The sequence below is a fragment of the Saccostrea echinata genome, unplaced genomic scaffold, assembly GCF_033153115.1.
Source record: "Saccostrea echinata isolate AGI-Se365-2 ecotype Australia unplaced genomic scaffold, CSIRO_AGI_Sech_v1 ptg000006l, whole genome shotgun sequence".
Classification (NCBI taxonomy): Eukaryota; Metazoa; Mollusca; class Bivalvia; order Ostreida; family Ostreidae; genus Saccostrea; species Saccostrea echinata.
Window position 1 is genome coordinate 13,176,912 of NW_026889755.1, and position 72,089 is coordinate 13,249,000.

General features: G+C 33.2%; 2 long non-coding RNA genes across 2 annotated transcripts; one reads left to right on the forward strand and one right to left on the reverse strand.

Annotated features, from left to right (window-relative positions):
- The first annotated feature begins 16,069 nt into the window (after nt 1–16,069).
- On the forward strand, nt 16,070–39,358 carry LOC133180537 (uncharacterized). Its single transcript, XR_009720354.1, has 3 exons — nt 16,070–16,181; nt 38,911–39,009; nt 39,234–39,358. It is a non-coding gene; the product is annotated as an uncharacterized LOC133180537 (long non-coding RNA).
- A 7,893-nt stretch (nt 39,359–47,251) lies between these two features.
- Nucleotides 47,252–48,301, reverse strand: LOC133180538 (uncharacterized). The gene is made up of 3 exons (XR_009720355.1): nt 48,198–48,301; nt 47,719–47,878; nt 47,252–47,534 (listed from the first exon to the last, which is right to left on the reverse strand). It is a non-coding gene; the product is annotated as an uncharacterized LOC133180538 (long non-coding RNA).
- Nucleotides 48,302–72,089: the final 23,788 nt, after the last annotated feature.

Below are 72,089 nucleotides of genomic sequence, written 5' to 3' on the forward strand. Positions count from 1 at the left end.
TCCGAGAAAAGAGTTATTAACAAAGAAAGGATTAAGCTGACCGATGGTGAAAGTAAATAATTTTATCTATAAAAAGTTCCGATGTGTCAACTCAATCTTCGAAAGAATTTATTTCAAAAGAGGCCGAAATTGGAAAGAATTTTCTTATTTACCTAAAGGTTAAAACAGCTGTTAGATGACCAGTGACATGACAATTGAGTACAAAACATGCCAAAATCAAAAGAATTGCTGATTTAAATAATTAGAAAATGAAACTGAATTTGCTAAATAACACATATATTTCTATGTAAATTTATACTCAAATCTAAGAGAATGATCACTCAAAACATATTAAATTGATTATTTGAAATTGAATTAATTTGAACACTTAAAATAAAATGTAATTAGACTGTTATAGATAAGTTTAACTTGATAAAGTCTAAACTTTTAATGCAACACATACCTTGCTTCGGACAACTTTAAGCAATAAACTTTCATTGAATTTGAGTCTCCCCGTGATTTTACTTATTTCTGTCTTAAAGGTGAAGATTTACTTTTTAATGATGCCGATTTTTATTTTCATGTTGTGATAAAAGTACCAAAAGAATGGCCTTGAAATTACGTCATAGTTTGCATCATCAAAGGGGAGTAACCAGAATTTTACGATTTTGCAATATTTAGAGTTGTCACTCTTTTAATAGACGTCAACGGAACGAGTCGGACCTAAGTAAAATTTGTCAATGATTGATAATTTTACAGAAATTTTTCAAAAATTTTAAATTTTACTTCAATGTTTGTATAATATTTTTAGTGTTGTTTTAAACTAGTATGTTTATTTCACCGTGCATCGGACAAAAATTAACCATGCATCGGACACTTTCCGATGCATGGGTAATCAATTCCATTTTCATATAAAACCCAAATGACAGCTGTTTTTTAAGGAAATAGAAAATAGAAACTCTAAATTTTCAGTGAAAATACAAATTATCGATGTATGACGACTAGAAGTGGACTCAATGTATTTCTTTAAACTAGATATATAAAGAAAACCCACGAGACGAAGGCGCGAGTTGCCATATTACTAGCATTGTAAAGCCTTTCTAAAGCGATGTGATTCAACTAAAATATCTTCACGTTTGTGGATCGAAATATTCATTCAATCTAATTAGGAGGTTATTAATTTTTGAATAAAACATAAAAATGTTTCGATATCACTAATTTTAAAGCACCGAGATCAAGGTATGATATTTTTCTGGTTTAAATATCATATGTCCGATGCATGGTAAATATTGTCCGATCCATAGTGAATTCTGACTTATTTTGAAAAAATCGGTTTTTTAATGATATTTCTCAATAAATAGGGCACGATTGTGTCAAAAATTTATATTTTAACCGCATACTACATGCTAAAGTTCCATTATGATAATATTCTGTCGATAGCGATATCGCTAGAACTTGTTGAAGTGCGAAGGTGTGCGATGTATGGCAAATTCACCCTATACACTTTTAACTATCAAATTGGTTTGCCGAAAAATGAAAAACCCATAGGCGTGAGCGTCAGAACCGGGGGGGGGGGGGGTAGAAGGCTTAGCCTTTCACTTTTTTTAATTTACAAAGACAGGCATTAAAATCTGGGTTTACCCCCCCTTTTTTGTTGGTTTAGCCCCCCCCTTTTTTCAATTTGCTTCCGACGCCCATAAAAAAATAAAAATGTAATCTAGATCAAGCTATTCTGCATATCTTAATAAAGTCATATAGATATTTTGTGCCAATCGAAACTGCTTAAAACATCCAAATGCCTAAACTGGGTTTTCAGTTTTTTTAAAAGGTGGCGCGATTAGCCCGGTCCGGTTTATTAGTACCCCATTGTACCGAGACTTGTCACGATACCTGATTTCCCGCCAGAAGCAAACCAGGGCAGAAGACATCGGAGAAGAGAGAATTTCAAATCGAATGGATATTGAATATAACAAGTTTGTATCAATGACAAAAATATAAGTTATTTTTGGAAACTTTAAATTCAATGGCTATTAAACTTCTATTAATTTAAATGTTGTTAAATCATATGTGAAACACTGTGCCTGTGAACTTGAAACAAGGGGTTGATCTCGGCGTGTAAAAAAAATGAAAAAATAAAAAATAACAATACTTCGTATATATATATTTTTTTAAATAAATTATTTTTTATACGCCGGGAGCAAGCCCCTTATAAACTGATTTTCAACATTGTTCCAGTAAACGTGTCATTTTACTTTTATTTCTTTACAGAAGTTACTTCCCTTTGGCCACATGTAATGGCCTTATTTGATTTGTTTGCTGTAGGATTGGGCTACACGTACGTTCGAATAACATTTTTAGAAGGTAGTATAAAGTGGAGAACCATTGATTATTAAACCTTGTAAAGGGACAAAGTTTTTTTTTTTTTAGAAGTCTGACTCTGATTTGAACCACAGGGGCATCTTATCTGCTCTGTTCTCTACTACACATATAAAAATACATTTTTATTATATTTTATATGTGTAGAAGAGAACAGAGCAGATAAGATGCCTCTGTGATTGAACTAGACAACACAATTTAAACAACTTGCAATTAAAAAAAATGTCACATTTTGTTAAATATGCAATTATTGAACTTTACATCAAGCTATTCAAAGAATAACAAATTCATTTTTAGCAATCAACTATTTTGTTTTTATTCAACTGCTAAATTAAGTACACATTTTTATTGAATAAAGAACAGAATAAAGTAAACATGGATCATAATATTGTGAACACTTAATATTAACAAAACTACAATGGAATCTGTAGAAGGCAATCATATATCATTCAAATTTTGGAAATATTCTCCTTAACTTTAATCACTTAATATGGATTTGAATATAGTTTGTGTCATTTATATCTATGATTAATTTTAACCTCAATAGTATTCAACTAAAGGTCTGATGACACATTCCTTAAATACTTTTGTATCTCAAAGTAATTTACCAAAAATAGGTAAAAATATTTTTATTGTTTTATTTCTAAACTGTTTACAAAATGAAACACCCAAAAAAATTGACATCATTTAAGTTATGTACAGGAAATGCCATCCGTTGATATTCTGCACAAATGCCTGGTAAGGTACTTCCCAATTTTCAAGGAAATTAGTTAGCAAAGCTTCAAACACAGTTAAACTATTTGGAAAAATTAGATGTCATTGAAGTCTGACCTTAAGATTTTACATTTTACCTTAGGCCAATGCTTATTGTTTTATAATTTTAGGGGAAAATAGTATTTCATATTCTGAAGAAGCACAGCAGTTATATTTATTCAAATAAATTAGAAAATGTAGGGAAACTCTCTTGTCAGCAGTATTATGATCCACTACTGTACATTTTAACATTCATTTGAAAACTAACTGGAAAATTATGAAACACAAATTTCAAATTATCTGAATTTCATAGTACCGTATTTATGTAAAGTAATAGTGGCTTAAAATGGAGATGCTATATTTCTGCAAAGTCTCCCAAATCAAGTGATAGAAGGATTCATTTGTGGTGCATGCTGTCTTTCCTAAATTGGTTTAGTCTTTAGTCTTCTTTGCAGGTCTTCCCTTTCTTTGCCTTTTTCGCTGGATTGTACTGCTCACTTATAAAGGAAGAAAAGGATAATAAAGGTAAGCCAACATTTTAAAATTTCTGTTTGAGCCTAATCAAACTTGTTTATTTGCATATTTTTCCTTAGTGTATTAATGTGTAAACATCAGCAGAATTCTCAAGTTTAGATTGCTCTGAATTGGGAGTAATTTTTAACAGACATTCATTATGATAAATAGAAAATAAAATAATAAAAGTCCCTAGCTTTTTTTAAGTAATTTAAAGTAATTAAAAAAGCAATTTAAAATGAATTGCTTTACACATCCTTGATTTAATTATTTTTTTGTCATCTAATGTAGGTAAAATGTTCCAAACCCAAGAGCAGTGAAGCAAAAGAAACTTAATTACATTTCAACAACTGTCAGCCCTCTCGATTTTCCGATTGCCTGGACCCCTTCCTGGAAGGTCTTGTCCGGGAAAAGTTTTACAAGTTGTCCACTTGTAATCTTCAGTGTTACTCCTTCTACTATAATGTAGCTGTATTCTCTGGAAAAGATAAATGGAAGTATTGAGAGTATTTTAAAAGATTTGAGTTACAATATAGTCCAAGAACCAGGCCTGTAGGAAGCAATTTCAGTTTTGGAAGGCACAGCCATATATTTTCAGTTGGGGGCACTATCAACTACCAAAATTTCCTTGACAAGCAAAAAAAAGTTTTGAGGGGGCATGAGCATATAGTAGCTATGTTTCCTATAATTCTATTGTATAGTGTATATTGGCAAAAATATTGGGGGGGGGGGGGCAACCCTCACACCCTCTCCCCCGGTTCCTATGGCCATGCTAAGGACAATGAAGTTTTTTTTTTCTTTTACCACATCTTCCACACTTCCCTCCTCCAAAAGATATGTTTTACTTTTTTTTTTTTTTTGAAGTTTATGGTCAGTCCTAAATTTTTTTTGAAGTTTATCTTCAAATTTTAAATGTCTAAGGAAGGAAGAACATCCCCACAAACTGTTTTGGCTCAAAAAAAACCAACTTAGAATGAAGATACTAAATTTAAATGGTTTTATCAGTATTATCAAGTTCAACTGGGGTCATTGAACTCTGAGATCTTGCAAATCATATCCCTGGGAGGGGTTCTTGTAATAAGATTACACCAAAAGCAAATTGGTGTCAAAATCTGATCTTGTCATGTTGATCAGAGGAAAATTAGAACTTGTTTTTGCAACTTAATCAGTATGAAAAAGAGACTTACTCATGGGGTTCAAGTGCCTCAACTTCTCCTTTGAAGTGCATCTCTTCATCAGTCTCCTACAATATATTAGAATAGAGAGATAAATGATGTTTAGCAGTGATTAAATGTTCCAGTCATTGTTTCACAGTAAAACAATTGCAACACAAATTGAAGTGTGATGAGTAAACTGTAGTATGTTTAGGCAAGACATGTGTGGTAAATTTTTTTTTTATAAATCTGCAAAAGGGTAAAAATCACTTGTAGGTTACACTCAGTAAGTTGTTGTAGGAAAGGGGCATAACTTGTGTAAATTTATTGAATTACAATTCTTTGTTAAAAAAAAAATTGTAGCATTTACAAGAAGTGAGTTCATGTAACTACTTACTATTATGAAAGAAAATTAATTTTTAAAATATACTTGCATTCAGAGTGGTGAGGACAGAAGAATTCAGGGAAATTGATCCTTTCCAGGAAGACACCTCCACACATGTAGCTGTGAGGACAGTATCGGTCGGAGGGATGTTCAATTCAACGCTGTCTCCCCACAACTTGCAGGTGACACTGCTCGAACCCTCTAGGGATTCAATAAGCAGTTCCCTGCGTTTGGAGTTGGGAGACTCGATAACGTCTGATGCCTGTAAATATTTATGAATGAAATAATTTGAACTGAGATTTTTTATTCCCTTAAGTGTCATTTTCACTATAGAACACGTACGGATGCAATAATACAGAATATCATTTCATTAATTTGGATTTTAAATTTATATACATTTCTTATGGGAGTGTGTGGTTTTGTAAGTGTGTGTGTATGTATGTGTTTTTTTTTTTGAGGGGGGGGGGTTCCACCTTTTTCAAATTTTATAGTACAGTTACTAACAATGTCTTATTATGTATATCAAAGAAAAATTCACTCAAGTTTGCAGCTCTTATTTTATATCAGAAATATGCAATGAACTGATAAAATTAACTTTTAATATATATATATTGTTAAACTTCTATGAATTAGCTTTGAGAACTACATAGTAACATATCATTTTGACTTAATGTCAGGAAATGCTTGTGCAACAGTGTAATGAATTTTTATGAAGATCGTTATACATTGTTAAATGATAAAATCATATTTCTCCAAGTAATTACACCAAAAAATGAACAATTTCCTTTTCAAATGACTGCAATTTTGCTGCATTTGCATGTGTATGGTCTTTGAATTAAGAACATAATATTGAAATCAATTTACTTACTCGTTTCAGAATCCCCTTGACCGATACAGTCCTCTTTGTTGGACTTAACAGTATTTCGTCTACGGTTTGCGTTGGAGGGTGGAGAAATTTCTCGATGATGTCATTGTTCAGTGGGAATTTTCCACACTGGAAAACCTGTAATGTAAGAAATTACAGATATCATATATATGATATAAATTCTTATGGTGGTTAGTGGGTGTGTCGTTTGTTGGACAGATTATATTCTGGAACATGTTAGTGGCCATGTAGAGTGATTTTGCAAAATTAAAACAATTTCTTTTTACATCCACAGTTAGTGTCAAAACGAAAACTGAATGTATCTTGAGTTTTCCAAGCATTTGTAAACAAAGTCTGAAGAATTTGGAAATTTGACTAAGTTTTGAAGTATTTTATGACATTTCCTTATTTGTACCAGATACAAAAATGGACATGAAATGTTTATTGAAATTTTAATGATCACCAAAACTTTTGATTTTTTAAAATCTCTTTTTGTTTGTGAAACTCTACAGTTATCTAAAGAAATGTTTTGATAAATTTTGTACTCTTAATTCATTATGTCAAGTGTTTATGAAAAAGGATATTTTTTTTAGGGATAGAAAAAGGGAAATAATCAGCAACTTACCCTGGAACTATCATAGAGACGGATAGTATCCCCGAGGGATACTCCTTTGCACAGGAAAAAACTGTTGATTCTAAAAATGTTCCTGAATTTCAGCGGGAAGGTCAATAACTTGATGTTATCATTCTCATAAGCATAACTCAATGCATAATCTCTCCTAGACTGGATACTTCCAATAAGGTATACTTTAATATCTACGCCTCGAGAATTCATCTTTGGTTCTATTTGTTTGATGTGATTTTTTGTGCATTTAACCATTTTATATATATATAAGGGAGATAATGCAGTAATTAGAATAATTTATGCAGCTGCCTTATATGGCATAGCCAATGAAATTTTATTGTTTGTATCTTGTTTTTATTTTATCTAAACTTTGCTTTGTGATTGGTTGATCTGGAATTTTGTTCACACCCCCCAGTGATATCTAGTATGTTAAGCTAAATATTGTGGAGATAGAATAATCTAGAAGTTATAATTTTATTGAAAAATTATAAGGTTATACATATATGCATGTGCAAAGTCATGTGGTGCTGGGAATTAAGGGAAAAACAATCTGCTCTATCCTGATTTTTCAGGACAGATGATACATTTTTTTTTTTTCAAAATCTTGAAATTTAATAATACTTAAAGCCATATTTGTAAAATGAATAAATTCAGCTGCATATATAGATTTTACTTCTTTATCAAAGTTTCACAATAATGTTTTAAATATGTAAAATATATTTAGGCATCCATTTTTGTCCCCCGCTGAAAGTGGGGGATATTAATTTCAGTCTGTCTGTCTGTCTGTATTTTTGTCTGTCTGTAACACTTTCATTACCATGCGATATCTCGAGAAGTCTTTGAGCTTTTGCAGTGAAATTTTATATGAAGATTCCCTTCCCTATGGTCTAAGGAAGACACCTATTGATTGGTTAAGTAAATTTAGGCTAGTTTAGACACCATGTAAAATTTTGACAACGTCGAATGTGATATAAACATGTATATGTGACCTATACTGTTGGTATTTAATTCTTCGCAAATCAAGTGCCTTGTTGGTGTAGGGGTATGATTCTCGCTTAGCATATGAGAGGCACTGTGTCCAAATCCCGGATTTTTTGGGGTGGGGGATTTTTTTTTTTTTCAATTTACTAAATGATAGTATTTAGCATATGCAATGAAGAAGTGATGACGAATGAAGTGTACAAACTTTCGCATAAAATCATTATTATAGTGTGGTAAATATTTTATATAAAAAGAATCTTCTGTACACATTTTAAAGAATAACCAATCAAATCTATATATCGATATTGGTGTTTTCTTTATTTGCTTCACTACATACATTCAGTAATTCTGCAAATCCAGGGAAGGGGGTCGAACCCCGACCCAATTCTGAGCATGCTCTTCTTTTTTCCTCAAGTGGGGGACACGAATTCTCTGATTTAGCTTATTGTTTGCATCACCTGTTCTTAAGTCACATAATTTATTTTAATAAAGCAATGGTCATTATTTGTCCACACTCCAAAGGAGAGGGGGTATACTGTTTTACCCCTGTATGTCTGTCTGTCTGTATTTCCATACTAAATATCTTTTCCATTTTTTTAGCAACTCTTCATTGCAGATACATGAAGTTTTAACATATTATTTGTTACACCCCCGTTCTGAAGGAGAGGGGGTAAATCATTTTACCCTTGTGTGTCTGTCCGTCACAAATTTTAAACACAGTTTTCTTAGCAGCTACTAATTGCAGATGCTTGAAATTTAGCACACTCTTTGTCTAGGTATCCTATATGGTGGAATTCATTTCTGTACAAATCCAATGTCAATTTCCTGTTTATCTATGTGTCTGTACAAAATTTTTGTTGCAGATTTTTCAGGAATTACTCATTGCTGATGCTCCATTTTAGTACAAATTTGATGTCTCAGGTAGTGTAGATTCATATTTGTCCAAATCATGACCCCTAGGGGGTAGGGTGGGGCCACAATGTGCGATCTGAAATTTTAACATAGGAAAACAGGGAAAATTTTAAAAATCTTCTTCTCAAGAAAAGCAAAGCCATGATTGGTCATATTCATATGGAAGCATCCTCAGATAGTGTAGATTCAAGTTTGTTCAAATCATTGCCCCTCCCCGAACCATCTTTATATTTAAACTTTTCAATACTGAACTGATTTCTGCTTTTTCCTAGCCAAAATGTTCAGGGGAGCAATGTGACCCCTGGGCCTCTTGTCCTATCTGAATTATTTATTATTTTTTGTCTAGGAAGTTCAGCGGTCAACATGTCCATTCATCTGCCATCTTTTCCCATTTTTAACCGACAAATATGAAGCTTAGAATCATCAAAACTTGTAACCTGATGTATCTTAAAAGCTACATGTACATATCCATGAATACATCTTTTGCTGGAAATAATGCATAAAATATTTTTAAGTTTCTTTCACACTTTTAAAACTAGTAGCATAATACAGTTGTTACAGCATTTTTAAAGCCAGTGACATGTTACAACAAGAGCAATGTATGGAGTAATTGACAAATGTAGAAGACACAATTTATCTATGAAATGCAGACTTGACCTCTTCGATAAAATTCTTAAACCAATTTTGTTATACGGTTGTGAAATATGGGGTTTAATAAGTTTTGTTAATTGAAAAACTAGACCTTAAATTTTGTAAACATATCTGATATGTGAAGTCATCTACTCCTAATATAATTTTTATATGGTGAACTATGAAGGTTTCCATTGTTAATTAATATTATATAAGGTTAGAATTATTTTCTGTGCTAAGTTGTTTGCATCAAACAATTCAAAAGTATCTTCAAAACTTCTGACACTAAATATGAACCAAAACGAAACACCATGTTGTGAATTTGTAAAACAAATTTTAGATGATTGTGATATATATTAATTATTTGGAAATGTATACTGTTAATGTCAAATGGTTAAAAAATAAAGTATATCATACTCTTATAGAACAATTTAAACAATCATGGTATAGTGAAATGTCCAATTCACCAAAAGCACTTAATTACAGGTTATTTTAGGGTACATTATCATTTGAGAAATATTTTGATATTTTACCATTGAAATTTTTGAGAATTTTTTGTAACGCTAGGCTCCCTATTGAAACAGGGAGATGACACAGTATTCCTAGAGAATTAAGACTCTGTAACCTGTGTAATTGAAAATTAATTTGTGCTGATTTTATTCAAATGTACTGATGAAATGTTAAAACAAGCAAGGTTATATATATAATTATTATTATTATACTGTGAATCTGAATGTATATAAATTTGAGAATCTGTTTAAAATAAAAAAAAAAAAAAAAAACAGTAGATAAATCTATGTGAACTTATACAAAAGATTATCGAGAGAGTTCACTCTCTTGGTTAATTTTTTCCACTCAATGTACATTGTCATCTATATATTTGTCTTAATTATTGTTCTCTTCAACTGTTACTAGTTTTATTGAAAATAAAGTTATTGTCATTGTCTTAATTTTTAAATGTGTACAGGTGACTGTAAAAGCCTTTAGGCATGTTGTTGACAGGAAAGTACCAATGTATGTTTCATATGTTTTGTTTTTGCATTTTGACTCAACTCATGAGAGAAGATTTCCTGTTTTCATATCTGTCATAAGTGTCAAATAAATTTCATGGCTGTAAATGACACCATTATTGTGGAATGTGTTTTGGGAACTAATTCTGCTTAAAATTGTACAGAATACAATTTATTATTATTTTATTTTATGTTACATATTTTTATTGCTAGTTCCAGGCATGGAGAGGAAACTGCACTTTTCTGTAGGACAGGATATTCTTGAACCATTATCAGTCACTAATTTTTTCAAGTTTCAAACAAAATGTATAGTTACAGATATGTTTTTCCCCCTGCATTATAAGAAAAGTATGTATTTTTTGAAGAGAACAGAGTTTTTAATGGGATTATTAAGAAAAAATATGTTTATCTATAAAATGAAAAATAAATATATACACAAAATACTACAGTTCTTTTAATAACAAACCCTTTAATCAAAATGCGGTCACCAGCTTTCTGGAGAGAAGGTTGCGGAGGAGGGTCTTGAAGGTTACTACCTGTACCTCTTGTAGCTCAGAATATTTTTTTATAATGAATGGTTGGGTTCTAGTGCATTTTAAAAGGTTTTTAATTTTATGCCCCAATAATTGAAGATTCAGGGGTATATAGTTTTTGCCCTGTTCGTCCATCAGTCTGGTCCATCTGTCTGCAAAAACTTTATTTTAACCTTGCCCATAACTTTTGAGTAGGTGGAGCTGACCCTGTGGCTTTCATATTTCACAGATGTATTCCTAGTGACAAAACCTTTCTTTGGGTACCACCAAATTTGACATCTTGACCCTGGAGTTTGACCCCCTTTTACACAAAATTACCAAATTTTTACCTAGACCGTAACTTTTGAACAAATGGTGTTGGGGCTTTCATACTTAGATGTGTATTCATTTTGACAGTACCTTTCAATTGGTATAAATGTTTTTGACCTTGACCTTAGAGTTTTACCCACTTTCAAAAAACTTGAACGTTCGCCATAACTTTTGAACAGTTAGTACTAGAGCTTTCATATTTCACAGGTTTTTTCCTTATGACAGACTTTCCTTTGAATACCAACAATTTGGACTTTGGAGTTTGACTTGCATTTGAGAAAGTTCAACACTCGCCATAAACTGGCGTACGGGGGCATCAGTGTTTCACAAACACATCTTGTTTTCTCTTGTAAATAAACTAAACCATTAGCTTCAAAGAGATGATTTAAAAAAAAAATCCCTTCTCGAGTGTTTTAAGGGGGGGGGGGGTTGAATCCGACCCCCATTCCGACAGCTTTGACATTAGAGAATTGTACATGGATACTTTCGCGAAAGAGGAGGATAATGATTATACATTTTATAAACAGCACTTTAACGTACATATAAGACATTAAATACGAGGATGAAGCGTAGATTTAACATTGTTAATTATTATCCATTGCAATCGTTCGTGAAGAAATCGGGGGGGGGGGGGGTTTACAAAAGAACTTACGACTAAGACCAAAATTTAATTCTCCATATAACTTCCTGATTAACATTATATTGACAATGGTTTTAATCTTTTACAGAGGAATATATTGAGTTATGTTTGCAATAGCAATTTTAAACAGAATAATTACTTTCGCTACTTAAGTTTTTGGTCTTAGTCGTAAATTATTTGGTAAAACGGGCCTCTGATTCAAATCTGGGTTATTTACCCCCCCCCCCCCTTCTAAAAAAAATTTCTTTTCAACATTTAATATTATTACATGTTTATTAAATTCCTTCAGGATTCGACTTTTGTTAGGGGATGACCATTTGATTCTAAAGCTTGAGTGGTACTACACCCGACCCACCCCTTTTTATGAGTTTGACAGCTTTCCTTTCTTTAGTTATTAAAAAAATTATATGTCCTTGATCTAGACTCCTAGATTCACACGAAAATAATCTGACTCGGGGGGGGGGGGCAGCTAGCCCTTCTCATAATCAAAGGTTCGTCCGCTAAATTTTTAGTGAGGCAAGGGATCTGGGTGCCACCATGCTGGTCCAAGGTGGTTCTCGGGGGGGGGGGGGGTCCCGAAAACTGGGTTTTTAGGCAATTAAAGACAATTTTTGGAAGTTTTCACGTTTTGAATTATTTTTTTACATGCTTCCTCAACGATAATGAAGTACCTTGTGAGATGATCGATTTACAGAAAATGAAACGAAAGTTAAAAGTCTTAATTTTGTACAAAGACACACATAATTTAAGTTCACTTTTCAGAAATCTCTAAAATTTTAGTAAGGCTTTTGCCTCACTTGCCTCAATGGTAGTTATGGCCTTGTTCAGGTCTGAGAACACGTTATCGTATATCATTTTTGTTTCGCAAAAGTATTTCTAAAGATATTGCATTGTATTATCTTTTGATTTCTAAACTGGTTGCAAAATGTTTCAAACAAATAAAAATACCAAAATTTGTGTTAATACCAATTGAAGATAATTTTCATGAGATTTTAAAGGGAAATACTATACTCTGAAACGTTGCAAATACTTGGACTTTTTCACTTTTTTAAAATTAGCCAGTTTTTGAACATATTTTACTGAATAAATCAAAAGGATTGGAAACAAGTTCTTACAACTTACTGGTTCCTCTCCTTAAATATAACAATATGTCATGCAAATAATACATTAAAATATAATATTTTCAAGTGATATAAGTGTTAACACGTCAATTTAAAATCTACATGTACATGTTTCATCAATAAATTTATGGACAGCAGCAAAAATATTGTTATTAGTTAATACAGGCAAATCTTTATCACCCCATAATAACAAGTTTATGTCACTTGTAACTAATTCTTCAAGCACAAACAGGTGGTTGAAAAGATTTTTTCTAGCATTTGCATAATTTCTACAAGCAAAAAAATAATGATAAACATCTTCATACTTTCCACATGAACAAGAGGACAGTCCGTTTAAATTCTACAAACATGAAAGAACATGTAATATCCGCGTATTCACAGAAAAAGGAATCAGTTGAACTTGATTCACTGCCAGTGCATGTGCCTGAACAGTGGCGGATCCAGGAATCTTAAAAGGGGAGGGACCCGACCAGTTTTGGGGTCGAGGTAGGGGCCCACCGCCACACGAAAAAATTGATTTATTAAATCTTATGTATATTTTGGACACAAAAGGTGGGGCCCGGGCCCCTTGGCCCCCCTCTAAATCTGTCAGTGCGGAATTACTTATATTTTCATGCCCTCGTAATCGAAGATTCGGGAGTGTATAGTTTTTGTCCTGTCCCTCCGTCTGTCTGTTTGTCCGCAAAAATTTTGACCTAGCTTGCCTATAACTTTTGAGTGGGTGGCGCTATGGCTTTCATATTTCACAAGTGTATCCCTAGTGACAAGACCTTTCTTTGGGTACCACCAAATTTGACCTCTTTGCCCACTTTTACAAAAAAAAAAAAAAAAAAAAAAAAACACGTTGGCCATAACTTTTGAAAAGACTTTTCATTGGGTATAAATACTTTTGACCTTGACCTTTGGAGTTTGACTTGCATTTGAGAAACTTCAACCCTTGCCATAAGCTGCTATACGTACGGGGGCATCAGTGTTACACAAACACATATTGTTCATAATACTAGGACAGAGTATATGTTCCATTTCAATTTTTTGAAAAAAATAAAATCGCTTTTACAATATAAGGTATAGAAATGTAAATAAATAAATAAAATAAATAAACTAAAAAAGTATTTATAAGGTATAAAAGTAAATAAAATCATTTGTACCACCTAGAATATCGTTTATGCTATTTATTTCTACGCGATTTTCTCAGTTTACAAAAGATTTTGTAAATTATACGAACGTTTTTTTTCCCTTTTAAAATTGAAATATGGCTTGCCGAATATTTTTTCACCTGATTTGTGAATTCGGGTAACAAACAAAAAATCTATTAAATCTCGTAGCTGGACATAACATCTATCATCTTTTCGAAGAAAGCGACCAACTCCGACAATTTCCTTTCCAATTTCATGTTTTCAAATTCGATGTATTTTACAACTCTGTACAGAGAGTTATTTACTTTATTGCTATTTTCATTTTATAATATTTAGTTATATTAGTGTACGTATTGCATAAACTTAATTTATTTAGTTCTGACTTAATTTACACCCTTTTAGAAAAACAAAAAAATATTACTTAAAACAAAATGAATTAATTCGTTATTGATCTGTTTATTGTCTGACGTCATGGCGTCAGACAGTATTAGATTTAGCCAAGGCTTGTTGGTCAAGTCGTTCAATAGAATTCTTGTGATAACTTGATCTTGGAAACTTCATACTATCTTAACTATCAATTGGAGATTATGAGAAGTAAAAGAAACATGCTATACACCCAAACAAACTATGCAAAGCATTGGACCTGATGTCATTATTACATCACATTATACATTAAAGGTTACATATTACATAACATTTAGCCATTCTCGAATGCATCATTCATCTCCAGCAAAACAGCAGGAGTGAAACTGGCCAGGTCAACACTAGTCGAATATCTTTATCAGATTAACTAATGGATGTTTATTTTCAATGCATACTTAGCCTCTCTATCTGTATAATTTTAACAAATTCTAAACATATTCATGACTTGCAAACATTTGATTTATTTGTAGCTTTAAAAAAATCAAAGTGAAAAATAGATGTTGCACGTTAAAAGATGTTAGCTCATTTTTAACACATTTATTTTTTTAATTAAATATTTTATAATTTTCAAAACTGTTCAACTATTGATGTCTACGTATACATTTTTTATGGGTTGTAACTTTTTTTCAAAAGCACCGGTTATAATGTATCCATGAACAGCCGGGCCCGTTGGAATAAATTTTACAGTGGCGGTGGGGGGGGGGGGGTGCACAGCCAAACATTTTCAGATTAGGGTGGGCACTATCGAGGAAAAATTCCTTACCGAGCATATAAAAGATATATCAAACGTTATATTACTAACATGGTTTAGGGTACACAATTTAAGCATAAAGTAGCTATCTATATAAATCATCAAAATTATTGGGGGTACTGTCCCCGAATCCTTCCCCTCCCCCAATTCCTACGGCCATGGAAAAAAAAAAGAAATTACAAGTAATATAGTTTATATGGAACAAATTTGTGTCCAAGTTTTATTCTATGTTGATGCCACTTAATTGAACTTTTGTTTCTTAGCAAAATAATTTATTTCTGGACTCGGAATCATGTCGATTACATTGGATTTAACTTTTCTTGATTCTAACTTTGCGTAATAAATTTTTGCTCACGTCAGACGAGCTTTTTAGGAAAGCTAATACTTGTTCCCATTAGCTCGCGTAAACCCCCCCTCTCTTTCTATCTCTCTCCCTCTCATCAGGGACCTATATATTAGTATACTTAGACCTATATACTTAGTATATAGGTCCCTGCTCTCATTTGGTATTCTGATTTGGCTCATAAGAAAAATAGATATTGTTGAGAAACGACTTTCATATATTGTATACATTGGGCTTCTCAAGTTAAAAAAAAAAATGCAAACATGAATCGAAAAACAACCCTGGCCCTAAGAAACAAACACTGCATGGTATATTTAACAAGTTAAAAAAAGATGGGTTTTTAAACTTTAAAGAATAATTTTGTAAACTGAGTAAAAAATAATGTTTCTAATATCCAGGGTGATTAATCAGCTGTTAATCTGCGGACCTCTAACATTGAAAGCTTAGTCCCCATATCCATATGATACGAGCAGAAGCATCAAACCGTTTAAGAATCCAAGGGACAGAACTCATCCGTCAAGAGGTGAAAGGTTGTATTTAGAACGAGTTATTTCTCTTACAGAGTGATATGCGACTCATTCTTTGTATGTGTTGACAATTTTAACTTGTTGGCCAAGCTAAAAGTTACTGAGACGGAGAGTTAGTGTGTCTGTGTTATATTTTATTGTAATAACGCAAGATATAATTTGCCTCCTTCCTAGCTACAAAAACTGTATTGAGAAGAAGTCTATGCAAATTTACAGTAAGTAGATATATTTTAGATCTTTTTATGTAGATTATTACAGACGCTTCTTTTTCGCGCCATTTAGATATCTTGCTGAACACGCTGAAAGACGCATAGTTAAACACAAACAAAAATTTGATGCATGGATTGATAGATTTTTTTTGGACTGATTTTGAATGAAAAATGACATAATTAAAATAATGAATTCCTAAAATATCAAGAAATTGTAAGTTTTCTTTGACAGGTCCAGGAAAATCACTATATTTAGCTATATACATGTAGCTTAATTTACCTATATAGCTTTATTTACCTATATAATATAGCTTTATTTAGCTATTTTAGAATAAGTTTCTGTTCTATGAAAAGCAAACAAAAAGTTGCATGAAAATTATGGCTGATATTTTTTTAAAAAGATTTGATAAAAACAACCTAGGGCATAGATAGTAAAAACATTGCCTCTTTTAAACACTTTTTAACCAAAAAATGCATCTCTATTGTTTGGATAGCTGTCTATTACTGGAAGTGCGATGAGGCATGACTAAGTGTGATTGCCTTGCATTGTGCTGAATTATTACCAATCAATTATCTTGTTGACCAAAACTGCTTTTCTTTGTTAAAGTAGCTGCTTATTCACAGATTAACTGTTATACATAGCCCCAAAACTTTTAGATCTTTGATTGCAATTGCACAAAAGGAGAAACATTTTTAAAAGTGGGTTTTTGGTGAATTGTTTTCAGTCCATTTCAAAGTTGAAAATTAATACTGCCTCATTATGCGACTTTTTGTCTGCTTTTCATAAAACAGACATTTACTCTGAAATAGCTAAATAAAGCTATATTATATAGGTAAATAAAGCTATATAGGTAGATTTAGCTATATAGCTAAATATAGTGATTTTCCTAGACCTGTTTGATGCTTAAATATGCTACTTTGCATGTTATCTAACTATGTCTCGGGACAAGCCCTCACCACAAAAACCGGGTCCGTAGGACAATATCATTTTAACGATAGAACTTTCTATCTACATCTAGTTTGCTATGTAATTGGGACTTATTTTTAACATTGTGACAAAATCGTACAAAATTCTCCCACTTTATCTGACAAACATTATTTAGACTACCTATCTCTAACTATAAATCTATGAGAAAAATTGTTGATTTCTGAAAAAAAGTATGTTTGTGTCATTTATCTTTAGTTATTTTACACATTGTAATACAACTATTACAGTCATTTAGGGTGTTCCGAATCATCCCGCATTTTGCGACTGTGGGTAATTTACGGTACCTTATCACATTCGGCAAACCTCAGCTGATTCTATCACCTTCATCAGATTAGATTAGGTGTGCTGAGCGACCCTATTGCTGTGCCTATCAGACACATGCACACGTGTGACAAACTGCACAGTTTATACTGTATTACACGTTACATACAAAAAATAAAGAGGTAAACTTAATGCATTAATTAAAAAATTGATAATTATGCCACCCTTCAAAGAAGGTAGGGCATATTGCTTTGCTACTGTCTGTCGGTCGGTCAGTCTGTCGGTCCACCAACAGTTTCCGTTCATTTTCTTCGTGAGGTTGCACATACTGAAATGAAATTTGGTATACAGATTTATCATTAGAATATCTAGGTGAAGTTTTATTTTGGGTATGATCGAGCAATTTTTGACAGAGTTATGCCCCTTGGACTTAGAAAAATTCCAATTATTTGCAGTTTCTGTTCATTTTCTTCACATGTACATGTATGTCCAAATCTTGAAACAAATTTTATATTGCTTCAATATTCCAAAAATAATTAAAAAGATGTGTACACGAAGTTTATTTGTCTATAGTTATCCCCTTTTCTGGTCGCCCGCGTGGCGCAGTGGTTAGAGCGTCTGCTCTAGAGTCGCAAAGTAAGGAGTTGCTCCTTACGTCGCGGGTTCGAATCCCACTCTGGGACGTGGAAACTGGTCCTTCAGATGAGAACGTGTAAACCGAGGCCCCATGTCGCAGTAGGTGCTGGCACGAAAAAGATCCCTCACTGCTCAATGGCTGTAAGTGCCTAGTATAGGACAAAATTTGCAGCTCTCCACCGGCAAGTGGTGGCATCTACATATGAGTGAAAAATTCTCGAGAGGGACGTTAAACATACAATCAATCAATCCCCTTTTCTGAGCAGGTTTTATTCAAATTTACCTTTAACTCAGTAACAAGCCTTGCAAATGATGTAAACAATAAAAACAATGCAATGCTGAAAAGATGTCCACTCGACATCGTTTAACGTTGCAACAGAGATAAACAAAGATATTATCCAAAATTGCTATATTGACAATGTAATCAGATTAAAGAGTGCAATATTGACTTGATGTCGACATGATGTCATACAAAATTGGGATGTTGAAATAGTTAACAATGCTAGTTGAATGAGGAGCAATGTGTAAATGTGTAAGGTATATATACAGCGATGTCGATAATATCAATAAAACATTGTGCACTGGACATACCTCAATATTCTGGTGTTTCACATTTGAACCCATGTCATATAATCATAATATCAATGTTGATGTTATAAGGTTACCTGTCAATTTAAGTTACTTAGGTGACCTATTGCTATCTCTTTTCGTCTGTCATTCATCGGTCGTAAATTTGTGAACATTTTCAGCTTCTTTTCTGGGAACCAGTGAACCAATTTCAACCTGTTTTGGCATGTAGCATATATGGGTGAACAGAAGGGGAACAAAAATTGTGAAATTCGTGGCCCCTGTCCCCGTGGGGCCTGAGGGGTGGGGCCAAAACCATTAAAATTTATGCAGTCTTTAAAAGTCTTCTTCTTTACTCCTGTACATCAAGCAGACAAACTGATGGCATGATTGTAATAAGCATTGAGCCCTCTACCTAAATTAGCATTGAGCCCTCTACCTAAATTTTGAAATACATGGCACCATGGTCAGGGGTTCTTGTGCTAGCGCGGGGCTCTGTTGACTATATAGTGCGAATGCATTATTCCTTAAAAAATCTCCTCCTCTGCTCCTTGGTATTCAGCAAACAATCTTAATGCATAGTTACAGGGATCGACACTAACATTTTTATGCTTTAGTCTGGCAGGACTAGTGCTTCTTTACTTTTACTAGTCTGCACACAATTTAATGAGTCCATCCAAAAACCAAAAAAAAAAAAAAACAACAAGAAATTTCAATGTTTTGAAACGATAAATTTAAAGATAAGTAAATAAATTACATTGTTCTTTTTATACTTTTTTGAAATAAACAAAGCATTTAGGGGAAGTGTTCTATCCGCAGATTTGTTGAAAGCTTGCGATCAGGAAGAATGATCGTATTCCCTATCTTGTTCTTTTTTCTCTTGGCCTATACATTACATCCAAAACGTCCGATATTTTTCTTTATGTGTCCTACTAATTCATGTTCACTAAAATGTTTGATTTCATATCAATCAGTCCTAAAATTAAGTTCTGAATTGACTCGGAATTATCTAACTACCCGCCAAGAAGCTAGAAAGCTAAAAATACATGTAGGGTTTTCCAGTAAAGTTGTCGAGAATCGAACATTGGTAATTTGTTCATTTTGTTTTCCAGAAATTTTTATTGGTCTGATTGGACTATTTAGCCACAGATTTTATTAGTCCGAATGAAAATGTATTAGTCTGAGACTAACAGACTAACGTTAATGTCGAACCCTGAATTATGACGAGCAAGTGTGTCTCTTCCAAAATTGTGAATTTCATGGCTCCTGGGTTAGGGGTTCTGGTGTTAGGGCGGGGCTCTATTGATTATAATTATTGTTATTATTATTGATTATTATTATGATAATGCATTATTCCTTATTAAAAAATCTTCTCCTCTGCTACTGGGTATTAAACAAACTAACTGAGTACATAGTTATGATGAGCAAGGATGCCTTTTCCAAAATAGTGAATTTCTTGTCCCCTGGGTCAGGGGTTCAGGTGTAAGGGCAGGGCTTTATTGATTATAAATGAAAATGCATTAATTCTTTCAAAATCTTCTTCTCTGCTACTGGAGATTATTTAAACAGACTAAGTACATGATTATGATAGGCAAGGATGCCTCTTCCAAAATTATGAATTATATGACCCCAGGGTTGGGGATTCTGGTGGAGGGTGGGGGGGGGGTGCTTTCTATTGATTATATAGTAAAAAAAAAAGCACAATATCTTTGAAAATATTCTTTTCTGCTGGTGGTTATAAAGCAAAGAAACGAAGTGTATAGTTATGATGAGCAAGAGTGCTTCTTCCAGAATTGTGAGTTTCATGGCCCCTGGGTCAGATGTTCGTGTAAGGATGGGGCTCTAATAATAAATACTGAAAATGCATTAAATATTTTAATTCTATTAATTAATCATTATTTAATCCTGTCTGCTCCTGTGTTGAGCTGATAAACAAATTGCATAGTTATGATGAAAGAGGGAGCTTCTAACAGAATTTTTAAAACTTGTTGTCCCAGGGTCAGGGATTCTGGCATAACAGGGGAAGGGAGGGGGCTTTTGATAATATAATGGAAATGTGTTAACTTTTTGAAGTGCATAGTTATGATGATGGTAAGTCTTCCAAATTTGTAAATTCCTTGACCCTGGGTCTTGGGTTCTAGTGTTAGGGTAGGACTTTGATGAATCTGTAGTGAAAATGCATTGTACCTGTGAAATTCTCCTCTGCTTCTGGGCAAATCGGAGGCAAATTGATTAAAAGTTTAAATAAGCAAGGGTATTTTTCAATATATCGAATATTCAATACATATCAATATTCAGGAATGTATCGTATCGAACAAAAAATTTCCAATTCGTATCAGACAGGCAGTTTTCCTTATAATTCTGTAAAAAAGTTGGGAATTTCAGTTAGCAAAGATTATTTTTAACTGTTTTGAATTAAAACTGTTCAATAATGAAATAAACATTAAGGAGATAGCACATCTTAAATAACTATTACAAAATACATAGACACTATATTTTAACATGTTATGATAGACTCACCCAGTTTTTATCAAATTTATGAATTAAATGTCATTTACAAGACATTTTTGAAAGACTTAATAAATAATCCAATATATTGCATATCGCTTCATAAATTATCGTATCATATCGAAATATTTTGCTCAATACACAGCCCTAATTTTTACCAGATTTTGAACATCTGGACCATTTGGTTAAGCGTTCTGGTCCTGGGCAGGGCTCTATTAATTTGTATTGAGAGGAGTTATTCCCCTTAGCCATATACTTTTGATAATTAATTCAGCTTTGTTAAATATATTCACTGTAAATAATGTATTAGAATAGAAAGGTTAATAGAATAAGATAATTATGCAAGAATTTTCATTGTATAATACAAAAAGTACTTTTTTAGTTTTAATGATCAGATAGACCTGTAAATACATGTAATAGATAAATAATCAAAGTACTCAGAAGTACAGAGAGCCGGGCTCATATACAGAAAAGTGAACAAATCCATTTTACATGAAACATACATTGTAATAACGGATGAATAACAACAAGACACTGGAAGAATATGTAACACAAAAATATATTTATGGCGTATAGTATAAATAAGTAAAATGTTTAAAAAATTAAATAAAATGCAGTTTAAATTTAACAGCGTAAACAATTTATCACATGTATTGTTTCGGGGTCTAACATCACTTACAGAAGTAAATAAACATCGATGCAGCAAGGTCAAACGTTCATACACAGATGGGTCCTCAGTGGGGAGTTTTGCATAAAGGTGTGCATCGGGTTACATGCTCCCCGCATTAGTGTTAGCCTGATAACACAAGGTTCTTTATTTATAGAATGTGACGTTGACAGAGACTTGATGAAAACCTCTCGCATATTTTGAACAAATACTTAATTGAAGAAGAGAGGAGAATAAAGTATATTACCATTAATGTTTTTGGGTTTAGAGAATAACTTAAATTTGTTTATTTCAGTGTTTGTATTGCTTCAAAGGTGGTTGAGCATACGTACTATATTCTTACTCATATTTGATTTGGCGGTGAGGAAGCAGCATTTCCGGTTGAACACCATAACAAAAGCCGGCTATTGCTCTTCGAGCAATGAGCCTGGCTAAAAATGAGACAAAAATAACTTATCTTATGAAATGTTCTTTAAAGACCAAGAGTTCAATGTAAGAAGTTTTAATAAATGGGTTTAAAATGGTACAGAAGCACTAATAGTTTGTTAATAGTCTGCATGGTGATAGTGTTAAGTGGGGGACAGATTAGAACTTAATTTATGAGTTGATACTAAATATTAGATTAATTATTTTGCTGATCCTGATCTTTCTGCTTCTCATGCTTTTGAGCAACAAAGCTTTATCTATCAGTTATTTAGTTATCAGTTTATTTAATACTCTATGAATCCTCTAAATTGTTGTATTATAGTCAGGTGACCGTTAAGGCCCTTATGCGTTGTTGTTAGTCCCCTGCTAGTGAAACCGGAGGGGACTATAGGTTTCTTCTGAGTCTCTCCGTCCTGTCCATCTGTCTATCCCTCTGTCTGTCTGTCAGTCTGTCCCACTTGATTTTCTGCACTTTTTTCTAAAGGCTTGCAGATATTCAGCTGCTTTTTAGTATGTGAGTGCATCTTGGTGACTTACAGATAAGCTTTGCATTTCATTCCACTTCAGTGATTTTTGACGGAATTACAACCTTTTCAATTTTTCAGGGTTTTCTGCAATTTTTTTCAAACCACTTCCAGATATTAAGCTGATTATTGGTATGTGATTTTATCTTGATGAGTTATAGATGAAGTTTGCATTTTGATCCGCTTCCAGTGTTTTCACTTTATTTCTAAGTAAAGGGTTTGAGATCAGTTGTGACAGGCTTTGGGTTGAAATTTATGACAAATCTCAGTGGGCCTTAAATCTGATGATACGAAAGCTAATGTATGAAATTATTCTAATAGAAATATTGTAACAATCGGCTATGGTTGTCACACATTCCATTCGACTAGTTATTCACAGATAGAATTTGAATTACGGTGTCAAATGCAGGGGATCAAACTTCGTCACAGGTTGTATGTAATTTATTATTTAATATGCCCCCCTTGTTAAAACATAGACGTTTAATTTGTATAAGGGTAAATACTACAAAATGTAATGAACATATTATCGGATCAAAGTTTTTAGAAAAGAGAAAACGAGACAAAAATTAATATACTGCGAACATACATGTACAGATACTACAAATAAACAAAATCAATTAGAAAAATTTACGATTTTTGTTGTTATTTTTAATTTACATATAATGTGGGCCGTAGGTCACATTGTGGGCCTGTAAAATTTGAAAAGTTAGGAGCCCACATGGCCCCTAAGGTTTCAAAAGTTAACCACAACCCTATTCCATGCCACAAAGTGGGGGTTTTCTGAGAGTTTTAAAGATGTAAGTAATTTACTCCTACAAGTAAGAACTTCAGTTAATGTCCCTACGCTCTGTCCCTTACATCTGAAGGCCATTTTATAACGAGCTTGTTCTGTCTGAGATTTGGGCGGAACATATTATGCGTGAAATAAGTTGTAAACAAGTAATTTTCAGGTTCCTATGTGTTTTCATGGAGTATAAAAGTTACAAGAAATCATAAAATCTACTTCATTCTGTATGCATTATTGTTTATTAATCAAAATCATAATTATTTCAATTTGTCACCAGAAGTACTTTCGATTTGACTTCACGTTAATTTTGCGGATTGCTAGTCAGAAAGGGAAAATTTCATTGTGGTATACTAGTTTCGTTTCGTCAGATTTTCTGCATTCCATTCCTGAATTTTAAACAGACTACTTGTTTTAATGTCTGCTTCAATTTTAAAAATAATGGATTTATCACTAATACAGGAGATTAACAGTGTTTTATATGTAAGTTTGATCGTATATAGTGAATATTTTATTGTTTCGTTTCATTAGTTAATATTCAAAGCCTGAATTTTTAATTAAATAATTTATTTCCACTTGTGGTTTCAGCGGAGAGAATTTTTACATTGGATGATATAGGTTACGCGGTGCAAAGTCAAAAGTATCTCGCCGTGAACCTCTAGCATGCTGGAGTATAAGTAATTATACCCCCCGCAAACAAAGTTTGGGGGAGTATATAGGAATCACCTTGTCCGTCGGTCTGTCTGTCTGTGCAAATATGCCTGGTCCATATCTTTTTTACGGGGAATATTAGAATTTACTACTTCACACAAAGATTGCTCATGACCTAAGGGTGTGTCATAACCTTGACCCAAGCTCATTCGGGCAACTTCAAGGTCACTGAAGGTTCATGATTCGTGTCTGGTCCTTATCTTTCTAATGGATAAACTTGGTGAGTTCCAATTTCACACAAAGATTGCTTATGACCTGAGAGTGTTTTATGACTTTGAAACAAGGTCATTTATGCAAGTTCAAGGTCACTGAAAGAAAAAATTCATGATTCATGTTTGGTCCTTATCTTTCTTACAGATAATTGGTGTGTTCCTATTTTATATAAAGATTGCTTATGACCTGAGAGTGTGACATGACCTTGATCCAACATCATTTTTGCAAGTTCAAGGTCACTGAAAGAAAAAAATTTATAATTCATGTCCGGTCCATATCTTTCTTTTGGATAAACTTGGTGAGTTCCCATTTCACACAAAGATTGTGTATGACCTGAGGGTGTTTCATGACTTTGATCCAAGGTCAATTTTGCGAGTTCAAGGTCACTGAAAGAAAAAGTTCATGATTTGTGTTCGGTCCATATCTTTCTTATGGATAGACTTGGTGAGTTCCCATTTCACACAAAGAATGCTTATGACCTGAGGGTGTGACATCAGGGTTAGAAACTCCCTAAAATTACAACTCGCAAATAATTGCTTGTACCAAGAAAGTGAATTCGCAATTTTATAAGACTACTCGCAATTTTCATATAAAGTTAAACTTATATAAATTAAATACATGTAACTTAAGGAAAAAGTAACTACTGTACAATACACAGAATACAACTACAGTGTGACTTTTATTCAAATTACTGATTTAAATCAAAAGCATTGTGTTCTGTCATATTATATAATTTTGCTACAGATTCAATGCAAAAAAAAAGAATCAACTCACAAGTTTTTGCGAGTTACCTAATTTTTATTTCGCAATTTGGGAATTCTAAATCGCGTTTTGCGAGTTGTGCATAGTGAATTTCGAAGCCTGGACATGACTTTGATCCAAGGTCTTTTGTGCAAGTTCAAGGTCACTGAAAGAAAAAATTCATAATTCCATGCCACGCAGCCATTTTTCTCACGACCACACAGGTCATACAACATTTTTACTTAGGAAGGACACACCTTTTCACTTGTACGGCATGCTCAGAACTAAGTTACACGTAGACATATTGGTAAAACCAGTGTCGTATAATATATTGAACCCCGCGATATTTTGAACCCGGGTTCAAAATATCACTGCGAAATATTGAACCCCCCTATAAAATATTGATCCTGGGGTTCAAAATATTATGGCCATAATATTTTGAACCCGGGGTTCAATATATTATAGTCTTAGGGCCATAATATTTTGAACCCGGGGTTCAATATATTATAGCCTTAGGGCCATAATATTTTGAACCCCGGGTTCAATATATTATGGCCTTGTGGCCATAATATTTTGAACCCCGGGTTCATTATATTATAGCATTATGGCCATAATATTTTGAACCCCATTACATTCTCTGTTTCAAGCATAGGGGTTTCTGAGATTATGGCGTTGAAGTGTTGTACCTCCTAATTTTAATTTTTTTTTTTTTGGTAGGTTGGGGTGGAGGTTTAAGCTAGGATTTATGGATGTAAAATGTTGTACCCCCTATTAGACATATATGTGTATAGGAGGGTGTTTAAAAATTATTGACCTAAAATAATTTTTGAATGGTAAGAGGGGTTTCAAGATATTATGGTAGTGAAATGTTACAACACCCACAACATTTTATAAGGGGTTGAAAATATTTTGGCTGTGAAGTATTGAACCTCCATTTAAATACTACTATGGAAAAGGAAGTGAAAGTATTTAACACCCGTCTCCCACACACTCACTTTGATTTATTTGTTAGATCTCAAGGGTTGGGTATCTCTATATTAATTTTTTTTTTTAATTATGTGCAATACCTAAAGAAGTGAGAGTAAAATAATATAACCAAAATATTGAAGTATGAAATTGTCACCAGGAAATTAAAAATAATTGTCTTTTACCATCAAACCTCAAATATTCTACATCAAATAACTAAAATAACTTGATATGTCTGATGGAAAAACAATTATGAGATATTTATTTCTTTGTCTTTTATTCCATCCCATAAGGTATTTATTTATTTTCTTTAATTTAATTTTTTTATGCCCCCGGATCGAAAGATCCCGGGGGTATATTGTTTTTGTCCTGTCTGTCTGTTTGTCTGTTTGTTTGTCCGTTTGTCTGTCTGTCTGTTGTCAACTTTAACCTTGCCCATAACTTTTGATTGGTTGGAGCTATGGCTTTCATATTTCACATGTGTATTCCCTGTGACAAGACCTTTCTTTGGGTACCGTCATATTTGACCTTATGACCTTGACCTTTGAGTTCGACCCACTTTTGCAAAATTTTATGAGACTTTAACCTTGGCCATAACTTCTGAACAGTGGGTGCTTGGGGTTTCAAACTTCACATGTGTATTCTTTGTGACAAGGCCTTCCTTTGCATACCAACAACTTTGACCTTTTGACCTTGACCTTGGAGTTTGACCTACTTTTGAAAAATTTTAACCTTGGTCATAACTTTTGAACAGCTGGTGGTTAGGGTTTCAAACTTCACATGTGTATTCCTTGTGACAAGACCTTCCTCTGGATATCAACCACTTTGACCTTTTGACCTTGACCTAGGAGTTTGACCTACTTTTGAAAAACTTTAACCTTGGCCATAACTTTTGAATGATTGGTGCTAGGGCTTTCATACTTCACATATGTAATCCTTGTGACAAGATCTTCCTTTCGATACGAACCACTTTGACCTTGACCTTGACGTTTGACTTTTATTTAAAAAACTTTAACCTTGGCCATAACTTTTGAACAGTTGTATCTAGGTCTTTCAAATTTCACAAGTGTATTCCTTGAGACAAGACCTTTCTTTGGGTATCAACATTTCTTATCTTTTGGCCTGGATTTTGACTTGCATTTGAAGAAACTTTAACCTTCGCCATAAGCTGCCATACGGGGGCATCAGTGTTTCACAAACACATCTTGTTTTTTGTATAATTTACAATTTGAAAAAAGAAAATTCAAGGAGCAATGTAGTATCTCTCCATTGAGGAGGTAACAGGGATATAGCACCTGTGTATTATGTGTACACAAGGAGGTGTCATTGGAGGTCAACAATACCCACTGTCTATTATTTCGATCCCCTTGATGGTTTCTGTATTATCACTATACAGTGTTTAGAGAGTGTACAAATTGAGTAGTCCAGTTTGAGGGGTGTTTAGCTTACATACATCATTCTGATGTTAAAATCGAACTAATCAAAGCAACTGCAGTCATTTCCACTTAAATTAAAAGGGTAAGGGGACTCGATATTTTATGGTCATAATATCTTGAACCCCCTCCCTCTTAAATTAAAAGGGTAGGGGACTCAATATTTTATGGTCATAATATCTTGAACCCCCCCTCCCTCTTAAATTAAAAGGGAATGGGACTCAATATTTTATGGCCATAATATCTTGAACCCCCTCCCTCTTGAAATAAAAGGGTAGGGGACTCGATATTTTATGGCCATAATATCTTAAACCCCCTCCCTCTTAAATAAAAAGGGTAGGGGACTCGATATTTTATGGTCAGAATATCTTGAACCCCCTCCCTCTTAAATGGAAAGGGTAGGGGGACTCGATATTTTATGTTCATAATATCTTGAACCCCCCTCCGTCTTAAATTATAAGGGTAGGGGGACTCAATATTTTATGGCCATAATATCTTGAACCCCCCTCCTAAATTAAAAGGGTGGGGGACTCGATATTTTATGGTCATAATATCTTGAACCCCCTCCCTCTTTAATTAAAAGGGAATGGGACTCGATATTTTATGGTCATAATATCTTGAACCCCCCTCCCTCTTAAATTAAAAGGGAATGGGACTCAATATTTTATGGCCATAATATCTTGAACCCCCCTCCCTCTTAAAATAAAAGGGTAGGGGACTCAATATTTTATGGTCATAATATCTTGCACCCCCTCCCTCTTAAATTAAAAGGGTAAGGGGACTTGATATTTTATGGTCATAATATCTTGAACACCCCTCCCTCTTAAATTAAAAGGGAATGGGACTCAATATTTTATGGCCATAATATCTTGAACTCCCCTCCCTCTTAAAATAAAAGGGTAGGGGATTCAATATTTTATGGTCATAATATCTTGAAGCCCCCTCCCTCTTCAATTATAAGGGTAGGGGACTCAATATTTTATGGCCATAATATCTTGAACCCCCGTCCCTCTTAAATTAAAAGGGTAGGGGACTCAATATTTTATGGCCATAATATCTTGAACCCATCGGGTTCAATATTTTACAAGGGGGTTCATTATATCGCAGCGAAGATATGAACCCGGGTTCAAAATATTATGCGATATATTGAACCCGGGTTCAATATATCGCGGTATCAAAATATTATGCTACACCGGTCTGACAGCCGATTTATTCCTTCTTAATTTAATGTTTCGAATGACATTACACATAATGATGATACCCGAAAATACCAGGCACTTCCGTCCCAGCTGGTGCACATCAACAAAATTTACCCTAGATGCAGGTGATTTAATCGAAATATTTACAAATCGGGGGCACATAAAAATTAAATGGAAATATGAAAAGGAAGAAGAATGTATAATGAATTTATTGATGTATGCATATTCCATGTTTTCTTATTCTTTCGATAAATAATCAGGCGAAGTTTAAGCGAGGTGAGGCAGACAATGAGAATTGAATTGTAAGCCTTCTCTCTTTTTATGTATCAGTCGAAAACGATATATTTAAAAACAGCTTATAGAGACAAAAGAGTTACATTATTGATAACATACAGTGCATATTAGAATACAAAAATAGAAAAAAGGTGACTCGACCCCAGATTTAAAAAGAAAAAAAAATGGAAAGGGGGGGGGGGGGGCAAGTGCCTCTGTTCGTTCCATATCATTAGTATTCATCTTTTATTAGGCTACACGTTAGTTTCATTTATTTAAAATATATAATGATCAATTACCAGTAAATTTTCACTCTGAATGTTTAAAGAAATTGTGAACACCAATACCAGTATTAGTGACTTGGCACCTACTCTGAAGAACGTAGTGGGGGGTATTGGTCCACTTTGGACAGTTCTAGTTTAAATCACTGTTTGCTTCTTGCGGGAAAATGACATGTAAATCTCTACCTACTATAATGGTTTATATGTATTCACCTTTAGATGGCTAAGAAGAGAAAGTCTCTAGAAGGTAGAGCACAGAGAGCTAAAGAGAAAATTCAAAAACGTCAGAAAAGATTGGAGACAAAGGCCTTGGCAGATGAGTCACAGACAGAGTCCTCTGAACCCTGCGGAACAGAGAACAGTGCAGACTTGGCTGACCTTGAGAAAGATTTAATTGGGTTGCCACCTCTAAAGGGTAAACCCTTGGCCAGAGTGCAGGCCTCTCCTTGTGAGAGAATGTACTCAAATGCCTCGAGGTTGCCATCTCCTCGTGGAAGACGTCTGATTGTCCCAAAGGACAAGTTAGCGCACCCTGACTCCCGAGCTCGGGTTTGTACTCCAGCGAGAGTACCTGAGTTTGACATGTGGAGCATGTCTAATTCAGCAGGTCAGACGCATGTGGCCTCTTCTTGGAAGGAAGATGTCAGGGACTTTCAATCAAAAAAGATCGGGGACCATCAAAAAGGAAATATTGAAGAAAATTTGAGAACAAAGAAAGAACAAAGCAAGAAAAATGAGCATGATGTTAAAGAAACAAAGGAAAAAGAGACTTTTAGAAAAATTGACATTGAAAAAGAGACAATTAAAAGGAATTTTAAAGATGAAGGAATGGGAAAACAGGCAAATGGGAAGAAACAAGGTGATGAAAATGAAAAAAAGTATACATAGTCAGGAACATTGTCATGAAATTGCTAGCAGAAGTGAACGGAAAACTGTAACAGTACTAAAGAGAAATGTACATGGTTCATTCCATCAAGGTGATGCAATATTTGGTGAAAATGCAGGAACACAGTGTGTAGCTATGTCTCTAGCAGCATTAGCATTTCATAAGAAAAAGAACACAGGGAATTGGGAAACAAGTGATATGAACAGAATTTTGATGACGGGAAATGAACTGTATTCATACCTGCAGCGTAGTTTTACAATGAATGAGAGGTATCTTTTGGCAAGTGAGTTGCCTCAGTATTTTGAGTGTTTTAACAGCTTGTTTGAGTTTAAACCGAATGAATCTCTCCCAAGCCTGATAAACTTAGCAAATGTTGAAATAAATCATGATGACTTCAATGCATATTCTTTGTTAGAGGCATTTCAGATGGCACTTGGGAATACAGATGGATGTTTTGTGTGCTTTGGAGGGAATACATTTTTGGTTGGCAAAACTGGAAATAAGTTTTTTACATTTGATTCCCACTCAAGGTCTTCTGAAGGCTATTTCTGTGCAAATGGTAAGAGCACAAGATTACTGCATGAAAGTGTATTGCATGTTTACAATCATGTTTTATCATTAGCAGTATCAATGGGATATTCTACAGCAATCCAGTGTGAAATTACAGGGGTGCATTGTTCAATTAAACAAGGATTAAACACTGAAGATGAGAATCTAGCACAAAACTCACAACTTGTGGGTGGGAAAATAAGGATTGCTAAGCTTCAGAAAAATGAAAGTTGTGATATCAATCAAAAGTCAAGCTATGCATCTGTTGAAGATAGGGATCTTGAATACATCAGCACAGAAAATGAAACAATCAGGTTTGCTCCACTTTGCTGCAAAATTAAAAGGCAACTTTGTGAAAAATTACTATTACCATATTCAGCATATGATGAACAAGAACTGGGACAGGAACAAGATATTGCAGCACCACTGAATTGTATAGATATTCTTTCAGATGGCAATTGCTTTTTTAGGGCCATTTCATTTTGTTTGACAGGAAAACAGGACCATCATCTCAAAGTTAGATTAGCAGTTTGCAACCATCTTCTTCAAAATGAATTGATTTTTAAACCATTTCTGAGATGTGGTGAAAATAGTATTGAAAATCACTTATTAGAAAGAAATATGTTTTCAGAAGGTACATGGGCAACAGAAATGGAAATTTTGGCATTGTCACATTTACTCAATATCAATATTCATACATACAGTGATGCCCAGTGGAAAACATTCTCTGGACAGATGGTGAATTCAAGTGCTGTTTCACAAGGGGCAGTTTATCTGAATCATAAAAACCTAAATCATTATGAAGTTGTAACAAGAGTTGGCCAAGCAACTCAATACTCCCAGACCATTAATGTCACTGGCAACAAAGCCTATGTTAGGAAACAACAACACAAAAACTATATGGAAAGAGTTCGTGATTTGTTGAAAACATCAAAGGAAGACAATAGATCAAAAAGGAACTCTGGCATAGACAAGAAATTAAGAGCTCAAAGAATAAGATACCAACAAAATGAAAAATTTAGAACAAACTCTAAATCAAAAAGTAGAGAGAAATATAAAACAAATTTAAAGCATAGAGAGAATGTCAAAAGAAGAAGTACAGAGAAATACAGAGTAAATGTGAAACACAGAGAAGTTGTCAAAGGAAGAAGTACAGAGAAATACAGAGTAAATGTGAAACACAGAGAAGTTGTCAAAGGAAGAAGTACAGAGAAATACAGAGTAAATGTGAAACACAGAGAAGATGTTAAGCTAAGAAGTAGAGAGAAATACAAAGTTAATGAATTACACAGAGAGGATGTCAAACAAAGAAGTAAAGACAAATACAAAACAAATGAATTACACAGGAAAAATGTTAAACTGCGGGGAATTCAAAAGTATCAGAATGATGAAAAGCAAAAGGAGAAGGTCAAAGCAGCCGGGAAGATAAAATATCATCTTTGTGCTGAAACAAAGTTAAAAAAGAAAGAGAGAGTAAGAAACAATAGGAATGCTCTAAAACTGAAGCTTGAAAATGAAGATGAGGTAGTTCATTTATTTCAAGAGGAGGCAAAAAAAGGACCAGAATTTACATGTTGCTGCTGCCATCGTTTATTGTTTGAAAACCAGGTTCAAAGATGTGCACATGAGATGTATGACAAAAATGATCAAACAAGAAATGTTGCAAACACTTGCATTGACAACAAATATGTACATTTATGCACTTCCTTATGCCCAAAACATTGTCAAAAATCATCACTCTGGATTTGCTTTACCTGTCATAGGAAAATACTAGCTGGCAATATCCCTGCAGAAGCAGCTGCAAACAAAATGTCTTTGGATGATATTCCAGAGGAACTCTATTCTTTGAATAGCTTAGAACAACATCTAACTGCTCTGCACATTCCATTTATGAAGGTTATGGCCCTCCCACAAGGTAGACAAAGAAACATTCATGGGCCAGTTGTGTGTGTTCCATCAAACTTGAGAAAAACTGCCAGTTTACCCCTTGCTTCAGATGAAAATTTGTTGTTAAGAGTAAAGTTAAAGCGCAAATTGTCATACAAAGGATACTATGAGTATCAATTTGTCAACCCAAGTCACATAATGGCAGCTCTGATATATCTGAAAGAAAATAATCAGTGGTATCAAAATGTTGTAATTGATACTACATGGAAGGATTACTCTGAACAAAATGAATATTCTTTGAATGAATCAGAGGCATTGGAAAGTGAGGGAGAAGATGAGGAATATTTAAAGGAAATCCCAGAAGTTGTAACAGACACATGTTTGCAGCCTGTTGATATTGCTCAAGAGGTATTAGACCATTACTTTGATGATGTGTACAATATTGCACCAGGTGAAGAAAAGAATCCAATTAAAATGTTGCAAGAAGAAGGGAATGAAGCAAAAACTTTTCCACATTTATTTCCAACAGGCAAATTTTCATGGAATGAAAATAGAAGTGTTAGAATAACCCTGTCTAGGTATTTTAACAACAGACTTATGAATACAGATAATAGATTTGCAAAGGACACAAACTACATTTTCTTTTCCCAGTTTATGTCAGAATTGAATCAGGTGATAGAGAAAACACAGATTTCAATCCGTAAATCCCTTTCCAAGGTTGATGGGAGTAAAAATGTGACATCAGAAATGCTTCAAAATCCTGCTCTACTCTCCAAGTTGCTGGAAAATAATGAGGCTTTGAGATTTATGCAGCCAATAAGAGGGACACCTGCATATTGGTCAAGTGCTCAGAAAGATCTCTTTGCAATGTTACGACAGTTAGGTATTCCAACATGGTTTTGCTCTTTTTCGTCAGCTGAATTCAGATGGAATGATATAGTGGCTACAATTTTGCACCATGAAAATGATAATAGAAACCCAACAGATTTGGATTGGAGTGACAAAAGTGAAATTCTCAGGAACAATCCAGTTACTGTTGCAAGAATGTTTGATCATAGGTTCCATATTTTCCAGAGAGATGTTATAATGTCACCAGCTAAACCAATAGGAAATGTAATTGATTACTTTGCAAGAGTAGAGTTTCAGCAGAGGGGCTTTCCCCATATGCATTGTTTGTACTGGATTGAGAATGCACCTAAACTTAATGAGGATAGTGAGGGGGCAGTATGTGACTTCATTGACAAATATGTCACTTGTGCTTTACCATCTGAGGATGAAGACCCTGAACTCCAAAAGATTGTATTAGATGTACAGCAACATAGCAAGAATCACTCAAAGTCATGCAGGAAAAAGAAAACTGAATGTAGGTTCAATTTTCCAAGGCCACCATCAGAGAAAACATTTATCAGCAGACCATGTGAGCAAGAAATTGTCGACTCTTCTGATGAGAGATTAAGAACTTCACAAGCAAAAGAGATATTATTAAATGTATGGAAGGAAGTTCTGGGGGAAAACAGTGAAAGGAAAACAACTGAAGAAATATTTGAAAGCATTGAACTAAGTCAAGATTTGTATGAGATGGCACACAAAGTTCTGTCCACAAAGCTCACTACTATTCTGAAACGAAATCCAGTTGAGATGTGGACAAACCAGTACAATCCATGCTTACTTAGATCATGGAATGCAAATATGGATATACAATATATCTTGGATCCATTTAGCTGCATTGTATATATTGTTTCATATATCTCAAAATCAGAAAGAGAAATGGGAATGTTGCTAAAACAAACACAAATAGAGGCAAGAGAGGGAAATTTAAGTGCTCAACAGACAATAAGACAGATAGGGACAGCTTATTTGAATCATAGAGAAGTTAGTGCACAGGAAGCTGTATACAGAGTATGCAATCTGAAAATGAAAGAGTGCTCAAGGAACACAATATTTATTCCAGTTGGTGAAAACCCAACACGTTTAAGTAAACCTCTTGCTGAAATAAAAAAAAGACATATGGTTGGAATTGAAGACTGTAGTGGAAATATTGATACTCAAGATGATGATGATGAAGACATTTGGATGACAAACATTGTGGAGAGGTATGAAAACCGGCCAGTTGAAGACATCTTTATGGGGACATGTTTGGCAGAATTCTGTTCAGAGTTTAGAGTGCTTGCTAAATCACAGATTCCTCAGAGTGAAAAAGAAAGTGTTTTTGAATTGAGAAATGGAAAAGGATACATACAGAAAAGAACAAGGTCCAAATCAGCTATTGTAAGGTATCCACGGTTTAACAGAGAAAATGAACCAGAAAAGTATTACCAGGCAATGCTACAGCTATTTCTCCCATACTGGAAAATGGATCAACTGAAACCATCAGGATTTGAACTCTATCAAACATTCTTTGAAAATGGATACATAAGAACAGGGCCAAATAAGAGTTTACAGGCAGTCAAGAGCATTGTGCAGCGAAATCATCCCACTTACTCAAAATATGAGGGTGCTATTGAAAATGCTGAAGAGGCATTGGAAATTTTTGGTGAGCCAGATGATGCATGGGCAAGACTGTGTCCTGAAACTGAATTAAACAGGCAAGAATGTCAGATTGAGAAAGAAAAAACTGAGATAATGGATAAAAGAGATCCAGAGGTCACTCATGAGATAGAGAATAATGGTTCCCCAGACTTGCTGTTTCATATAGCAGAACCTAGTCACTCGAGAGAAGAGATCATTCCAATGTTGCAAGGTTTGAATATGAAACAAAAAGAAATTTTTTATGCTGTGCGTGAATGGTGTTTGAATAAGATATCTGGAGAGAACATTGAACCACTGCATGTATTTGTAACAGGAGGTGCTGGGACAGGTAAAAGTCACTTGATCAAGACGATTCACTATGAAGCCTCACGTCTGTTTGAGAGAACATTGAATTCACCCAATGACTTGTCAGTGATTCTCACAGCCTTCACTGGAACTGCAGCATTCAACATTGGTGGAAATACAATTCATCATGTATTTTCTCTGAAAAAGGCTTTACCATTTCCTTATGAACCATTAAAGGAACAGAATCTTAGTGCAATTAGAACCAGACTGGAATGTTTACAGATTTTGATCATTGATGAAGTTTCGATGGTTTATAAAAGACTACTATATTACATTCATGAAAGGCTTGTGCAAATCAAGAAATCTAAAGAACCTTTTGGTGGGGTGTCTGTGATAGCAGTCGGGGATTTTTATGAACTCCCTCCAGTAAAACAGAGAAAAGATGAGAGGTTATACAAAGAGAATGGTTCATATCCTGTTGACTACTGGCTTAATTTCTTCAAGATTGTTGAACTAGATGAAGTAATGCGACAACGTGAAGATTATGAATTTGCATGTGTGTTGAATTCATTACGAGATAGATCAGGAACTGAAGCAATTTCAGAGCAGGCAATGGCAGTGCTTCAAGAATGCATCAGAGAAGGTCCAGAGAATGTTTTGCATGTTTATTCAACAAACGAAGAAGCTAATGAATACAATCTAAGGATGTTACAAACAAACTGTGAAGATTTGACTGAAGTTCAAGCTGAAGATTACCAAAAGGACAACACAACTGGAAAGTTGTCTCTTCGTAGTAAACCTTATGTAAGGATGACATCAGATGGCTTACCAACTACTTTGCTTTTAGCGGTCAATGCAAGAGTTATGCTTACAAGAAATGTGAATGTTGAAGATGGATTAGTAAATGGTGCTATGGGACATGTTTCTCATTTGGAATATAGAAAAGATCAGAAAAATTGTGTTCATGTTATTGGGGTTGTATTTGACAGTAAAGATATAGGAAAACTAACAGGCACGAAGACTGCAAATGGGAATCTAGTTTTAATTTCCAGAGCACAAGAAGACATAAAAGAGAAAAATGCCAGAAGTGTGGTTAGACATCAGTTTCCACTCAAATTATCATGGGCATGCACAGCACACAAAGTCCAAGGAATGACCACTCAAAGTGTGGTAGTCAATTTAGACAGAGCTTTTTCAGCAGGACAAGCATATGTTGCAATTAGTCGAGTAACATCAAAGAATGGGTTATTCATTGAAACTAACAATGAGAACATTCTGTTTAATAAAATATATGCTGACCCAGATGTAAAATTGGCTCTGAGTGGTATGGAGAAATTTATCCCAGAGGAAACTGTACCAATTTGTCATTTACAAATGAAAAATTACTTTACAATCCACCTTTTCAATGTGCAAAGTTTAAGGAGACACATGAGGGACATTGCAAGTGACAATAGGTTCTTAAAGGCTGATTTTATAGCATTAACAGAGACCTGGCTGAGGGATGATCAAAATGTTAGAGAACTGCAATTGGACGCATTTGAATTCCATCATGTACCAAGAAAGCAATGTTACAATGGGAGTGATGGAAAATTTGCAAAATTGCATTGTGCAAAGGGGGGAGGAGTGGGATTGTACAGAAGGCATGCAGAAAAAAATGTTTCAGTAAAACCACTTTCCCAGAATAACCTTGAAGGACTGACACTAGAACTACATGATGATGACACTTTAGTTATCATAGTGTATCGTCCAGGCATTCTGAATGTTCATTGCTTCCTAGACAGTCTTTGGAGTGTTGTCTGTAGATTTCAGGAGTGTTATTCCCATTGTGTCATTATGGGGGACTTTAATGAAGATACTCAAACACATGGGCCTATTCAAACATTCCTAGAGTCAAAAGGATTCAAGCAGATTGTTCATTTCTACACAACAGAAGGTGGAACCACACTGGACCATGTCTATATCAATGAACAGGTTGATGCAGTTGTGAAGAAAATGCCAGTCTACTTTAGTTACCATGAAGCTGTGGAAATTATTCTTAAAAGAAGGTATTAAGGAAGCTCTAAACACTAACAGAAAGTGCTTTTTGGACTTGGAGAAAAATATATCATATAAAGGTGTGCATATTGAGTCTAGTTCATGTTCAACATAGGGTACCTGCCTTATTTCTGCAAGACAATGGACTATGCGTGAGCAGAAATCACTGTTGTTTACTTACATTGGGAAAATTAATGGAAAAAATGAATTCAATTACTTATTCTCGGTCTAATATAATGCTAGGAATATTCTGATCTATTACAAATTGTGTAATTAACTGTAAATACTAAATAACCATTTTTTTCTATCTTACTTCTAAGGGCAGATCACTCTAACTGCATAAAACTACACCATAAGTAGAACTCCTTAGTGTGCAGTGTTTAGAGCTTCCATAAGCAGACAAAACTTAAAGTAGAATAAATGCATTATACTTCTGAAAGGTATACATTATTATTGTTTTGTAAATTAATATCACTTTTTTTACTGATTATACTTGTATGTCTACATAAAAACAACATAAAAAATGATTAGACTTGAAATAAATGAAACAAATTTTAAGATTTTAAACTTAAAAGATAATGTAATACGATGTCATTGCTAATAATGAACAAGAAGAAAACTCTTGTGTGTATCAAAACTACAAAATTATTTGTGTCTTTTTAATTTGAAGGGGTATTTTGTAGAGTTATTTGTAAGTGTGCATATACATATGTTACAGCGCATGTATAATTAAAACAACTACTTAAATTTAAAAAATGTGTATTAAGTACCTGTTTTTATTCTTTGGTAAAATTGAAGTTTAAGCAGAAAATTTGCAAAAAACTAGAATGGAATTTCTTTTAAGTTTGCATTTAGTATTGGAAGCAAGATTATATCCTTTCATGGAAAATGTCAAAATCACATAAATGTTTCTATCACAGAGTAGTATGCAGAATACTAGCATAAATATATCGCAAAGATTGTTTATGCTGATACATGTATATCCATATTATATTGTTGTTTTTCTTTTTTTAATAAAAAATAGTTTTTGGAACATATTTTATCTTATACAGTAATTACTTATTTGACAGCATGTTCTTTTTATTGTATAATCTGATACCCTGTCCATTCTGGTACAACATTTCTCCCAGTGCATATAAGATTAGACAGGCTTCACCATATTTTATTTTATCAAAAATAATTTTTCAGGTAGTATTCCTTTAATTTTGACTTGGTGTAGCATTGTTGGAAGATTTCAAATTCTTTAATAATACATGGGTTTTTAATAAAAGCTCTAACTTAGTAGGTACTGATATTCTTCAATAGTTGAATGTAGATTTGTGCACACATCAGAGAAATTTTGTGAAAAAGATATTCTTTGTGACTTTATCTTTTATTGTTTCTTCAGGCATTGTGGTTGATATTGCAACTTACACGGTGTGATTCTCCTCCCAACCGCCATGATAAAAAGTATGATGGGCCTTTGGATTGATATATACATGTATTTGTGAGTAATTTTAGAAAGTTTTGTGAGAATTTAGTATCATTTTAAAGAAAAAAAAGGAATGAGAAAAGATTTACTTTATGATATGATTTAATACGTACATTACGCTATAACCATGCAATGTTATATCAAAAAATATTTTTATATTTGACTGAGAAGAAACAGATAAATAGTTTGCATTTTGCTGTAATGTTGAATATTACTAATAGAATTTCTTTTATTTTCAGTTGCATTTGAATCAAATAGAAATGCAGAAAATTAGGCAAAATTTAGTTATCAATCAGTCCAAACTCATGAGACAGTGGATGCCAACCAGTATGCAGTTCTTTAAACAAGTTGCCATGAATATGGGAAGAAGGTTAGTAAGTGGGAATTCAGTAACAGGTCCTTACAGGGAACTTCAGTAATTCTTGTTCCTCTGTCGTCAAAAAGTAACTATTTCCTGTTATTTTCAGGAACAAGAAAAAAGTTTGTTCAATTGAGCATAGGGTTTACCGAGAGCAAACTTGCACCAAAAAAATGTTCAAATATTTCTGATATTATAATTCTACACAAAGACCTGCCTATCCCTCCTCTTTTAATACTTCCCTTTTTATTTTTACTTAACTACATTATTATGCACTCGGTCGAAAAATGGGAAGATGAAGAAGATGCAAATATATCATACACTGAAACAATATGAATTATAAAAAAATATGCTATTAATACCACCAACATATTGAATTAGTTGTAATAGGAAAGGTATTGACCAAATAGGTCTTTAAGACATCAGTTATAACTTTAAGACACAGGATTTTAGGATTTGGATGTTTTATAGAACATGTAATTTTTGTCAATAACTGACTTAAGGTAGAACTTGTGTCGGTGAAGCCTTTGTCACATGATTTTCAAAATGAGTAATTAGCACTTGCTTATTTATCAGTTAAAAATACATGGCATGTTTCCTTGATATTAAATTTAATGCAGCTGGTGCAATTTAGAATGATTATTATACACTGCAACTATAAATTTTAGCCATTTTTAGGGGCACATGGTCATAAGGAGAATAAAGAAAATCACAAAAATACTTCAAACACCTTTGTTGATAGACTTCTTTTACTGAAGAATAGTTAGAAATATTATTAAAAATTAAATTCCTTTTCTTCAATTGACATAAAAGATTAAATCCACATTTCATTAAGGAGGCTGGGGGGTCAACAAATTAACCATCAGATATAACTTAATTTTTTAGATATGATATCTTAAGCTGTCAACTATCATTTGGCAAACAAAAATTCCATACATTTTAGTTTTAAAATTTGATCATTTTTGTATATCTTTATATGTAGCTCTTCTTCTAAAGGAGATCAATATAGTCTGAAAATGGCCACAACCACCCAGCCCTCTTAAATATATGCAAATGTGTTCAAAATTTTTAAAAGGATTTTTTAGTCCATCTAAAACTCTAAATTTGTAAATATTTACCAAAAGTCTTTGTGACAGTGTTTTCAATCCTTAATATGATGAAGAGCATACCCAAATGATTACGAAAAATGATTAAAATATATACCTTTCCCCACAAACTAATGAGAGAGATGGGTTTTTTTTTTTATCAAAACTAGTCATGTTGATCTTTTTGTACTTAAACACAGGATTTCATGAATAAATGGATGTTTTGGTGTTACTTTCATATTTACAATAACAATATTTATCAAAAAATGAAATTTCTATAATTCTAAAAATTAATATTTTTAGCCATTTAATTGTTATTATCATACACAATTAAACCACTAAAAATTCAAATGAATAATTAAGAAATAATTTTGAAAATGAATACATTTCATTTCATAGTAGATATTACAAACAGAGACTCAGACGATATATCATCAAGATATTTTGCTATTTTTAAAATAGTCGACTGAAGATTTCAAAATAGTTGCATGTCATTCATTTATCACAGTTGTGTATTTTCATTAGCTGAGACAGTCTTGCATTCGTTCATTTAACTATGATGTCATACAACGTAAGTTCTACGTTAAATTTAACTTTTCTTCTTTTATTATATGAAATATAATATATAGTCTTATTTAAATTAAACAAAATCATCACAAGACATCAAAATAGGAAAATACATATAGTTATGCCTCATCAAAATGAGGATTTAGATTAATAAACCTCTGAAACAAAAAGGGTAAGTAGGTCTGTAAATATATCAAAAGTCACCCGCGTGGCACAGTGGTAAGAGCGTCTGCTCTAGAGTCACAGAGTAAGGAGTTGATCCTTACGTTGCAGGTTCGAATCCCACTGTGGGACACGGAGATCGGTCCTTCGGATGAAACAGTATAAACCGAGGTCCCGTGTCACAGTAGGTGCTGGCACGAAAAAGATCCCTCTCTGCTCAATGGCCCTGAGTGCCGAGTATAGGTTAAAATTTGCAGCTCTCCATTGGCAAGTGGTGGCATCTCCATATATTAAGTGAAAAATTCTTGAGAGGGGCATAAAACAACAAACAAACTTTCAGGGTTTGACATTAACTTTTACGAGTACGAGACCAGTCGGGCTACTTCAAATAATTTTTACTAGCCCTGACCATAAAATCACTAGCCCTGACCAAACTTGAAAATTTACTTTTGTATATTTCACACGACCGGACCACTCATTTACTAGACTGGGTCAGTCGGATGTGCCTTAATGTCAAACCCTGCAAACAAACAAAAAACAAAAGATCCCAATGACTTTTAAGGTCAGACAACATGTTCCTCAATAATGTCTAATTTTCCTTAAGAATTTTTAATTAAAGTAATGCCACTTTAACAAATTTGCTTACAAAAAGTTGAGGTACCTTACCAGACATTTGCGCAAGATACCAGAAGATGACAATAACTATTGGATATTAATATAATTGTCAATATCTTTAATTTTAGCATATTTCTTTTAAAAGACAATTTGAAAACAGTTTCTAAATCACACGATGATGATACTTATTAAGATTGTTTTGTATATATTATATATATATTAATACAAAGAGACAAAACAGTTATTTTAGGAACACGTCAGCTGACTTTGACCTATTAAACAAGCTTAGTGCCCACAGCACCCCTAGTTTTTTTTAGCTCATTGAGCCAAAGGCTTAACTGAGCTTTTCTGATCAAAATTTGTTCGTTGTTTGTCCTAAACTTTTCACAATTTCAAGCTTTTCAGTACTGATCTTTCTGTTTTTCCTGCCTAAATAAAATGCTCAGGTGAGCAATGTGGCCCATGGGCCTCTGTTTTGTTTTTTTGAAAACTGTTAGCTTTTTTTGAAAAAATACATGCATGTACTTATTATCCTAGCTAATTCGCACTGAATTAGATTATGTTATCAAAGGAAGTGCATGAATGGTTTACCTAAATCTTAAAACTTATTTTAAAAGGTTATCATTTAATGATTATTGATAATTGCCCATTAACATATACACTTGAGGGTGCTTCAATTGCAACTTCCTTTTTCAATTTTCCAGCATCATCTTTGGTTGGTAAAAATTTTCCATCTTGTTATTGTGTAGTATTAATTTGATGTACCTACTGCTTTTCCTGTTTATTGTATTCTCAGAGGAAGAGTCGTTGCAGAAATCAATCTCAGCATGACACATCTAATCATATTCAGTACTTCAACATGCAGGACTTTGTCATAAAAGCATGGAATGGTTGAACAGCTGCAAAGAGGAGCCTAAAATTTAGTATCCCAACTTGAAAGACTTTGGAAGAGTTAATTTGGATGTAAAAGTGACTTGAGGACTTCTCTTGTAAACAGCTATGGAGAGTAAAATTTTCTGTGTCCCAATTGGCTTGGGAACTAGACTGTAGCTCATCATGTACCATTTCTGCAAAATTGTAACTTTAACCTCAAACATTATTGTACCTTTGCCGAATCTAGTACAGCTGTCTATTTCTTTTTCAACTGAGTTATGCATGAATAAGCTGCACTAAGTAATTATCTTACACAGTGATGTAACTCTTTCAGTTTATATATATTTGAATATTTGATGATGATGTGAATTTGTGATTTACAGTATTTATAAACTATCTCTAATTATGACAAATGAAGGTTACAATATGTTACTTAAACTATGTGTTTTTTTTTTTATCCAAATCATTAACTTTGCAATTATTATATTCTACTCAATAAGCATTAAGCTTTAAGGATGCATGTATTGTCATTATCAAATTGATACCCATGACCTATACAAGGACTTGTCATATAGGTACATATATTCATCTATAGTTTTAAAAGGTTCTGATGTGTGTAAAGGGGAACAACTCTTTCTGTAACTCATGTAGATATTTTTATGCAATGTTGATATACTTAGGGTAAATTATGTCAGTTATATATTTATATTATGCTTTCATGTAAATTAGTTGAATCTGATTCATCAAGAAACATTTGTTAAAAAACACTATTACCCGCTGAATGATGAAGCCACGCCCTCCAGCGTAGCAACAGTCAATATTGCTTGACGACAGGTGATATTCCAAAAAATAGTGACTGCGCAGAATTTATGCACGCAAGGTTCACTGAACATATATGTACTTATAAAACATTCAGTATAATATAATATATATAGCTTGTAATTTGCACCTCTGTTGACAATGGTTTTCTTGGGGTGAAAATTTTCAATGTTACACTCAACTATTATATATAGGGAGAGAGAGAATATGGTTTTATTATGTCACATATTTATGTATTTAAGGAATGAATTTAATAGCTGCCCAAGTTATACTTTATAACCTGGGTTGGGACAGTTTACGCTTTATAAACCTTGAAACGGTTTATAGAAAAGTGTAAACAGTCCCAACCCAGGTTATACAATATAACTTGGGTAGCTATTAAATTCATTCGATATTATTAAATTTTCTATCATTAAGTGTTAAATATAAGACAATTTTTATTTCAAAAATGCCTTTTAATTGTTGATAAATGTATTTTAAATGTATCGTCAATCAGATTGATAAGTTTTTTTGATGCAAGTCATTGTGATATAGGCAACACAGGTTATACGATATACATGTAAATGTATTTTTTTATCCAATCAAATAGTGTTAAACTATATTGAATAAACTGAAAATCCAACATTAAGCAGTAGTCATTTTGAATCATTTAAAAAAAAGAAACAGATTAAAATAGAAATGGCAGCAGCTTATGAAAGTTATTTTAAAAAGGGGTAAAAATTCAGTACCAGTGAAATACTTGTTAAGTCCCACCTTTTTCCCTCAGAAATTTTTTGAGAGACAATAAGCTTTTGAAAATCTATAAATTTCTGGAGAGTTATCTATATTTCAATATATTTTGTGTTATTCTCTGTTCAAAAATTTCTTGGAAAGGAGTAGAGTTGTACATGAACAAGCAATGTTAACATCTGACATACCACAGGCATGAGAATTTAAAATTTCCTGAGACAATGTTATGGAAAAATTAAAAATTATCATTTACATTCCAATGTTTTTTGAAATCTCGTAAAAAAAAGTGTCTTGGAAGGGGTAGGAGTTGTACACTAAGAAGTAGCAAGATCAGAACATAAACTGATAAATATAGGAGGTATGAGAAAAAAAGAAACAGAGAACCTTCTCTTGCCTTTCTATAGTGATGTAGAATTTAAAATGAGAATGTGAAGAAATTCATGTCAAATGAATTTTTAGCTCGCCTCAACGAAGTTTGGAGAGCTTATGTGATACCGTTGGCATCCCAGGTTAAAGTTTTTGGTGCAGTTTTCTTATCAAGTACTTCTAAGCCATACATTAATCAGGGATGCATAGAAAATGCTTATAGTGTGTTTCATTGTACCAGTCAAGGTTTCAGATGCTGCAAAAAAAGGAATGACTAGGCTAATGTTTTAGAGCAGGTTATGGTTTTTGAGCAGGTCTCATTTCCAAGTAACTACAAGTCCCATGTTGACTACACTTGCATAGATGATATATCTAAGGATTCACATTACCAGGCTTGTTTTGGATGCTGGATCTGACCTACATTTTCCAGATGAGTGACCAGGTTTAAAGTTTTTGAACAGGTTCATTCTAAAGTAACTATTAGCCTTATGTTGACCAAATTTGTATGGATAATACATCTAAGGATGCACACTACCAGGCTTGCTTCGGATGCTGGATATGACCTACATTTTCCAGGTGAATGACCAGGTTAAAGTTTTTGGAGCTGGTTCATTTCTAAAGTAACTATAAGTCCTATGTTGACCAAACTTGCATTGTTGATACATCTTATGATACACACTACTGGACTTGCTTTGGATGCTGGATCTGACCTACATTTTCCAGATGAGGGACCAGGTTAAAGTTTTTGGAGCACGTTCATTCTAGAGTAACTATCTGCCTTTCCTTGTCCAAACTTGCATGGATGATACATCAGATGAGTGATCAGGTTAAAGTTTTTGGTGTAGGTCAATTACCAAGAAACTATAAGGCCTATCTGAACCAAACTTGCATGGATGATGCATCAAGGGATGAACAGTCTTAAACTTGCTTCAGATGCTGGATTTGAATTACAATTTTTGGATGAGTGACTTGTTTAAAGTTTTGGATAAGTTCATTCCCAAATATTTACATTTGCAAATGTTATTTTTTATATAACACTATTGAAGGCAATGTGTATCTATATCTGTATAAACATGGGTTCCTCGCGTCATAACCTTGACTGGTACATTGAAACACACTGTAAGCATTTTCTATGCATCCCTGATTAATGTATGGATTTTTTGGATGAGTGACTTACTTTAAAGTTTTGGATAAGTTCATTCTCAAGTAACTGCAAGCCCTATCGGATCAAAATTGCATGAATGTTGCATCCTGGGATGTGCACTTCTAGATTATTAGTTTAATGGGGGAGCTTGCCTTACTGAAAGACAACATTTGTTGAGATGAGCTCTGTAATCTCTGATTACCTATGTTTTTAAGTTTTTTTTTTTTGTTTTTTTTTGGTTTTTTTTGTTTTTTTTTTTTTTTGGCTTGGATATATATGAAATCTAATTCATGAGTGGAACATGATTTAGGGTGGATATTTTCTAAAGTGTACTAGGATGGTTCCTTTAGTCTCGTTTTCTTATTATTAGAATTTTGTTGTTTTTTTTTAATGAAGGGAAGGAAAACCTCAAGTTTTGCAACCTTCTAATATTTCAGTGAAAAAATTTCATTTCTATTAAAGAACTATATGCAGTAAATGCATTTTTTTGTCCCACACAAAAGTCATATTTTGAAAATTTCTTTAAATGTGCTGAATAGTATATATTGTTTGAGATTCTAAACTTACAAAAACTATTATAGTTTCAAAGTAGCTAATTGGCAATTTGTATTTCTATGACGTCACAAACTATTCGGATTTTATGTAATTTTTCAGAAAGAGAAAAAAATGGACAAAATTTGTTCAATATTTAAAATTTATAGAGCGCAGGCCTGCTCCAGGACGTTATTGACATATTTCATTGACATTATTATCCTACCCATTATATCAAATATTGAGTTGAAGCAGACCTGTGCTTGGTGACTTTTACTCAAAATATTGATGTAATATAAACCTTTTTCTGAGTAAATCATGGAAATTTCGAACTTGCGTCTTTTTCTGACGTCATATGTAAATTATGACATCATGGTTCATGAAAATATTCAGTGCTTTGAAGTCTGCAGACATCCCCCTGTTTTAGAACATTATTGTTATGTATTTCTCTGTCAAATTTTGATTTTGGGGGCAAATATTGGTCATTACCGAATGTAGTCTGTTATAAATTTAAACAGTATTTTGTTGTTGAAATTGTAATAAATTTTTTATTCCACTTTGTATAAGATACTTTACTATATTCGTTGATTTTTCTGCATACATTCAAGAATTCCGTATTAGGCTGTTTTGCAAATTATCCCACATTTCCAACTATTATTAATGCTCTGGCATACCCATAAAACTCAGACAGTGATTCCTGAAACAACTGCTTAACCCTATTTTTTTTAAATACTGCATCTTTCAAAATTCTCTTCATATAGCACAGGTTTTCCAGAAAAAAATACAAATCAAAAGATTTCTGAGCAACTAACTTGAGTAGAAACAGCCATCCTCCGAGACTAAAATCATTCAGACTTTGTTGTTAAATTCCCTTGTCCTCAAGATCAGTTGGAGACCACATGGTAAAAGTTACAGCATTTCTTCTTATTTTGGTGCCCTCTTCATTCAGAAATTAATTTAATCTGAACTGTATATCTATTTGTGTAAAATTTTTATTTTTTCTTTCCGTGTAAATGTTTGAGATTACAAAAGTAGAACTTGTACAAATTATACCAAATTAAATGGTATTTAATTTTCATTACAAATATGGTTTAATGTGCAATTTCTATTATACAGCATTTGTATGAACATTTAAGCTCTAGGACTCCGATCCTACCTGCTGCACAAACAGCAAGTCCATTCATAAAATTAACTGATATAAAGCATCAAAGGAAGGATTAAATTAGTAAATTATGTGTTAAATAAATTTGATCCGCAGTAGCAGAAGGGCTAGTCTCAGCTAATAGTCCATCTGAAAAAAAAATCTCTCAATTTTATCAACTTGCATTTAATATTACTATTTAGCAAAATATTTTTAAATAGCAATTGCACAAAATAAAAAAAATATGACTAAGTTGGTACGAGTCGTATGACAAAGTAAAATACTCAAACAATACTCCTTAATATTTATATAATCAAAGCAACTATTATTTCACCTCCATTATCCACCAAGTTCTTTAGGTCTAGATTCCTTTTGACCTACATCCCATATGCACTTCCTGCCTGTGAAAGTTTCTGTGCTTCTTTCAATATGTTGCCTTAACACCTGTGCTAAACTGAACAACAACCCAATGACTTTTAAATCCACCATCATCTCTAAGAGAAATAGAATGTAGAGTCTACGTACATTGCAATTACGATTTGTAAAACTTTACATTCAATTTTCTGATTTAAACTTTTCATTAGATGTATCAAAAAAGAATAGATCCTGTGGCAAGCTCATGCAGTATGATAACAGTAATTTAACTGTTTGTGCGGTCAAAATGATAAGTTTATAATTGAGTTTTCGTGAAATATCTTACACTGAATCATTTATATATATTAATCCTAACAATACTTACTCACAACTTTAATAAAACTATTAGTAACAAGAATTTTTTAATCCAGTTTCCTTTACCAAGTTTAGGTCACTTACAAGAACAGGTGTGGACAGTAATCCATAAGGTATAGTTTTCTGTTTGTAGAAGTCACCATGAATTCATCAAGGAATGCCTTGTACATAAACAATCTACTCTACAACACTACCTGAGGGTTAAAAAAAAATCTGTCATTAAAATGTTCTTTCAAAAACATCAATATGATCTTTGTAGCTTCAAAAGAGCTGATCAAAGATGGGTGAACAGGGCATACAGAATGCCTATAGCTTAAGATTTATAAAAGTTATATTAATATTATAACAACAGCTTTCACATACTCATTCATTTAGCACATAATTTCATTTCATTTCGCATAAAAAAGACAAATTTTAGTCTTAACTGTGCTTGGAGCACAGGTTATAGACCTTTTTGATATTATAGAGTAGCTATGTTACATGAATAAGTAGTTCTTATCCTTATGGTGCAGGTCCAAGTCCCACTCCATGACAATGAGTCCCATTCCCTCTACTTAGAGCATTTAATTAAATTATTTATATGCCCTGTCTGTCACTAATATTAGATGCTGGCATAAGCAGGATTACTCACTCAGTCACTGCTCAATGGTCAAAAGTGCCAAACATATGACTACATTTACAGCTTTCCACTGGCAAGGGGTGCATTTAACAGTTTAAGACGAGTTTAAATAATCTCAAATGGGCAAACAAAATAATTTTTTACATTTTAGAAACATTACATTCATAAAACCTCGGTAGAGTAGGCAGGTTTGCATTATAAAAGGCAAGTCTGTACTCTATTAAATACATAATATTTTCTATCACTGTAAGTGAACATTCTGACATTTATCAGTTTGTGTTACCAAGGTTACCAGATATTTCAAAGACGTAAAAAATCTCACCGTCAATTGACAGTCTTACACAGCAATACTACCATGACTACTGGGTACTATACATACATCAGTCAATTACTGTTAAAATGGGTAGATATATACAATGCTTAACGGGGAAATCATTTTTTATGGAGAAAAAACTTTCTACAAGTTCAAGTTGTTATAACAGTTGTCTAAATGGCATTATTTTCACCTTTATTACTGGAGAGCAACAATTCTCACTGACAAGTTAGTTATCTTTCTTTCCCCGAAACATTTTCTTTTTCAATGTAAATCTCTAAGCTAAGGGATCAGGCAATTTATCAGAATGATGGGACCGGTACAAAAAAAATCTCATTAAAAAAAGTATATGTCCCATGGCTTTCGTATTGAAAAAAAAATATTTGTCCCATGCCTTTACGTGTAAAAAAGTTACTGTCCCACGGTTAGCCTATATCATGTTCGTGAGATTATTGTAACAACAACAACAAAAACTCTCAAAAAGTAAAATGTTAACAATTACTTCTATATATTAACTGAAGGAGTCTTTCAGATTACAATTATTTCAAACATTTATGAAAGTTTTAGATTAAAAAATATTTTATTCATTGCAAATGAATTGGATTGAACAGCAGGAATAAAATGCCTATAATCTATGAAAGTTTTCTGAATGGATGAAACTTGAGAGATCATTCATCTTTAAAATACGAAATTGATTCTGGTTGTTTAAGAGATGTTACTCCAGAGATTGTTAGCAGTATTTTTTTTAATGGCCAATATCTTGTATACTGCATTTGGCCCCTAGGGATAGACCTCTATCAGAGCTAGGCCCTATACGTATATCATAAAAAAATATTCACACAAATCTGTATGAAAAGTAGCGGTTTTTTTTTTTTCAGGTACTTTTGCAACACCATTCAGTATATGTATATTTTCTGGCTTTTGGCCACGTCTTACACATTTTGGATTAAAACTAAGATGAGTTATAATTTTAAAAAAAGTTGTTTGCAAACATTTATACAGACGAACGAACACCGTACTACGTGTGTGTATAGTTTGATGACTAGAAAGCATGATGCTTTAATACTTTAATTAGATTGGCTTTAATATATCAGAAATTGAAATTATTTTAAAAAATAAGTACATTGAAGGATATTTGTCATATTTAAGTGCACATTTAAGTTCTGGCATAATTGTGATGGTGTAATAAAAAATATCTGGATCAAGAATTGTATATTCCACTTCACTAGCTTAAAAAAAACAAAATATCTATAGTAATGATAATACACAAACAAACTAGCGAATATATATAGCTGAGCTGTAGACGGGTCAGCTTTCCTATCTCAGTTCTCTCCCAAGCTATTACACGTATGATTGCTGTTTGATCTAAGTAAGAGCGCCCCCCCCCTTTTTCTGAATTCGACGAGGATTTGCTGATTTGCATATAATGATTTAGTAAACATTAAAGGTAAAGTCACTGAGTTTTGTAGAACAATATCATGATTTGACAGCATGCCAACAAAGACTTAACTATAGGAAAGATTATTCAATTATTATTTAACAATCTAAGTTAAAGACAGAGATATGATGAAGACGCAAGTATTTGAAAGGTTTGATAAACACACAACGCCTCCTAACCCTCTAACCATGTCCCCATTTTATTTTTTCAAAAGTTCGTTGCATCAGATTTACTGAAAGATCATTTCGAAATACGTGTACTTTACTGCAGTTCATACAGCGTCAAGTGATATTGATTGACAGGTCAAACACATGTACACTTTGCGTGATACATTTTAAGCAGAAAAAAATACATGTTTTGTTCATGACTGACTATAAAATCAAAACACATTTATTAAAGAACGGGTGACTGATATAGAACGTTTCTTTGATCTATGTATATGGATAGGAGGATAGGTATCAAGAGGGAATCTCTCTTTCTCTCTCTCTGACATGTACATGTAAATTTAACATTTCAATATCAGAATGTCATATTATAAGAAAAAATTCTACCATTATAAAATATGAAATTCTGCGTACATGTATACTGTAACTAAAATTACATGTTCTGGATTTAAATCTATAATGAATATATAATTCAAATGACTATTTGCGCTAAATCAAGGTGGGGGGGGGGGGGCATGCGCGAATCTAGAGGGGGGTCGGGGTGAGTCCGGACCCCCTCCTGGAATTTGCAGAGTTATTAAACGTATATACTGAAGCAAATAAAAAATGACTTTGGACCCCCCTTTGAAAACGTGGACCCCACCATCACCACCACGAAATAGGCTTTTTCTTTGCGTTTAGGACGTGGCTATTAATGAAACTTGAAAATCGGGATATTTGGCATTCAAATCGTAAACTGAATTTAAAGAATAAAAAATTGCCTGCGTTATAGAAGACTTAGTAACAGTCTTATTCTGAATTATAAGAGCTAGATAAAATTGCATGTCGTCACTAAAAATATATATTGTATATAATATATTTACTTCAATGTGCTAGCTGGCATATATCATTTACATGTGTAAATACATAAGCTTTCTTCAATAACTGTCAATACAGACTTACACTGCACGGGCAACTTTATACTATACACACACTGAATTGGGTAACTAACTCCTACACGTAGAAGATCGAGTGAATGTGGAACGTCTTAATATTTCTATATGGAGAGTGCATACGTCTTCGACGTCATCGATACTATTTCCACCTTTATCTCGAAAGTTCTATTCTCACTTACAAATCAGAGTTATCTTTCTTTGCCCATTGTATACACACTAGGAAAATGGGGGAAATTACGGTACCTAAAATCTCAAAAATGCACCATGCAATTTCAAAACAAATTATATATTTGGTATTTGTAGACTAATTTCTGTTATGCCTAACAATATCTTGAAAAAATATTAAAAAACAAAAAAGTTAAAAATTGACCAAACACAAGGTCACTTCCGGTTCGGACAGGAAGTACCGGAAACACACGAAAACAACTTCGAAACAAAGAGAATGTCATGATCTAATACTCCTGAAAATTTCACATCTTTACCACAAACCGTTTTTGAGAAAAACGCCGGACAAAAGTCCATTTTAAAATTGGAAATTCGGCCATAACGTCGGACCGGAAGTGAATCTTTCAAAAAACGGAATTTTATATAAACTTCACATATCAACATATTATCCTGTAAAAAATTGTGAAAATCTATCGAAATATCTCTGAGTAATCGCGCTCACAAAATTTGGGAGGAATAATAATAATAATAATAATAATAATAAAAAGAAACAATACAATCACTATAGGTCTTCCGTTGTGAACGGAAGACCTAATAATAATAACTAGATGCGTTTCTTGTTGCTACGGCAACAAGTGGTCTTCCGACCGAACTTTTCTCTAGAACGCTATGCCATCTCACTTCATTTAATACTTTATTGAAGGTAATTTTCGTTTACGTTCATGTAACACAGTCTTTCAACATAGCTCATAATTATTAAAGGATTTCTGTAGAATCTCTGTAAACAAAGCTTTAAAAATAAGCAAAAACTATCATACATGTCTTCACGGAGAAAAATATTATTTACAACTGAAAAAAAGAGAGAAACAATCTCCCGCCCCAGCAACATACGAGAAAGTTTGCATCGGTCATATCTTTGCAATAAATGCATCAATCAAAATGATGAAAACATACATAGAACTCTTAAAAGACTCTCTATCAACCCTGTAAATTTCAAAGAAAAATACTGAAAAGCAAAAAAGTTGCAAATTTAACATTTTTGAAATCACTTCCGTTCGCGACCGGAAGTACGAACGACGAAAAATAAAGGTCGATCACCATATCTCCATTTCATATTCTATCACGTCCGTGAGTTTCAATTTCATATCTTTAGCCGTTCTCGAGAAAATTAACGGACAAAATTCCATTTAAAAAATACAATTTTCCCCAAAAATCGCGAACGGAAGTGAATTTCAAAAAAGTGAGGGACACCCCTGGAGATATATTCATGATGCATCTTCCCTGAAAAAATCTTTTAAATTGATCCACGCATAGCTGAGATATGGCCTGTACTATGAAAAAAAGAATAATAATAATAATAGAAAACAGACGGAAAATAATAAGGTCTTCCGAAGGAAGTCAGAAGACCTTAATAAGAAACAGAGTAAAAACAATATGTTCCCAAACTTCGTTTGGGGAACATAATAAAAAGAATTGGAAGAGCTGAAAAAAGTGCCAAAGACTGGAGCCAAATACGTCGAAGGATCAGAGCTATGCATGAGGGAGATAATCCTTCATTTTGAAATGAATTTCTAAATATACTACGGCGGTTAAATATATATCCGTATTTTCAAGCTAGTACCGAAGTACTAGGTTACTGGGCTGTAGAGACCCTCGGGGACTAACAGTCCACCAGCAGAGGCCTCGACCCAGGAGTCATAATGTAAATCATATACGGTACCAATTCTGATGCACCAGATGCGCATTTCGACAAATTATGTCTCTTCAGTGATGCTCAAGCCGAAAAGTTGGGAATCCAATGTAAAGTTACGCTATTTTGAGAGAATAAGACAATGTACGATTTACTGCTTGGTCGTAATTAGTTAGCGATAATTAATTCGTTCAGTTATGTAAATCGCATTTCACCAGAGTACACCCGAAGACCGGACGCAATTCATAGCGCTCCGGATTTCTTTGTTCACAACTGTTTATAAATTTCAAATTAAACATGTAACACTGTAAATATTTAGTGTTTAGTAGTAGTGCTAGTTGTTTTTATTTCTCTATTTCCTTTGTTTTTATGACTTCTTAACTTTTTTCTTTATCCTGGGGAAAGGACAGGTCGTCCCGAAAATTTGACAATTATTATTGTTCCTGTCGTTTGTCATTTGTAGTGCTTTATATAAATTTCCATCCGTGACCTTGTATCTACTTAGTAGATCCGACACTTAGGATATACAGTGTTGTTGGTTTTTAGTGCTTTATATATATATATATATATATATATATATATATACGTTGTATTACTGAGTAAATTTACCACATATCTTTTTAGAAGTAACATCTTGAAGTACAACCCTGACTCAAGCTTCCGAAAGATCATACACATAAAGAAGAAAGCACCGCATATACTAAGTAATACCGTGTCTACATCATAACGAAATGCAAAATCTACCGCACGGAATGCTAACAGGACCGGACATAATATTTAACGATCAGCATCATCATAATAACAGAAATACTACATATAATGATGAATATACTGTATATTATGTGAGAACTACATACTATATTGTTGTGTTCACTACATGTGTTATATCTACGGCATATAATATTAAAAGCACTTCATATAATGATAAAAACACCTCATATAATGATAGATGTAGATAATATAATGACATATCTACATCATATATTGAAAGAAGTACTGTATATAATGTAGGAAAACTGGTTTTTGTTTACAACCAAATTGCTTACCTTTTCATCTTTACATCTTTAAACTTGATTGTTAAGAGTTTTTACCTCATTATTTTGGTGCTATTTCAACATATTTAACTTTAAACACAACGCGAAGTCAAACACATGTTGCCAGTTCTCCATTTGTAAACAATCTATGTAACTTCCTGTATTGTGTATTCACATACCTTTGTAAAGTCCGCTCTGATTGGCTAATCGGCGTTATGTGAATCCAATAGTTCTATTTGATATAAACTTATCGATTCATTGATTTTCTATCGTTCAATAAAGTATAAAAGGACAGTCTTGTCCTTTTCTTTTTGGAGTTGTCCGGCAGAACACTCCGTACAGGTACTGTTTCAGCACCTCACTCTTTTTCTGCTACTTTCACTTTTACAGTGCATTTTTGATAACTGAGTCACTGACTCATTCGGAATTTTTTTTTCCTTAAAAGTTTATTTTTTTTGAAATAAATTAAATTTCTTATTTGAAATAAATATTTTTGAATTATATTTCTTCTAAAAATTATTTAGATATTTTTGAACATTTTTTTGACTTTAGGAGAGCCGAGCAATTATTTATCACAATTTATATCTGGAAAATATTTACATTTTCCAATTTATTTTGGTGCTTTTTGATAAAGTATTCATATTTTGAGAATATTTCTATATAAATATTTCATATTATACAATTTTTCCTTTCTGAGAGTTTCTTTTCTCAATTTCGTGTATATTATTCATATTTTTCCCTCATTTTTGTTATTGCATCTTGTTATCATTTTTGTTATCATCTTTACCCATCCAAATCATTTTTGTTATATAAACTACTAAAATTTAAACCTGACTTATGTTGTTCTTCTCTGTCATAAGCACATCTAGTGATACGATTGTGGTATGTAAGAGACTCATTGCTCCTGCGCAAAGCTAAGGTATAATCTAGCATGGCCATACATTTAATAGATTATTTATCTTGGCTTGCGGGGGCATGAAACCCTCTTCCTTACTACAATAATATGGAAGTTGCACACGATATACTGTAAAAACTACTTCATATAATTAAATTAGTACCACATATAATGAAGAGAACACTGCATATAATGTTTAATCCTCATATAAGACAGTCCCGGCGTTCCATACAGTTCATTTTAGACTAGATATACGAGGAGTGAATAAAAAGTTCGCGAACTATCTCTATATTTACAAACCACAATTCAGATCAGAATGAAATTTGGCAGAGAAATAGTCATAAACACGTTCTATAAGTAGCAGATGTTACGTAATGTTTGGTCCATGTCTATGACGTCACAATGTGAAAATGACGTCAATATGTGGGTGACTTGTGACGAAAAATGTGTGAGTCAGTCTTACTCGAGCAAGGAACGGCTGTAAAGATAAACGTAAATCTTCGAAATTCCTTTGCAGTGACATATAATAATTTATACAGGGTTTATGAAGACAAAGGACTTTCAAGAAGTTCAATTATTAATTGGATTGATTGTTTTAGTGATGGAAGGAACATGATTAAAAATGTTTGTTTTGGTGCCCATTGAAAGTGTGCTAGGAAAGAGATGTGTCCTTAGTTGAGCAATCTGCTATGAAAGATCGCCAATTTACAGTTAGAAAAATAGTTGAATATCTTATCAATTAAATTACTATTAAATTCCTAAAAAATCATTTTCTTTAGATTTTAAACATATCGGATATGATAAAGAGAACGCGCCTATACTTGATTCACATTTAAAAGACGACACATCTAAGACCGAGGAGTTGTGTTGTGATGGTCACCATGCTCATTCTGGTGAAAGATATCCTTATCCACCCATCCATTGCCGAGATTTGGTCAGCTGTGACAAATGGACTATTCTAGTTATAAAAAATAACGTGCATAGTAATAATGATAAGACTTGGAAAAATCCTTTAACTGCTGTTAACAGAACGCTAAGAAGCATGTCACGTGACCGCCGGGACCATGTGTTTCGCGCATGGACAGAACGGTGGCATATGTGCATTAAAACGGAGGGGACTACTTAAAAAATAATACACACTGAAACGTAATTTTATTTCTTTCATGGAAGTAATTCAATTAGTTCGCGAACTTTTTGATCTCCCCTTGTATAGCACAATACATGTAAACCGACACTACGCATAGATATACAGATACTGTAAGGGGGGACCTGTGTCCGAAAAGTCCTTGTGTGAAATATTTGAAACTTTGGTAATCTCTTTATTATCACTTATTTATAAATATAAGTTAATAAAATATACCTTTATATGCTAATTTTCATGCCACAGCACGTGCAAGAACAGACTGTTCTAGTGTAAAATGCAAGGAAACTATTGATTTTTAGACAGCAGCATCAATTTTACAAAACCCAAAAAATGCACTAAAACTGAGCCGGAATGATAAAAGAAATCTTAAAACAATATCTGTTAAAATCAGTAGACTTATAGCTTTAAGAGAGCATGTCAGTAAGCATTGAGCTTTGAATGGAAAGTCAAAAATTTTAATTTTCTTGAAAACAGTGTTTATGGATTATTTATGTCACAATAAACCAAAAAAATACAAAAATACTTATTTCAACCATAATGACCGTGTCGTATCCAAGGAAAAACATTTCCTTAGTTACCAGAATAGTTTTTCTATATTCAAAACAGGAAAATATTGACATAATAAGAGTGTATATGCACACAAATGTTGTTAAAAAATAGTTTACTATTTCTTATTCTTTAAAGAGTACTTATATGTAAATTCTTTGGTGCCCAACTAAGTAGGATTATATTTTTCTGTTACGTTGCTATGGTGATGGGAAAAGTGATGTGATTTGAACCAAAAAAAATAGTTGAATTAAAAGCATTTTTAAAAGGCTCTTTAAAAAAATCCGTACAGATACTTATCAACTCTTTAGTGTGATTTTGTTAGTGTTTGGTTAATCAAAAAAATAAACAAATAAAATCGGGTAGACAATCAAAAACAATGTTGCCATGGAGATTCAAAAATATGCAAATTTAGGCATTTATAGATGATTTCCTGTAAACAATTCATATCATTATAAGTAATTTATCCTATAAGACTCAATGTTCCATATACCAGATGGATGCAACTGGAATGAAAATGACTAATAAACTACCCTGACCTTCTTTTCACCTTGACCTTTGACCTCAAGGTCAAATTATAAATTTAATTTTTAAGCAGAATGGTCCTTGAAATTGTTGAACCTTGTTCCAGATACCAGTATTTCAGGGATGTAAGCATACTGTTAGACAGTTCAAGAAAATAAATTTATGTTTTAATGTTGACCTTGACCTAGTGGCAAGGTCAGTTAATAAGTTGAATTGATTGATAAACTTGTTGTACCCCGCTTTTACTGAAAGTGGGATATGAATTTAGGTATGTCTCTCATTCCGCCTGTCTTTCTGTCTGTCACTCGATTCCGCGTGATATCTCAAGAAGCCTTTGAACTTTTGCAATGAGATTTTACATGACAACTCCCTTAGGCCTAAGAAAGACCCCTATTGATTTTTAGGTCCAAAGGTCAAGGTCATAAATTCAGTCTGTTTAACACTTTCCTTTCCGCATGATATCTCGAGAAGTCTTTGAGCTTTTGCAATGAAAATTTATACCTCAACTCCCTTCAGCCTAAGGAAGACCTATATTTCTTTTGAAGTCAAAACTCCTATGGCCCCGCCCCCTCCTGAAGTGCCCCCCCCCCTCTAGATCAGATCATGCACTTCTTTTTTCCGAGACAAGCGCTTGACATAGATTCTCTGAATTAGCTTGTTTAATTAAGCCTCAAACTGCTCCTGCAGTGAAAAATAAGAGTCGTTTGTGGTAGTGAACTAAAGCAGCATCACTGGTAGATAAGAAGTTAAAAAAATATTATATTGACCTGTTCTTGATATACATGTATTTGGCACATGTGTGCATTAAAGCAAGCACTACTGAACGAAAAAAGTGCTAAGAATCCCAAAATTTACTGATAATGTTTGATAATTACTGATACTATGCTGTTCTTGCTGATAAATACTGATATTTACTGTTATTCTGTTGTTACTGATAATTTTAGTTGTTTCTGATAAATACTGATAATTACTGTCGTCTTTACTGTTGAGTCTGATAAATACTGATAAATACTGTTGATGTGCTGTCGATGCTGAGATTTACTGATAATTACTGTGGTCCTTGTTCTTGAACGAGAAGGTGCTAAAATAGTAAGAGCTTTGGGTTGTTAAAACCTTCTTCAATCATTACTTTCTTTTTTATTTAATTTTCCCAACAACATTTTCATGTTTCTTTATATTTACTGCTTGTTACAAAAATATGATACTGGTCTCAATTATAATACGGTTGTGAAAATCTTGACAATTATAATTAAAGTTAACCATTAAATAAAATTGTCAGCGTAAAGGGGAAATGTTTTCCAAGAATCTGTGAAAATAGTACATGTATGTCTGTAAGCAGAATAAATGGAATTTTCCTTTTGCATGAAGATTTCATTTTAACATAAGTCACTGTAATACTAAAACATTAAGGCTAAAAAAAAATTAAAAAAAAAAATAAATAAATAAAAAAAAATTAAAAAAAAAAAAAAAAAGGATTGATAGCCCGACTCAAGAAATTTGGGTAAGGAGGTTGGTGAATTTTTTCATTAAAAAACACTGAAGTGGAAATAATTATTAATGGGGGGCTAAAATCGGGATTAAAAAAATTCCAGCAGAATAGAAAAAATTTGATTCGGACCTTTTTTCCACTCGGTCAAGAGAGGACAAACAATCATTTTCTTTTTAAAGATGGCCTTACATGATAGCATTTTTTAAAATTCTTCCCCAAAGATATGCATAGTTTTTCTTTTTTTTTTAATGTTCGGTCTTTCGGATCTTTTTCCCCTGAAAATCTGCCCGAAACTGATAAATTTTATGGTTTTTTTTAAAAATAAATTGAGAGATGAAAAAAAGGGTGAATATGTTCAGTCTGGAGGCACATTTTTTATTTATTTTTTTTTTTTTAGGAATACGTAATGCAAGCATCCGTAGATCGTCCCAGAATATAACTCTGCTATATGTTTATACATGTGCAACCGGCAGATGGGGGCTGATCAAAAATTATTTGTCAGAAATATAGTGTAAGTGCAATGGTATAGTTACACGTGTACATGTAATTTTGATGTTGGTCTCTTACAATTTTACAAGTCACCACATAAAACATTTTTATTCAATAAGTTTTAAAAATCTCATTCATTTAATTTAATTTTATGGAATGGAAAATAAGAAATGGGACCTACTAAATGTAAATAATGGATTATTAAGTTGATCGATTTTAATATTGTAAGGTCACAGATCTGAATGGAATACACGTTTAAATTGATCAGAAATCAAAGATCAACACGTGATTTGGCTTTATTGTGTACATGTCTTAGGCTCTGGGGCAGAACCGGGTACAACATGTATATTCCATGTAAGTTGTAGTGGTCAGCGTAACAATGGGCACTAATTACCTATTGTTCTGCGTCTGCGGCCACCGGTGTTAATAATAAACAAATGAACCTGCACTGTACATGTGCTTGCTACTTGGAGCAGGAACAATCTTTATGAATGCACAAAAAAATTAATATTTGTTATCGATTTGGTTGACAAATTAAATTGATAGAAAAATATTTAACAATATGGGACACAGTACAAAATAAAAAAAAAAAAGAAAAAAAAGAGAGAAATGAAGTTATATACATTGTACAACTTATTAATTAAATGAAGTAACTTAAACATGTTAAAATAAAATAGATTTATTTTAATTCACGTCGATCTTTGCTCAGTATTTAATTTCATTTGCTAGTTTTACGTACATTTTTTTTTTTGAGATAAAGTTTAAAGAATATCCAGGGGGAGGGTGCTACATGTAAATTCATTTGAACCTCTGTTAACAGTGTTTATGCGCCTGTAAAACGGAGACGAGAAATTGATAAGGAAGAGTTCGACTCTGTTTATCTAATAAATAATTATGCAAAATTTATACGAGATTTTTTTTTTTAAAAGATGGTTTAGTGATTTAGCAATTTGTGTAATGATATTAGCATCAACTGTTCACAGTTCAGAACATCGCTGAATCCGAGAAAAAAATCTGTTATGAATTATCGGAATGTAATAGTAACATGCTGATCGCACTCGTGAATAAATGTTATTATAATAGCTGAATTTTGTATTGTTTCTTGATTCTCTAAAATAATTTATTCATGTATATTAAAGATATTTAGTAATTATTACATGTATAACTTATGGAACTTAAAACTAAAGAATCAACTTTGCGCCTATCAGCTTAGTTAACAGTCTCTCATCCCGCCTTTTTCTGCTACAGTCTGAATAACTAATTGAATCATCTCGCGTGTACTTTGAGTACATTGGTCTCGCAAAAAGAGAAATGGACAACAAATATTATACTCTCTGTACAAGGTTATTTCTAATTTTACTAATGTTACTAAATGCATATCGTAAGAAATACAACGTGTACTAATATTTGACCCGATTCTCAAAACGAAAGTAGAAACTTCTACACGTGGTTGACATGTGAATATTTTACACAGTGTTTTAAGAACAACCGAGTAATTTCAAGTTTTGTTTTATTTCGTTTTTTAACTGACTGACCGCGTATAAGCAGGTTATTATTTATTTTTAAATTGATCTAGCTGTTACCAGTGTTTACGCACATCGTACTAACGAAGAAAGATCTCCGTATTTCATTGAATGAAAATCACACTGCATAAGATTTCTATCTCTTGGTGGCTTGTTGTTAAAAAAAAAACAGCGAAAGATAGACGCAGCTATGTTAAGGCTTTCCGAAGGCTTAATATGTACTAGATATATACTATTTTATTTTGAGCTATGTTTTGATTTTAATTTGTAATCTATGTATACATACACAGTTAAGTTGTAAAGAGAGTTGAACAAGGTATTATAAAAAAGCATTTGTGTGATGTCACATGACTGTGTTGATCACGTGACGGACACTTATAAATTTTCTTAAATGTTGCACAAAAATCGCATCTGCACAAGTGAAAAACAAAATTATTGTGAACGGCTTGTTACATAAATCAATTAAACGTATTCTTGGGTATATATAAAGTGCTGGGGACAAGTCTGAATTTTATTTCTTAAGAAAATATTTCACAAGAAATTAAACTTAGCCACATACAAGCGGTCATTTTCCGCTCTTTATTGCAATTTATACAAAATGGGATAAATTACATACAATCCCCCAGCATAAGTCAGTTAGAGGACATATTTTTCTAGTAGATTAACACAGAATATCTTCAATTAATCCTTATTATTCACTTGTGCCAGTCTAATATATATAAGATTTGTAAATTCTAACTCTGTCTACGTACGTGTAAGAGGGAGCATTTCACATTCTTTTTTGTAATTGTTTGAATACGTACATGTTAGACAAGAAAAAGGAATAACAATATTATAATTCAAATATTCACCATCATAACAGCCTTAAAACAACAATCAAGACACATGAATTTAACATCAACGTAAAAAAATTCCGCATGTGATGTGAAAGGAATGTAAAAGTTATGACACTTTCCCCGTCATGTCTGCTCAAACTTGCAGTGACTTGACGTCATATGCCATTATGACGTCATATCTAGGTAGTTCAGAGAAGTTGTTACGGCTGGTACACTGTGACATTCTTCGGACAGCCTTATCCTAGCCGCGGATAGCTTGATACCACAAGATGATATTAAAAAAATTGCGAGGAGGACATAAATTATAGATCTAGAGAGCACTAGCTAAAAGAGATAATTCAACAAATTTAAGATCATGATTAAATTTTATTATTTGAACCTGTCACATTCTTCATTAAAGGGCATAGTATATGTTATATGAATAGATTTTTTGTGAGAAATATTTAATACTGCCTTGTTAAAAGGAGAATGGTTTGTAAAGGGGGGGGGGGGTCTCAACTAACAGAGCAGACGGAACCCATATTACTAGTCAAATATTCAGGTTCTCTACATGCAAATATAAATATAATTGCAACCATTGACTGTATTGAAGATGCTTCCTAAAATTTTTAACGACAGTACAAATACACGCGGAAAAAATATGAGATGGGATTTTTAAAAAAAAAAAAAACCTTTGTGAATAAATAATTGTTTTAAAAAGTATCTGCATAGGTAGAGTAACAACTGCATGAACACCCCCCTCCCCCTTTCAGATATTGACAACAAAGGAGAAATATAAAGATAAAGGAAAACATAAACATTTATGATATAACTTTAACATTAAGATGTAAAATAAATAAATAAATAAAATAAAAATAAATAAATGAATAATGAAATGTGAAAACAAATAATTCATGTGACTTTTTCATTTAGAATTTAACTAGTAAGTAGATTGTAATGAATTTTGTTGATAAAATACTTTCTTTAAAATAATTCATCATCACTCTAGTTTTTTTTTAGCACCTTCTCAGCTCAAGAACAATGACCACAGTAATTATCAGTAAATCTCAGCATCGACAGCACATCAACAGTATTTATCAGTATTTATCAGACTCAACAGTAAAGACGACAGTAATTATCAGTATTTATCAGAAACAACTAAAATTATCAGTAACAACAGTAAGAATAACAGTAAATATCAGTATTTATCAGCAAGAACAGCATAGTATCAGTAATTATCAAATATTATCAGTAAAATTTGGGATTTTCAGCACTTTTTTCGTCCAGTAGTGAAGGTAATGTGTAAAGAATTATCATGACATATTTTTTTTTACCATCACCTTTGAGGTAAAAGTAAATGTCACAATATTATCAAAAATTATTATTTTGCTTCTTAAAAATGGTCTTCAGACTTTCAATAAAAACAATATTCACCAGAGCAGCCTTGACCCTATTGTTCTACTTGAGAATTTTTCTCTTGAATTCCATGAAATATTTTGATTTTTTCAGCCCTATCCTAGCTCGAAAGGGTCATGACATTACCAAACCTCAGTTGAATCAAGACTTTAAGATGATTATAATGACCTTACTTGATAATTTGAAAAATAAAATAATATTTTTTAAACTGTCTTGTGTATTCTCATTTTATTTTTGAATCCCTGTTTTGGCCCTATCTAGCCCTGGGACCATAATTAGCTTAAATTTGAATCTGCACTACCTGAGAATCTATGCATATTTATATGCTCCTCCTGAAAGGAAGATTTCTTATGATTTTTTTCTATATATTTTTATATTAAAAATGATACTGTGTTGTGGAGCACCCCTAAACCAAAGAGCCATTGAATCTACACATATTCCTCAGTTTCATCTTTTCGGACCAAGTAGTTTTATGATTTTTCAATGACACCACCCTATTTTTACCTTTCTTTGACTTATCTCCCCTTGGAAGGGAGCATGGCCTTTGATTTGGAGGAAAAAAATGTAACTCTTTTACCCAAGGATACTCCATGCAAAAGCCTTGTGAAGATGAAAATATGAAAAGAACTACACACACTTTAATCAGAAAAGCTCATGGATACTGGCTCCTTTAAACCCTTCTACCTCAGAAATGACTTTCTCAATAGCTCCATTGAAAGCTCTTGCAGGAGGAATAGAATGAAAAAATATTTATTTTTTTCACCTCTGCTTCCAGCTTCTAAGCCACACCTTTGAATTACCCTCAACATTTTTTTGGAATGAAAATAATTCAGCAACATTTTTTTTTGATGAAAATAATTCAGCAGAAACAAAAATTGACACACTGATTGAAATCCAACACTTACTTTAATTTTTGTTTAATTTAACATGTTAAATAAATTTTAACTATTTATTTAATGAAAGCTCAGAATAACAACTTGATCTTCCATTATTTATCTAGTATAGTTTATTAAATAATCAGTTTATTATACCATTTATATTATTTTTTGCACATTTATATTAATTTATTAATTCCACAATTCAGATAAAGAAAACAGGTCCATATCTACATGTAATGGTTAACAGTAAATCAAGATTAAAGGATGTAAGCCTACATTGTGTAATGAATTCAAAATGATACATATGCATGTACATGTACATTGATGTACAATATTTAAATGTTTACCAAAAAGAAACATACTGTGTTTGTATGAGACAAAATAAACAATTGATTTATTCAAATCTAGTTATCTGTATACATTTGTGATTACAAGTACATGTACATATATTTAATTTCATGTACAATGGGAATATACTAGTACATTAAATGTAAAATTATTAAATAATAAAATAAAAAATAATTTAAATTATTAAATAATTGATGACAACTAGGACACAGTGACCAGTTGAAATATAATGCTTAAGGACAAAGGTAGTTATCTATAAATCTCCCTTGATGCTCATTATAATTTGTATCCAACAAAAGCATCAGCAAATTAATTTAATTAACCTATTCATCACTTACTTTCCCATATTACAATAATCTCTGAATACACAGCAAAATCCCAAAAACATAACATGGGCAAATCACATTCTAATAAAAATTCATATGCACCTACATAAAAAAAGATACAATTTATAACCATCTTTATTGTTGACAAAATCCCATATAAAAAATTGATAAATTTCCAAACCTATCTATCAAGACATTTCACTTGTCAATAATAAAACTATTTAGGTACATGTATTACCATGATATATCTAATGACAATTTAGAATCAAACAAATGAACTGATAGATAGAGAAGTTACACATAAATGTATTAATCTAACATTTCTTGGTGATGTTAAATGCTAAAGTTGGGTAATACCATGGAAAAGGAATTTTGTGATATCATGTGAGTATTTGCATTCATATAGAATCTCATAGGGATGCCAAATTAGCTAGATTCTGGAAGTTTTCTGCAAAATCTTCTGCCTCAATATCTTCTTCTTCAAAGCACTGATCACTAAATGCCTTTCTCTTTTTAGCTCACCTGAGCCAAAGGCTCAAGTGAGCTTTTCTGATCAAAATTTGTCCGTTGTCTGTCGTCGGCGTTGGCGTCGTCGGCGTCGTTGTTGTCGTAAACTTTTTACATTTTCATCTTCTTCTCCAGAACTACTGGGCCAATTTCAATCAAACTTGGCACAAAGTATCCTTGGGTAAAGGGGATTCAAGTTTGTTCAAATGAAGGGCCACTCCCTCCTCAAAGGGGAGATAATTACGAAATAGCAAAAAATTAATGGCATTATTGAAAAATCTTCTTCTCAAGAACCAATGGGCCAGGAAAGATGAAACTCATGTGGAATTATTGTCAGGTAGTGTAGATTCAAGTTTGTTCAAATCATGACCCCCGGGGGTAGGGTGGGGCCACAATGGACGATCAAAGTTTTACATAGGAATATATAGGAAAAATCTTCAAAAATCTTCTTCTCAAGAACAGCAAAGCTATGATTGGTCATATTTATATGGAAGCATCCTCATGTGGTGTAGATTCAAGTTTGTTCAAATCATGACCCCCGGGGGTAGGGTGGGGCCACAATGGAGGATCAAAGTTTTACATTGGAATATATAGGAAAAAATCTTCAAAAATCTTCTTCTCAAGAACAGCAAAGCTATGATTGGTCATATTTATATGGAAGCATCCTCAGGTGGTGTAGATTCAAGTTTGTTCAAATCATAACCCCCGGGGGTAGGGTGGGGCCTCAATGGACGATCAAAGTTTTACATAGGAATATATAGGAAAAATCTTCTTCTCAAGAACAGCAAAACTATGTTTGGTCATATTTATATGGAAGCATCCTCAGGTGGTGTAGATTCAAATTTTTTCAAATCATGACCCTCGGGGGTAGGGTGGGGTCTCAATGGACGATCAAAGTTTTACATAGGAATACATGTATTTCAAGAATACGTATTGGTCATTCAAAAATTACACATGAATACTTATTGAATCGGGAGTCACAGCCAGAATGCATATCCTGTGACTGTCCGATAACTATAAACCACATGCTTTTAGAATGTTCCGATTTTACGCCTATTCGAAGTAAACATTTTGGTAATGTGAGAACGATGTATGAACTTTTTACAAATGTTGATGTTTATAAAATTTTAGAATATCTACAAGAAACTGATTATTACAGTAAAATTTAGAATAAAATAAAGAAAACAATTTTGATGAGAAATACATGTTCATAGATCAATTTAATTTTTAACAGTTTACATATTTTTAACAGTTTACATAGTTTAAAATTTTAAGTCCGTCGGACGGGACATTAAATGGTGCCCCGTGTCAAGGATTACAACCCCCTTGGCACGAAAAAGATCGTTTCTCTGGATTTCGAAAAAGAGTAGGCTCACTGGGGGCCGCCAGAGAAACCAAAAACCTTTCATAAACCGAGTATTTAAAAAAGTTATCCGCCGAAACATGGCTGAAAAATTGCCGACTCGGCGTTAAACAATAAACAATCAATCAATCAATATATAGGAAAAATCTTCAAAAATCTTCTTCTCAAGAATAGCAAAGCAATGATTGGTAATATTTATTTGGAAGCATCCTCAGGTGGTGTGGATTCAAGTTTGTTCAAATCATGAACATCGGGGAGTAGGTTGGGGCCACAATGGATGACAATTAAAGTTTAACATAGGAGAATATAGGAAAAATCTTCAAAAATCTTCTTCTCAAGAACAGCAAAGCCATGATTGGTCAAATTTATATGGAAGCATCTGCAGGTGGTGTAGATTCAAATTTGTTCCAATTGTGACCCCTGGGGGTAGGGTGGGGCCACAATGGACAATCAAAGTTTTCATGGAGTATATAGGAAAAATCTTCAAAAATCTTCTTCTCAAGAACAGCAAAGCTATGATTTGTCATATTTATTTGGAAGCATCCTGAGGTGGTATTGATTCAAGTTTATTCAAGTCATGACCCCCAGGGGTAGGGTGGGGCCACAATGGACGATCAAAGTTTTACATAGGAATATATAGGAAAAATCTTCTTCTCAAGAACAGCAAAGCAATGATTGGTCATATTTATATTGGAAGCATCCTCAGGTGGTGTAGATTCAAGTTTGTTCAAATCATGACCCCCAGGGTAAGGATGTTGCCACAATGGACGATCAAAGTTTAGCATAGGTGTACATAGGAAAAATCTTCAAAAATCTTCTTCTCAAGAACAGCAAAGCTTTGATTGGATATATTTTTTTGAAAGCATCCTCAGGTAGTGTAGATTCAAGTTTGTTCAAATCATGACCCCTGGCGGTAGGGTGGGGCCACAATGAACGTTCAAAGTTTTACATAGGAATATATAAGAAAAACCTTTAAAAATCTCAAGAACAGCAAAGCCACGGTTTGTAATATTTATATGGAAGCATCCTCAGATAGTGTAGATTCAAATTTGTTCAAATCATGACCTCCAGGGGTAGGGTGGGGCCACAATGAAAGTTCAAACTTGTAGAGAAAAAAAGTCACAGTTAGTCAAAAAATTATGTAAGCAGTGTAGATTTAATTTTGGTTGATTTAATTAAGTCATACCCCCCCCCCACTCCCTTTTAGGGGTAGGTTGGGACCATTTATGCATTTAAGCTTTTCATACTAAACTGATTTTTCCTTTTTTCCTAACCACAGTGCTCAGGTGAGCGATGTGGCCCCTGGGCCTCTTGTTAGCTCTACTGGTCAGAGACCAGAAGAGCTTATGCGATAGTAAGGTGTTCGTCTGTCTGTCTGTCTGTCCGTAAACAATTTTTCAAAATGCTACTCCCCCTACAGTTTTGGTCCGATTTCAATATAACTTGGCACACAAGTAGACTACACTAAGATACATAATTCTGTGTATCGGTTTTTGATTTCGATGAAAGATGTTGCCATGGTTACTAAAAATAGAAATTTCTGTGAAAAACATTCAAAATGCTACTCCTCCTACAGTTTTGATCTGATTTCAATATAACTTGGCACACAAGTAGACTATACTAAGATGCATAATTCTGTGTATCGGTTTTTGATTTCGATGAACGGTGTTGCCATGGTTACTAAAAATAGAAATTTCTGTGAAATACTTTCAAAATGCTACTCCTCCTACAGTTTTGATCTGATTTCAATATAACTTGGCACACGAGTAGACTATACTAAGATGCATAAATCTGTATATCAGTTTTTGATTTCGATGAACGGTGTTGCCATGGTTAATAAAAAAAAATTTCTGTGAAATACTTTCAAAATGCTACTCCTCTTACAGTTTTGGTCTGATTTCAGTATAACTTGGCAAACAAGTAGACTACACTAAGATGCATAATTCTGTGTATCGGTTTTTGATTTCGATGAATGGTGTTGCCATGGTTACTAAAAATAGAAATTTCTGTGAAATACTTTCAAAATGCTACTCCTCCTACGGTTTTGATCTGATTTCAATATAACTTGGCACACAAGTAGACTATACTAAGATGCATAAATCTGTGTATCGGTTTTTGATTTCGATGAACGGTGTTGCCATGGTTACTAAAAAATAGAAATTTCTGTGAAATACTTTCAAAATGCTACTCCTCTTACAGTTTTGGTCTGATTTCAGTATAAATTGGCAAACAAGTAGACTACACTAAGATACATAATTCTTTGTATTGATTTCTGATTTCGATGAACATTGTTGCCATGGTTACTAAAAATAGAAATTTCCTTGAAATACCTTCAAAATGCTACCCCTACAGTTTTGGTCTGATTTTAGTATTACCTAGCACACAAGTAAACTACGATAAGATGCATAATTCTCTGTACCAGTTTTGGATTTCGATGAACAGTGTTGCCATGGTTAATAAAAATAGAAATTTTCTTGAAATACTTTCAAAACGCTACTCCTCCTATTTTTTTTGTCTGATTTAAGTATAATGTGGCATACAAGTAGACTACAGAGATACATAATTGGTGTTATTGTTTTTTTGATTTTGTTGAATGATGTTGCCATGGTTACTTAAATCAAAAATTTCTGTAAAATTGTTTTAAAAGGCTACTCCTCCTACAGTTTTAGTCTGATATTATAATAAATCTTGCCACAAAAGAGACTAAACCAAGGATCATTATTCTATTTATTGCTGTTACAAAGTTTCAAGTCCAAGTGCTACTTTTATCTTCCTTTATAAATACAACCAGTAGAGCTACAGTCTCGTCAGAGACTTCTGGTTTAAGGCCAGTCTACAAAAATAACTGGCAATCTGGATAGGTGTAAGGAACTCTTCCATTTTGAACATTCTGTTGCCTTCATTATCTTTCACTGTTCTCATCTCTAAAGATGCATCCTCTGGATCCATTTTATGGCCTGATATCTCTCCTACTTCAAATTTGGCAATTAAGAAGTTCTTCTGAGCATCAGAGAATCTCTTGAACTCTCTCTTTCTCTTTAATGCCCATCCTTCACCCAGACTCTTTTTCTGCCCACTTGACATCTCTCCTTGTATAGTTGGTTTAAACAATATTTATTCAAAAATAATGAATCGATTGGGTAACAGGCAATGCCTATAAATACCCTCTCTATACAAGAATCAAAGTTACAAAATACAATGGACTGAAAATATATATATATTACAATGCGGGTAAACACACACAGACACACCTACAGAAACACACACAGACACTCACACGCAAGCACACACTGACACGCACAGATCCAGATGAATTAAGCATAACACATAGTAAATGAAATATAGTAAAAAATATATATATCATAAGGAAATGTATTTAAAAACGTTTTGTTGACCTAATATATTCTTGCACATAATTTGTAATGTTGATGTTCGTTTGATACGATAACTTCGAACACCCATATAAAAGAGTCTTTAGTTCATACGGTATACCTAGCTCTTGTAAATTTTTTCTTAGTTCATTTCTTTGTATACTGTAAACTGGACAATTCATAAAATAGTGCTCATTATCCTCATTATGGTAATCACACCTAGGACAAGATGAATCAGCTATTATATAATGATTTTTTAAGTGTGCATTGAGGTTACTAGCTTTTCTGCGTAATTGACAGTGAAGTATATTCTCTTTTCTGTTACCATGGTTATAATATTTACAGTTGCTGTATGGTCGTTTAGTTTTTATTTTTGACTTAAACATTGATAAAGAAGGTGACATTTTTACATCAGAGCTAAGATTATTCCACAGTTTTAAAGTTGAAGGAATAAAACTATTATAGTAAGATTCAGTTCTACATAATGGTAGAGAAAGATTACTTCTGTCTGATCTCAAACTATAAGAATGTTGCACTGGTTGGAAGGGCTGTAATAATTCGCATAGATAATATGGGGCAATACCATGGACAATTTTATAAAATAATATAAGTTTATGATTTATTCTTCTCTGATGTAATGGCTCCCAACCTAGTTCGTCGTATAGATTAGATCTTGAAGAATTTACTCTTAGACCAGTAATAATTCTTGCAGTTTCTACTTGAACCTTTTCTAACAATTCTGTATTTTCCTGAGAGCAGTTATCCCATACCACATCTGCGTATTCTAAGACAGGTCTAATGAAAGCAAAATATATCTTAATTAGGGAATTTCTATCAAGTGTGTGCTTTAGTAATCTCAAAATATTTAATCTGTTACAAGCTTTTTCGTAAATAGCAGATATATGTTTATTCCAACTACCATCGGACTGGAGGTGAAGCCCTAAATGTGTATGACTACTGGATGGTTCAATAATGTCCCCATGTTCTCCAAAATGAATGTCTGGAAAAAGTCGCTGCTTTCTTGTAAAGTTAACATTAATTGTTTTATCAGCGTTAAAATCTACAGCCCAAGAGTTTGACCATTTCTTTATTTTTTCGAGATCGGCTGTAAGAGATAATGTAGGAGTCATAATATCAGCGTCTACTATAGCAAACAAAGATGTATCATCCGCAAATAAACGGATACCATTATGTATGCCTTCGGTTATATCATTAATGTATAATAAGAATAAAAATGGGCCTAGCACAGATCCCTGGGGTACTCCTGCATCAACAGTTTTGAATGTTGATGAGAAACCTTCAATATTTACTTTTTGTTGCCTGTCAGTAAGGTAGTCTTTAATCCAGCCCAAAATATTATTTTGGAAGCCTATTTTTTCAAGTTTAAAGATAAGTCCTTTGTGCCAAACCCTATCAAAGGCTTTTGAAATATCACAGAATATAAATCTTAGGTCCCGGCCTTTATCGAGATTTGACATAATTTTATGATATATTTCAACTAGTTGATTTACTGTGGAGTCCCCAGGCTGAAATCCCGATTGGTTTTTTGATAATAATTCGTTGTCTTTTATATAATTAAACATATACTTGAAAAGTATTTTTTCCATGACTTTGCAAACAGAATCCTTGTATAGTTGGCAAAGATACACTTTTTCTCTCAATTTGACTCTTGTACACCAACTTTTTCCGATCACTTAGGCTTTCTGAATTCTTAATTGTATGGTGTTTCCCTAGATCAAGGTGTAGCATGAGATTCCCATATTTTGAAAATGTTGAACAACAATTGGTATCTGGGCAACTATACACAGCACAGTCTTCTTGAGTTGATGAAACTACCATTATGTCCTGTGACTCAACAGCTCTTTCAGTCTCATCTTCATCTGCATTTTCTTCTTCATTGTCTTGTAAAGGTGATTGTGGGTGTGGTAGAGAAATACATCTCGGTTCACTTCTTCTGGTTTCTATCCTTTCCATAATTTGTAT